We start from the raw sequence: 72089 nt of genomic DNA on the forward strand, positions 1-72089 counted from the left end.
AGTTTATCATTAAAAAAGAACAGAAACATTTAAACTTACTTTTATAATGTTTTTATTTAATTTCCTAGCGAGCAACACCAATAAAATGTCCATTTTGATCTCGCGTTGTTCAAAACTTACCGGACGTTGCAATTTCAATTGTGACGTCAATCACGTGTAGCCATGTTCTATTCGAATTAGAACATGGCTTTGTATCCATGATGATGATATGACGAACTCGTTGGTGAGATGACGAACTCGTTAATGAGATGACGTTTTCGTTGGTGAGATGCCGAACTCATTAATGAAATGACGTTTTCGTTGGTGAGATGAAGAACTCGTTAATGAGATGACGTACTAGTTGGTGAGATGACGAACTCGTTGGTGAGATGACGAACTCGTTGGTCAGATGACGAACTCGTTAATGAGATGACGAACTCGTTAATGAGATGACGTACTCGTTTGTGAGATGACGAACTCGTTGGTGAGATGACGAACTCGTTGGAGAGATGGCGAACTCGTTGGTGAGATGACAAACTAGTTAATGAGATGACAAACTCGATAATGAGATTACGAATTAGTTGATGAGATGACGAACTCGTTGATCAGATGACGAATTAGTTGATGAAATGACAAACTCGTTGATGAAATGACGAACTCGTTAATGAGATGAAAACTCGATAATGAGATTACGAATTAGTTGATGAGATGACGAACTCGTTAATGAGATGCCGAACTCGTTAATGAGATGACGAACTCGTTATTGAGGTGACAAACTCGTTAATCAGATGACGAATTAGTTGATGAAATGACAAACTCGTTGATGTGATAACAAACTCGTTGGTGAGATGACGAACTCGTTGATAAGATGACGAATGCGTTGATGAAACGAAAAACTCGTTGATGTGATAAAACACTCGTTGATGTGATAAAACACTCGTTGGTGAGTTGACGAACTCGTTAATGAGGTGTCGAACTCGTTGATAAGATGACGAACTCGTTGAAGATATGACGAACTCGCTTATGAGATGACGAACTTGTTGGTGAGATGACGAACTCGTTTGTGAGATGACGAACTCGTTGGAGAGATGACTAACTCGTTGGTGAGATGACAAACTCGTTAATGAGATGAAAAACTCGAAAATGAGATTACGAATTAGTTGATGAGATGACGAACTCGTTGATCAGATGACGAAATAGTTGATGAAATGACAAACTCGTTGATGAAATGACGAACTCGTTGATGAAATGACGAACTCGTTAATGAGATGAAAACTCGTTAATGAGATGAAAACTCGTTAATGAGATGAAAACTCGATAATGAGATTACGAATTAGTTGATGAGAAGACGAACTCGTTAATGAGATGCCGAACTCGTTAATGAGATGACGAACTCGTTATTGAGGTGACAAACTCGTTAATCAGATGACGAATTAGTTGAAGAAATGACAAACTCGTTGATGTGATAACAAACTCGTTGGTGAGATGACGAACTCGTTGGTAAGATGACGAATGCGTTGATGAAACGAAAAACTCGTTGATGTGATAAAACACTCGTTGATGTGATAAAACACTCGTTGGTGAGTTGACGAACTCGTTGATGAGGTGTCGAACTCGTTGATAAGATGACGAACTCGTTGAAGATATGACGAACTCGCTTATGAGATGACGAACTAGTTGATGAGACGACGAACTCGTTGACTTAAACTAAATAAAGAAGAACTAGCTATGAATATGTTTATTGTATCATAATTGATATTTTTTAACTACGTTTTATGAGGCAAGAATTTCGTGGCACTTTCCTGTGAGTCCAGTACACCTACAGAGTTTTCCTTCGTGTATAATGTCCTTAAAGGCTGGGAATAGGTGACCCTCTATCATACAGTTTGGTCCTAAAATGAAAAAATGCAATTACATTGGAAATCTTAAGAACATTCAAATTTCAAACACTTACAAATGTATAACAGGACTTTAAAGGCACTGACCACCCTTCTTGTGTTTGATAGAACCAGTTGTGGATTCAGGAGGGGGTCCGGAGGTTGGAACCCCCTTTTTTGGGCCGATCAATGCATTTGAATGGGATGGGAGCATATAGTTTGAACCCCCCCTTTTTTTAAATGGTCGGATCCGCGCCTGAGAACCAATATGTTAAAGGAAAAATATTTTCCTCACAAAAGATGAATTTTCGATGTAGAAGTCGTTCCTTTAAAATGGTATCAAGACAAGAAACGGGGTAATGATAGAACCATGATTATTAAAATGTATTAACTATAATATACATTATATATGATCACTCACCATTTGGACAGGACTCGCAACAGGCTCCTTTAAGAAGGACCCGATCAGCACATGGTTGCATTGGACATGGTAAAGGATGACAGTAATGCTGGCCACCTTGTTCACAAGGGTACGGACAGTCTGTAGTATCTTTACGTATTGCTGCAGTTGTTACCATCGTATCTGAAGAAAGATCCAAAACATAAAGTTAGATAGAAAAAATATTTATCAAAACTCATCACATATTATGTATACTAAATTAATACCACTCGACATATTCTTTACACTTTCTTTGATCAATAAAATAGGCGTGTGCTTGTTAAGATGGACGGTGATATATCAAAAAATATTTAAGCATACACTAATTAATAAGAAAGAATGTAATAATAATATAGTGCGCATTTGTAGAACAAGAAAAAAACCCAGACCAAAATGAGAATGAAAGGTGTATATTACCAACAGTATACATAGAAAAACAACATTCCTTTCTACTAGTACATATGATAAGTTGCTTGGTCGATAAGACGATAACAATAAAAGTATAACAAGTGGTCTTCATTGTGGCCGTACAGTTGAGGTTGATCTTTTTTATTATCGCCATAGAGTGCTGGTGGTCATTGCTACTGTTCGATAGAGGGCTTTATGTCATCGTTGTCGATCCCCATTATGTGCTATTGGTCATTGTTATAGCTATAAAGTGTCGTTCGTCATCGTTTTTTTTTATAGTGCTGTTGGTCATCGTTATCGCCATAGAGTGCTGTTGGTCATCGTTATCGGCATAGAGTGCTGTTGGTCATCGTTGTCGCCATAAAAGTGCTGTTGGTCATCGTTATCGCCATAGAGTGCTGTTGGTCATCGTTATCGCCATTATAGTGCTGTTGGTAATCGATATCACCATAGAGTGCTGTTGGTCATCGTTATCGCCATAAAGTGGTGTTGGTCATTGTTATCGCCATATAGTGCTGTTGATCATCGTTATCGCCATTATAGTGCTGTTGGTCATCGTTATCGCAATTAAAGTGCTGTTGGTCTTCGTTATCGCCATAGAGTGCTGTTGGTCATCGTTATCACCATTATAGTGCTGTTGGTCATCGTTATCGCCATAGAGTGCTGTTGGTCATCGTTATCGCCATATAGTGCTGTTGTTCATCGTTATCGCCATTATAGTGCTGTTGGTCATCGTTATCGCCATTAAAGTGCCGTTGGTCATCGTTATCGCCATATAGTGGTGTTGGTCATTGTTATCGCCATATAGTGCTGTTGGTCATCGTGATCCCCATTATGTGCTATTGGTCATTGTTATAGCTATAAAGTGTCGTTCGTCATCGTTTTTTTTTATAGTGCTGTTGGTCATCGTTATCGCCATAGAGTGCTGCTGGTCATCGTTATCGCCATAGAGTGCTGTTGGTCATCGTTATCGCCATAAAGTGCTGTTGGTCATCGTTGTCGCCATAAAAGTGCTGTTGGTCATCGTTATCGGCATAGAGTGCTGTTGGTCATCGTTGTCGCCATAAAAGTGCTGTTGGTCATCGTTATCGCCATAGAGTGCTGTTGGTCATCGTTATCGCCATTATAGTGCTGTTGGTAATCGATATCACCATAGAGTGCTGTTGGTCATCGTTATCACCATAAAGTGGTGTTGGTCATTGTTATCGCCATATAGTGCTGTTGATCATCGTTATCGCCATTATAGTGCTGTTGGTCATCGTTATCGCAATTAAAGTGCTGTTGGTCTTCGTTATCGCCATAGAGTGCTGTTGGTCATCGTTATCACCATTATAGTGCTGTTGGTCATCGTTATCGCCATAGAGTGCTGTTGGTCATCGTTATCGCCATATAGTGCTGTTGTTCATCGTTATCGCCATTATAGTGCTGTTGGTCATCGTTATCGCCATTAAAGTGCCGTTGGTCATCGTTATCGCCATATAGTGGTGTTGGTCATTGTTATCGCCATATAGTGCTGTTGGTCATCGTGATCGCCATATAGTGCTGTTGGTCATCGTTATCACCATAGAGTGTTATTGGTCATCGTTATCGCCTTAGTGTGCTGTTTGTCAACGTTATCGCCATAGTGCTGTTGGTCGTCGTTATCGCCATAGAGTGCTGTTGTTCATCGTTGTCGCCTAAATTTGCTATTTGTCATCGTTATCGAATTATAGTGTTGTTGGTCATCGTTATCGCCATAGAGTGTTGTTGGTCATCGTTTTCGCCATATAGTGCTGATCGTCATCGGTTTTTTGCATTTAGTGCTGTTGATCATCGTTATCACAATAGAGTGTTATTGGTCATCGTTATAGCCATAAAGTGATGTTGGTCATCTGTATTGTCATATAGTGCTGTTGTTCATCGTTATCGCCATATAGTACTATTGGTAATCGTTATCGTCGTGGAGTGCCGGTTGTCATCGTTAGCGTCATATAGTGCAGGGTTGCGTTCAATATCGTAGCAGCTACAAAGGGCAACGTAGATTTTTGACTGAACGTGTAGCTAGCCTAGCTACAACTAAATCAATTTTGCAGCTACGCTAGCTACACGTTTAGTAGTAAAAAATCTACGTAGCCCTTAGTAGCTGCTATGATATTGAACGCAACCCTGGTTGTTATCGTCATAAAGTGATGGGATCATAGTTGTCGCCATTAAGTGCTAGTGGTTATCGTTATTGCCATATAGTCCAATGGGTCACAGTTTTTTGCATATATCTGTCGGTCATCGCATTTGTAATAAAGTAGAGTTATTATTCGTATAAAGATAAATAAAATAAGCGTTTTACATTATGGCAACATAACCGAGGCGGCCGTTGAGTCAATGTGGTAATCATTGTGGTCGCGGGGTCAATATATTTCAGTAGGATGCTTTGATTTAAAGTGAATTCTGATTGCAGACATGATATACCATCTCACCATTGCATATTGCACAACATTCTCCTGGAGGGGTGTGTGTGTGTGTACAGTTTGGTAGTGGTGGTGGGCACGGGGGCGGGTAACAAAACCTGTGACCATTTACTGTACATGGATGAGGACAGTCTACAATAAAAAAAAAAAACACAACTATAATTTGACATGACTAACAAATTGAGTCAAGAAAAAAATACTGCACAGAATTTTAAAAAAAATGACTATATGTTTTTAATCAAGGTATAAAAGTGGACTATATATATATGCTGTGTGCTTTGCTCATTGTTAAAGACCACACGATTAACTATAGTTGTAAATTTCTGTTTGATTTGGTCTCTTTTGAGAAGTTGTCTCATTGGCAATCATACCACATCTTCATTTTTATATGTCATCTGACATTGCATAGCTCTCCCCCCCCCCCCCCCCCCCCCCCCCCCCCCCCCTTCTCTGAAGTATACGATTATTTTAACGAATATAACTTAACCTTTTTTTCTATTGATAAAAACTTGACAATATATAATTTAATGTTGATCTTATATTTTGTGGGCATAATGATTACATGCATGTCTAATGAACAGTTGTCTCATTGGCCATTATAACGTTACATTTATTCTTATTTTTGAATTAGCGGTGTAGTTTTGTTCATTGTTGAAAGCCGTACGATGATCTATTTTTGTTAACTTCTACGTCAATTTTGTCTCTGGTGTGGTGTTGTCTAATTAATTGCAATCTTGTCACATCTTCTTTCTTCTATACAGCATACTTAGTGTCGAATACTTACGTTTAGGACACTGTGGACAGCATGTTCCCTCTATTGTCACAGGGTCGTCGCACGGAGGTTTAGGGCACGGGATCGGTCCACAGAAATGACTCCCACCTTGTTTGCATGGATGTGGACAGTCTGGTGTATTTGGACATACCGGACAGCATGCGCCGTATGGTACAAAAGAATTATTACACGGAGGTGCCGGACAAGGAATCGGCCTGCAATACCTCTTTCCTCCTTGCATACATGGGTGAGGACAATCGGTTCCATTTTTGCACTCTGCGCAGCAGGCGCCCGTTGGAGTAACAGGGTTGTCACACGGAGCTAGCTTAGGACATGGTATTGGTTCACAAAAGTGCCTACCACCTTGTGTACATGGGTGAGGACAATCAGTGCTGTTCGGACATACTGGGCAACAAGCACCCTCTGGTGTGAATGAGTTGTTACAAGGCGGAAGAGGACACGGTATAGGGTGGCAGTATCGATGCCCTCCCTGCGTACACGGATGTGGACAACTCTCTAGTAAACCATAGGTTATTCCAAGTAAAGCTGTTAAGGTTAATCCATATAAGGACAATACATTCGTCGCCATTTCTATTGGTAAATGTTAATGTTCTCTTATCTTGTCTGATTTAGTGACCTCACAGATAATAATATCAAACAAAGATCCAATCAAAGTTTTGACACGAATAAATACAAAACAATTATTACGGATGGAATTTGTAATTTTTGTTACGATCCGTCTTCAACTATAAATGTCAATTGATGATATTTCCTATAAATCCGAATACTTTCCACAAATTTACTTCTTGAATCAATTCGATCAGTCACCAAAATGGGCCAATTTCAAAACAAATGCACAAATATGAAATGATTGGTATAGAGAATGTTTTGTCTTTTAAAGAAAAATATAAGTGAGATTCTTAACAAACGTAGAGAACTTAAATTCACTTTCGAATGCAACCAGCATTTATAATTGTAAAGAAATGGGAAACAGTTGTAAGGAAAAATGTTTTTTTTCTTCAAATCAGTAATGTCTAAAAGATTGCTCATTGAATATTCTGTATTATGTATATTTTATAACCCCTTTTTCTTTATTCATCATTGTTTTTACCTATTTTTCTCTATTGCTTTTTTGTGTGTGCATACATTGGCTCTTTATATTCTCTATAATTCTATAAACACAAATGGCACAACATTCTCATTTATAACAGATGGAGACCAATAAAGTAACTGTAAATCATGGTCTTTTATCTTAAATTCACTATACTAAGTACTTGTATTGCTACAATTATACATCACGCAGCTGAGAATAAGGTATGAAATCATTGCCATGTATATTAAACACTGTGACTATAGAATGTGAATAAGAAGAAATGGTATAGAAGCAATGAAGCAACTCACCATCCAAGTCCCGTCAATGTATAATACTGAAATTAAGTTGACAATTCTAGGTCAAAGTACGGCCTTCAGCACAGAGCAGAGGCTTAAACTAAACAGCAAGCTATACAGGGACCGAAAACTGACGTATACACATATGCGATACCATTTTCCACTTTCGATAAGATTTTTATAAATTCAATTTGAAGTCCGTTTCATTACTTATATTCCGGCGATGATTCAGTTACAAACGTTACTTTTCCCATTGGAAAAGTCATTGGCATTCCTTTTGTAATCTAGTAATTTTGATATTAACTTGATCATGAGTTTAGAAATAGAAGCCACAGACTTAACTATGTGAATTACATTTTTGCTTTATCTTGCATACCGCTTTTTTTTATGTTGTCCCTAGAAACTTAAGTCTTATATTAACATTCTCAGATTAAGAAAGGGTGTGGGGAACACGCAGAAAGCATGATTTTGCATCATTTATTCAAATGAATATAGCTTCTTGGGCCTTCAGCGGCTCCAACACCCTTCAATTTTTAAAAACATGTTTGCCAATACTTTTAAACAGGCTAGATACAACCAAACTGTAATACTGTACATGTATATGCAGTTCAGACTACCGTGAAGATTTATTTCTGCAGAGGATGATGATTAGTTCTGAATAAATGGTACATAATGACTTGACTATACATGTATGATTTATAATAAAAGAGAAATCTTTCTAAAATATTATATACAAAAAAATGTAAATTTTTATATACTTAATTCTACTGCCAAACTCGTGATTATACTAAATCCATCAACACCAAATGATGTAAAAGCAGTTGTTTCTTTTATTAAAGAGTCATTAGAACTGAAGAAAGGATAACCATTGAACTGGTTTTTTTTATCATATCTCTTATAATATTGTTTAGTTTTCATTATGTTTGATCATGTTTGTTTTGCCAATGTTATTTGCCATAACCAAAATTGGTTATTGTCTGTTTTTTGGCAAAATAAAGAATTATATAATAACCAAATAATCTTAAAATTGTACGTTTTCGAATATTATAGATATAGTTGTGAAAATAAATAATCAGTCCCTTGCTTTATTGAAAATGAAGAATCTTGTATCAATAGTGCAGAAAATAGACAACAAGCTGTACGTCGATCGATCCTCTTATAGTTAACAAAACTGATAAATAACCGATCTAAAACAAAGTCCCCCGGCCCCCCGAATATCAAATGGATGTCCCCTAACGGCGACTTAAAGGAAGGATAAAAAAAATGTCAGAATAAACTGATTGAAAATAAGGTAGTACCGATTACTCATCATTAGCCTAAGGGTGGAAAAAATAACTGAAAAGGCACAGTCAAAAAATTAACTTGGCAAGACATATTTTTCATCCTAGCCCCACTCCCATTGCTTAATAGCTTCCTAGGAACTTAACTGGTTCTCAGCTTAATGTTACTCTTTGTTCATAGACGTCGAGTGTAGCGTAGTGCGATAATACAAGCGGATCATTCCAGTTTACATTAAAGAACTTTTCGGACCATCCGGATTTTGTTCATGTGTTGTTCGGTTTCGGTTTCAAAATGTAAACAAAGGGAACAAACTCTGTAATGGAATATATAAATTTTTTGGAACAAGCAAAACTTTTAGAAAAGATTGACAGAAAGAAAGCAGAACACAAATACAGTGAATTTATTGATTTTGCAAAACGAGCAAAGCTCGATATTACAACTGAAAACAACCTGTATGTATCTGGTGTTTAACATTAAATGCATAATGGGCTGGTAAAAAAAGGGGGGTGGATAATGTATCTCACCAGTATCTGTTTATGTAGCTACATGTACAAGTTAGAAGTATTAAATTGAGAAAAATATTTTCAAATAGGAATTTTAAGAACTATACAGAAAATCATTTGAATAAGTGTTGTATACTCCTGACTGATATATATATACAGTGAAATAAAAAAATGTTATACATCATCATCATAGATATAGGAAGATGTGGTGTGAGTGCCAATGAGACAACTCTCCATCCAAATAACAATTTAAAAATTAAACCATTATAGGTTAAAGTACGGCCTTCAACACGGAGCCTTGGCTCACACCGAACAACAAGCTATAAAGGGTCCCAAAATTACTAGTGTAAAACCATTCAAACGGGAAAACCAACGGTCTAATCTATATAAACAAAATGTTTACATTTTATGTACATGAAAGAATGAAAAAAATTTGCTTATTTTACTTTTTTAAGTATGTTTTAACTCCTTTTTATGGTACTATTGAATGTACATGATATATATTTTTGGAGTTTTTAGAACAATTGTTCCAACTTGCACCGACTTGTCCAACTACCATTTTTTTTATATGAATCAATACCAGGTGTGGATCCAGCCATTTTAAAAGGGGGATTCCCAACACAGGATTAAGGGGGGAGTTCCCAACACAGGATAAAGGGGGTGGATTCCCAACACAGGATAAGGGGGGGGGGGGGGGGGGGGGTCCAACTACATTGGTGTATATGTCCCCATTCAAATAGATTGATTGGCCAAAAAAAAGGGGGTCCAACGGTTCCAACCCCGGAACCCCTACCCCCCCCCCCCCCCCCCACACACACTTTTTTTTAGTGTTGAACAAATCCTAATCATGATTTGGTTAGTGTATTGCTTTAAATTAATTTTTTTTATGCTGAATACATATGTACATTGAAATCTTAAAACAGTTTTGGTTTGTGTATGCAAACAGTTTTGCTATAAATATATTTAAATATATTACTTTCCATTGTGCATGTTGTGTTCAAAGTAAAAAGACAATCTGACAACAATCCTTCATAATTATCAAACTCACAACAATTACAGGATTTCCCCTGGGTCAATTATTTTTTTCGCCACCTCTTTCACCATAAAAATATATATTTTTTGCCTCTTTATTATTTTATTTGCCAAGAAACTCAACATATTTTTTTGATTGTCTAAAATTTTCCTTTTTTTAACCCTCTCCACCCAAAAATAGATGAGTTTGCCCCATTGTTGTCTGTGATTTTTCTCTTAATAAACTTATCTTAGCATGCTAAGTCATGTTAGTCTACATTGTCATGATTGTAATGAATAAACACTAAACATGCTAAACATTTACTTTTTAAATAAAACTTTGGGATTTTTTTTAACTAAAAAAGGGGAGGGGGGGGGGGGGGGTGAATTCATTATATTTTGAACACCTTTCCTAAAAGAGGGGTATACTTACTTTAAATCTGCTGGCTAGTTTATTCATTTTCATTGCTCATAACATTGTTGAAGGCCACATGTAACCATTTAGTTTTTAACTTCTACATCCTTTTGTCTCTAGATCTGGTCATCATGGTCATGCTGGTCATTGGCAATCATATCACATCTTTATATTTTTATATGACTAATCATGATGATTCACTTACAACTTTTGATTCAGCATTTACAAAGTGATTTATATATTTAGACCCTTCTACAACGAAATTTGTTTTACATGCACATGTATAAAAATTGCGGTTTTATCCAACACAATCATAGGTTTGAATGTAGTTTTCAATTTAGACTCGTATATAATCTGGTGTACAAAAAAAAATATAAACACCTTATGTTTGTGGCATAACATCGTGGCCACAAGTTAATTATTTTCTGTTTAGTATTAAATTTATATTGATTAAGATCCATTTTGTTACATCTTGTCATCAATTTTAATTGGCAATCGCCAATGGCAGTCAGCAGGGTTAAAGAACATCAGTTGTTCGACCTGTTAGTCAAATGCGTTTTGTTTAAATATACTTCTTCACTTTTTTGGTCCTTTGGAAAATGTTGTTTGTGCTGAATTTGACCTTTCCACAACGAAATTTGTTTTACATGCACATGTATAAAAATTGCATTTTTTTTCCAACGCAATATTATCATAGGTTTGAACGTAGTTTTCAATTTACAGTCGTATAATATAACATGAAATTCCCATAATCTGATAATATGTGTTTTTAGATCAAGGATTTTTTCAATAACAATGAGGTAACCATTGGGGAATTTGACTAAAAAATTAAGGTGAACTTAAACTTTCTAAATTGAAGCTTATATAGCGCAAAGTCAGAGGCGTATTTAGGGGGGGGGGGGGGGGCCCTTTTGAGAAAAAGATTTGCTTGATTATATAGGGAATCACTGAAGAGGCTTGGAAGCGGGCCCCCTCTTTAATCTTGGGCAGCCAGTAGGCCTCCACTTATAAAAATTTCTACATCCGCCACTGAAAGTAGTGCATTCTAGTGCATTTATGTCGCTCTCTTCACCTGGTGTGTCAACTACTGCACCAAATCTATGTAAAATATGATTTGAAATTATTTTAACTATAAAAAAGAAGATGTGGTATGATTCCATGTTACCATGATTACAGATTTGATTCACTTTGATTTTTTTCAGGAGATCTTCATTTGCTTCAGCATATAATAATAGAGGATACCTGAGATATTTATCTGTGGATTTTGACCAAGCATCAAATGATTATACTTCCTGTTTGACCATTGACCCTAACTTCACTTTTGCCTATTATAATAGGGGAATGATACATTATAGATTAGGTAAGACAGAGTGCAATGTGAATAGGTAACAGAAAATTATCACATGGCAATCATGTGACATATATACTTTCTATAACACAAGAATGATACATTGCAACATGGGTAATACTATTTAAGGAATAACAGTACTGTAGTTGAAGAGTTGCCACCGTCAATTGTAGATTTGACGATCACAAATGCAGTTTTACTGGCGATGCGTAGCGGAGACAGTAAAACAGAGATTTAAAACCGTCAAATCAAAATCGACAGTGGCAACTCTTCAACTACAGTACTGTTATTCCGATTCTAATGCATTACAAAAAGAAAAAATACAATAAAACTTGAAAAAATTTCTAAATTTGTCAAATAAATAAAAATCCATGAATCTTCATGAATGATTTTGGCACAAAGACGTCATGGCTAAACGTGACATCATACAAATGAAAACTTACAATCTGAAGGTTATGACGTTACTTGTACATGTTGTACGCTTCAAATTCGGATAAAATTACATTAAAACGGCGAATTCGAGGTAGGTGTTGTTTTATTTTCGATTATTTAGTAGTAATTGAACATTTGTTGATTCATCAATTCAAAATGGCCGGTCCCTCCTTAGGTAAACCTGGTCAACTGTGGATTTAACGGCAACTTTTAGCCAATGAAAATAATTGTTACATCCAAATTGCATTAGAAAGTAATGTAACCATGTGTAAAGGTAACAATTAGTATCACATGACAATCATGTGACATACATGTACCTTGTGACATATGTCATGTGTATGTTTTATGGAGGAATGAAACATTACAGACTAGTTTAATACATAACGTGACACGCGAAAAAGTTCCATCATTTATTTATATGCTAATGAATTTGAATGATGTACAATCTTCAATATTGAGCAAAATCTCTATGTATTAAGCAGTTTCGGGTGTACACAGTATTTTATCAAATTTCCTTAAGGAGCATTCGTTTAATGTACATAACTTTGAGTGGTGGTTATTTTTTTTGTTGGTGAGTAAGAATACTATAGGGCAAAAGTAGGGTATTTAAAAAAATATAAATTTAGGATATAATATATATTTGGTCATCATGGTCAACTGCTTGACCAGAATATTTTTTCCATCAATTTGGGGATCAAAATATTTTTTTAGGGGAAAACAATACCGCCCTTCTTGAATTTATATATGGTTGTTCCCTAACACAAGCATGACAAGAGTAGAAAATAAAAGATTTTTTATCAATATATAGTGTTATACCAATTAACTTTCTTGTGTCACTATAAAAATGTTTTTCTTTCTTTTTGTTGCAGGTAGATTTGATGAAGCCATTAAAGACATGACACAGACATTAAAACTGGATCCTTCATTTGAACAGGCCAAGATAGGACTTGATAAATCTATGCATGATAAACAAACATTTGAACAAAGAAGAAAAGAAGGATTTTATAACTCCTGATTTTAAATGCTGTGTTACATTTATTGTGCCTGATTTTTACAGCTAATTTCCAAATGCATGTAGAGGAAGACTTTGGTTAGCTTGCTTACTTAGTTTGTATATTGTACAATTATATTGGGTTAATGTTCAATTAGATTTTAATATGATATATATAGGTTTAACTATGTCATTTATATTGTTTGCAGATGTCAATCTTAATTACAAAGCTTTAATAAACAAATATACAAACAAAGCAACCAAAGTTTTACTCTACAAGCATTAGGAAATTAGCTGTAAACTGTGTTAACGTTAACTGTTTGTTAATGGATGAATTTTATGTACTCTGTGTTAATTATTAACTTTGTTACATACTATTAACAGATGTTTTATATACATTAAAATCATTTATAATCATGAAGTATGTCTGTATCTGACACTATGCTGAAACTCTGAAAACTTTCCCACTTTTTTGTGATATCCTCATTGAGAGATATTGACCTTTATGGTATTCTAATATTAAGACGTAAATCATTTTAAGGTGGTATGGGAGTCTAAAATAAAAATGATAGAATTTGTTCATACTTTGTCAAAATGTAGTATCTATAGATACATGTTCTAAAATATTATATAAATGATAGGTCACCGCGCATTTTCTCAAGCTACAGGTTGTGACAAAATGACAAATTTTGTATGGATTATACAGGAAAAAACACCATTTTGTGAATAGAAACTAAACAAAATGATAGAATTGTAAAATAATTTAGGAAAATGTTGCTTTCAGACAATGCTTTGAGAATATCAAAAGAAAAGATAGGGTGACCGTATGTTTTTTCCGGCTAAAAGACAAAATAGGAAAATTTTCATGTAGAGTCCTTCAGAAAATGCACTGGTTTAGAGTTACCTCCCCTTAAATTGCCAATTTGAAAATATTCAAAAACAACCAAAAAGAATCTTCACTTGTAGAAATAATAATATTTTAAAATTATGTTCTTATAAATTAGTTCTTTGAAATGAAATTTCACATTCAATATCTGCATTCCTGCAATAAATTTTGCTAACTTGATAGAAAATATGGACCTTAGTTTCTCTGTTTTTTACAATCCAAGATGGCGAAAGACACCCATACCACCTTAAAAGGTAGTCAGAGGAAAATAAAATACTATATATATTATACTCAATGAAAAATAAAGAATGTACATTAGTTTTAGCAAAATAAGCTTTTAGCTGCATGTCTAAATTTCTTGTCAAAAAATCCATAGACAAACGGATTGACAATATTATTGACTGTCACCAGTTGATCCATGAATCTAAATGCACTCGCCTCCGCCTCGGTTTGTTTTGTCCAGAAATAGCGATCGTTGACCATCAAGAATAGGAAAGCTATCTGAATTATGTATGATATAATGAATGCAATGCTGATTACCATTATCATCAAGGAAAAATTCCTAGATGCAGACATGTGATCTTTTCCTTCCCGCGTATTTGTTAGATCCTTATTTGATTGGTTGGTCGATTTTGCATGGTTTGTGGTCCTATCGTCTGCGAGATTTGTTAATGTTTCATTGGTCGATCCCTCTGATTCGTTGATATTTGAATTATAAAATGTTGCAGTTGAATTTTGGGTCGATGATTTTGCCTTTCTTTTCTTTTCGTTTCTTAAAACAGTAAACATTCGCTGTGCAATTAAAGAATTAAGAATGATCAGTTCCATCATCACAGCTACTATTACGATTGCTGGATACAGTATAAACGAGAGAAATGAATCACTATCAATAACATTAGCTGCACATATAAACCCAGTGATATTCAAAGATTGGTTTGGTATTTCGAGTGTTTCATCAAACATCACAAATGGCGCAGCAATAGAAAATGATAGTATGAAAATGACAAAAAGACATATACGTCTAGGTTTAAGAGTTAACTGTGATCCAAATGGTCGACACACTTTCAAATATCTTTGAAATGTTAAAAGACCAAGCAGGAATATTGACAAAAAACTGAACAAATCGAAGAAAAACCAAATTATTTGACAGGCAAGTAAAAACGTATACTTTACCGGCATTAAGTTTTTCCAGAGATCGAACGGTGACCTTATGACACATGCCATCAAATCCACGAACGCTAGTATAGGGATGAAATATTTGCTTTCATTCTCTTTTGTGAGTTTGAATTTGTATACGATCAGTACTACTAAGTTGCCGATTATAAAATATATAACCAGAAATATATTGTGAGCTATATATTTGTTTGCTTCTTCGCTGTTCCATTTATCAAGTCTCTCTTCTACTGAGAAATTCATTCTGACTGCGACTAACTTCTGAAAGAAACACAACATTTGTCAGAAGATTACAGCCGATTTCATTGAGTGTGTAGGCAAAGGTAATATCTTTGGTTAGTTTGCTTGCTAACTCAGTAACTGAACCGTGAAGTCGTTGTTAGGTAAGATATACTACCCTCTTTTCGAAGTAGCATAGTCCTACAGACAGATAGGTTGATTATATGTCGGACTAGTCAACACTTAAAGGAGGGTAGTTTACCTAACCTAACAATGGCTTCATGGTTTAGCTAGCAAGCAAGGTAAGAAAATATATTACCTTTACCTACATAATCGTTCAAATCGGCTGTAAGTTGTTATGTATACTTCACACTAAAAACCTGACTTTGTAATAAATTGTTTAATAATTATTACTTATTTTTTGCAAACAGTAAATGCTAACTTGAAAAAGAGAAAAATTTGTAATAATAGAATATGTATCAAAATGTAAATTTATTGTACTTACCCTTCCGGAGCAACTAGAAATAGTCCGGGTTTCTGAAGTGTTTTGTGTTACTTAGTCTTTAGAATCATATGTAGTGAATTTGACCTTGTCAGTAATTACAACGTTTTTCGTTGTTTGAATTGAACACACTTTAAGTTTATCTCGAACAAGCGTCTTTAATGTTATTGTTTGTTTTATCTTCCGCTCTTTTTTTAATAAAACAAGCGAGCGAAAGTAGTAACACAATTCTTAAAAACTGACATTTGTTTCCAATGTTTATCCCAGAAAAAAGTGTTAATCAATCACATAAGTATAAAGTTTTTTCTGTCAAATTGGTTGTAATAATTATTCATATACATCCTGTTTCAGAGGAAAGTAAATCCAATATTTCGCCCATTACCGGGTGTAGCAAATGTTATTGTTTTCTTATATTGAATTTCACTCTTCCTTGATGAAAAGTGTCATTAATGTATAAATTTTCTTTTATATTTATTTTTAGCTAACTTATCGTGAAAAAAATCACGTCCTAATAAATGGAAACAAAATGTTGATAATATATATGTATTTTTAGTCTGAACAAAATGGGAGTTTCTTGTTAATGCGAACATGCTAACATCCTAGTCATACATATTGCAGGATCCTTGATTATTTATCCGATATTTATAAAATAAGGCGGAGTATTTAGGCGATTATTTGCTCGGAAGGCGTAGAAATCGAGAATTTGCTCGAAAGGCTGAATATTCGCTCGAAAGGCGGAGTAATCGAGTACTCGCTCGGAAGGCTGAGTACTCGAGTAATAGCTCGAAAGGCTGAGTACTCTAGTATTCGCTCGGAAGGCGGAGTAATAAAGTATTCGCTCGGAAGGCGGATTAATAAAGTATTCGCTCAGAAGGCTGAGTATTTGCTCGGAAGGCGGAGTAATCGAGTATTTGCTCGAAAGGCTGATTATTCGCTCGAGAGACAGAGCACTCTAGTATTCGCTCAAAAGACAGAGTAATCGAGTATTATCTCGGAAGGCGGAGTAATCGAGTATTCGCTTGGAAGACGGAGTAATCGAGTATTCGCTCAAAAGGCGGATTAATCGAGTACAGTTTTAATTCTTTGATAATCGTTTGACTTTTAAACTATCATGAGACATTTTCATTTGTATCTAAAGAAATCTGAACAAGAGCAAAAGCTAAGTGCCATGAAAGGAACCCTGCGAAACTGACTATGGACTTTGAAACGGTTTTTGTATCAACCAAATTTGAAATATTCAGAGAAAGCGGAGATTGACGTTTAATGAATAATGCCAGCTTCTTTTCTCGAAAACTTCTCATTTCAAAAATAAAAGAAAGAGGGACTTGTTTGCTTTACCTTTAGTACTACAGATGTTTTTATGGAGAAACATGTCCTTCAATCAGTAGCTACATGTATATATGTTGGTTTTTTTTTAAAATCATGCATTTCTTTAAATCTTTCATGGAATCAGACGAGATTTGAAAAAGCATCATAATGATTTGTCCATTACTAAAAAAACTAGAGGCTCCAAAGAGCCTGTGTCGCTCACCTTGGTCTATGTGAATATTAAACAAAGGAAGCAGATGGATTCATGACAAAATTGTGTTTTGGTGATGGTGATGTGTTTGTAAATCTTACTTTACTAGTCTTGCTGCTTACATTTATCTCTATCTATAATGAACTTGGCCCAGTAGTTTCAGTGGAAAATGTTAATAAAAATTTACAAATTTTATGAAAATTGTTAAAAATTGACTATAAAGGACAATAACTCCTTAGGGGGTCAATTGACCATTTCGGTTATGTTGACTCATTTGTAAATCTTACTTTGCTGAACATAATTGCTGTTTACAGTTTATCTCTATCTATAATAAAATTTAAGATAATAACCAAAAACAACAAAATTTCCTTAAAATTACCGATTCAGGGGCAGCAACCCAACAATGGGTTGTCAGATTCATCTGAAAATTATAGAGCAGATAGATCTTGATCTGATTAATAATTTTACCCCGCGTTGGATTTGCTCTAAATGCTTTGGTTTTTGAGTTATAAGCCAAAAACTGCATTTTACCTCTATGTTCTATTTTTAGCTGTGGCGGCCATCTTGATTTGATAGTCGGGTCACCGGACACATTTTTAAAACTAGATACCCCAAAGATGATTATTGCCAAGTCTGGATTAATTTGGCCCAGTAGTTTCAGAGGAGAAGATTGTTGTAAAAGATAACTAAGATTTACGAAAAATGGTTAAAAATTGACTATAAAGGGCAATAACTCCTAAACGGGTCAACTGACCATTTCGGTCATGTTGACTTATTTGTAAATCCTACTTTGCTTAACATTATTGCTGTTTACAGTTTATCTCTATCTATAATAATATTCAAGATAATAACCAAAAACTGCAAAATTTCCTTAAAATTACCGATTCAGGGGCAGCAACCCAACAATGGGTTGTCAGATTCATCTGAAAATTATAGAGCAGATAGATCTTGATCTGATTAATAATTTTACCCCATGTTGGATTTGCTCTAAATGCTTTGGTTTTTGAGTTATAAGCCAAAAACTGCATTTTACCCCTATGTTCTATTTTTAGCTGTGGCAGCCATCTTGATTTGATAGTCGGGTCACCGGACACATTTTTAAAACTAGATACCCCAAAGATGATTATTGCCAAGTCTGGATTAATTTGGCCCAGTAGTTTCAGAGGAGAAGATTGTTGTAAAAGATAACTAAGATTTACGAAAAATGGTTAAAAATTGACTATAAAGGGCAATAACTCCTAAACGGGTCAACTGACCATTTCGGTCATGTTGACTTATTTGTAAATCCTACTTTGCTTAACATTATTGCTGTTTACAGTTTATCTCTATCTATAATAATATTCAAGATAATAACCAAAAACTGCAAAATTTCCACAAAATTACCAATTCAGGGGCAGCAACCCAACAACGGGTTGACCGATTCATCTGAAAATATCAGGGCAGATAGATCTTGACCTGATAAACATTTTTACCCCATGTCAGATTTCCTCTAAATGCTTTGGTTTTTGAGTTATAAGCCAAAAACTGCATTTTACCCCTATGTTCTATTTTTAGCCGTGGCGGCCATCTTGGTTGGTTGACCGGGTCACGCCACACATTTTTTAAACTAGATACCCCAATGATGATTGTGGCCAAGTTTGGTTCAATTTGGCCCAGTAGTTTCAGAGGAGAAGATTTTTGTAAAAGTTAACAACGACGACGGACGACGGACGACAGACGACGGACGACGGACGCCGGACGCAAAGTGATGGGAAAAGCTCACTTGGACCTTCGGGCCAGGTGAGCTAAAAAGATATTTGCATTTGCGTTTTTCATCTTCTCTAAAGATTTAATACAGTAAAATCTGGCTAAACCGAAAACCGGTCTAAACCAAACATATTCTAGAGCACCATAATATCAAATGTTATATATATGCGTTGTGAACCTGTTGAACTCGAACATCGGCTAAAATCGAACAAAATCTTAAGTCCAAAAGAGGTTCGGTTCCAATAGGTTTCACTGAACTACCTTTGAGTTCCCCCTTTTAGTCTTTAAATTTGCACCAAAGGTTCCAAAATATTCTATTGAAACCCTCCCAAAAAAAATTAATGGTGCTTTGAAATACTCAAGATATATGTTTATGACCCAAATCTTTTTTCTGCAATACAATGTTCCAGGTCGTATGAATAATTAAATATAATTTCGGTAATTTCTATTTAAATATTAATGCGGAAAAGTGAGATCTATATCGGGTTAGTGACTGTATATGACATAGAAATATGAAATCAACGCATTTTGACTGGTCAATTTACAAAGGATCGTCAAATAGAACGAGTGCAGTATATATAAATAAATATATATACATGTATACTAGTAGGCACATAGAGTATGTAAATCACAGAATCTCTGCACAGAGATTTTTCGATAGATGATAAAAGTCGATGTAGATTATTTGAAAAGAGGATTCGATATGCATTTGGCAGACTAATTAATATATCAATTTGCGTAGCAAGTCGAATAATTGAGAACCCTCAGTGGCGGATTCAAAAGGAACTCCGCGGGGATTAATTGCAACCCATTTTTTTTTTACAGTAAATGCTGTTGTCTTGAATGGAACATATGGTTGGGGCCCCCTTTATCATAAGTTCAATGAAGGATACAAAACTTAATTCATATAGTTTTCACACTGACCCCTTACACTCTAAAAATTGTGTTTAGAGCCTTAACACTTTCCTAAACACATTTGTGAAACCGATTTTTGACATGTTTCAAATCTAAACATGTTTAATATTTAATGTGCTTACAGCCTAAACGTGTCAAGCTTTAACGTGCTTAGACCGTGAACATGTTATGATGTAAAGTGCTTAGACTGTAAACCTGTTTAGATGTAAAGTGCTTAGATTTGAAACATGTTTTGCTAAAAAGTGCTTAGACTGTGAACATGTTTAGTTGTGAAGTGTTGTATCTGGAAACATGTTTAGCTCTGAAGTGTTTTGTCAAGAAACACGTTTAGTTGTGAATTGTTTTGAATGTAAACATGTTTAGACTATAAAGGGTCGTGAAGAAACATGTTTATCGTTTAAGTGCGATAAGCGGTTACTTCATTAGACCCCAAATAAACTAATATTCCGGAAGGCTAGACTGTAAAACGTATGATAGCTCTCAATACTACATGTTTTCAAACCATCACAAAAGAAGCATAACGCATCAAACTAAGAAACTGGAATTTTCAAATCAAATTGATTGTGACTAAAACCTTTTCAATCTGAATGAGTAATTTCTTTAATTCAATTGTCGACATTCGAATATTGCATTTTTTCTTCATTTCAAATATTCATTAAACAGTCTAGAACTTTTGGAATGAAATTATCATTATACTAATTCTAGGATTAAAAACAAAATTACAACATATGAAACAAAGGAATTTATGTATTTTTTTATTTCCAGTTAATCATTGAACACAATCAAATATAAAATCATAAATTCATATCAACGTTCATATACATAATATTGACCAATCAAATCAATTTGAATATGTCCTGTTTTCATTTTACAAGTCAATAAGAACTTCTCCTTTCTTTGTACCCAAATGATGGTCACTGGCCTGAAAGATAGAAATATATTGATAAGCAACTAAGTAGAATTAATCTAAAACTATAAGTATACGAACTAAAACACCAAAAAGTAAATGCATGATTTAAGATCAAGATAACAATATTAGAATCGTGGTATGAAAGCATAAATGTACTGATTAGACAATTGATATTTTTAATTTAAAACTTCTTTTCATGCTAAATATTCATTTAATCAAATATATATTGAAATTTTTAAAATAAAACACACTTCGGATTCTTACCTAGCAATATAGTTGCTACTGTGCATTATTTCCCCTTTTAGCATTTCAAGACAAATGTTTTCCTCTGCACTCCTCTCATCTAGAATAAAACAATACATATCAATAAAAATTATAAGAAAGCACAAGCGCTTATAACTATTGAAGAAAAACAAGCATCTTTTTAATCATTTTGAGCAAATGTTGATTGTGCATTTAGAAAGTGCTTACTAAAACAATGACCTCGATATGACACTGGTTTTGCGAATGATGCACTCGGCATATTCCGCTTCCCTTCATGTTACATTAAAATCTGCCGAGGAGTATACCAAATGAAAATTGTCCTCACAAACTCCTTTCCAAGAATATATACATATAAAATAATAAGTGCTAGCTTGCATGATAGTACATTAAACAACTCTTATCTATCACAAGATAGTTTGAACACCAAAAGCTATTACAAGCACTTGTTTCAGGGGATGGTTTCCCTTTTTCTTCTCCTGCATTGACTATACGGTAGTGTACTTGTAAATAATACTGAGGGCCCTCATGGGGTTTTTGATTATGTGATTACTTGGCCGTTTTTTTAATGATTATTTGATTATTAAGCCAAATATTTCATGATTATTTGATTACCTAGGACTGTATTTTTAGTTTATGATTATTTGATTACTAAAGATAAGCAAATATTTAATGATTATGTGATTATATTGGCAAAAAAATGGTGATTATGTGATTACTAGGACCCCCCCCCCCCCCCATTGAGGGGCCTCAATACTTATAACTGTCAATAATCATTTAAAATTGGCAGTACAAAATAAAAATCAGTATAATTATAACTTCTTACCTTTCTGAATCAGTTAAGTTACGAATCAGTTATGGTCAGAAGTAAACAGCGTGGCCATTGACTTCGGGTTCTTTGTTCCTTCTTAATTCCCGCTCAAAAATTAGCACGTGGTATGCATGCCGTCTTCGGCCTAAATGTGTTGTAATTCTAAACGTGTTTAGGAAAGTGTCTAAATATTGGAAGTGCTTAGAATTTAAACACGTTTAGCTTCATATACTTGACGATGTAGCTAAACATGTTTAGCACAACAACATGTTTATTGCGAAGTGCTGAGAGCCTAAACATGTTTAGTGCGAAGTGCTGAGAGCCAAAACATGTTTAGTTTTTAATGCTTAGAAATTAAACACTTTCCTAAACACATAAGTCTTGCAACACATTTAAATTCTAAGCACTATTTTTACAGTGTACCCCCCCCCCCTTTCTTAACTTAATTTGGGAAAAATTGATTGACCAATAAGGATATATATAAAACCGATGTCAATTAAACAAAACTTGCAGCAATTTTGACACTCACCCCAACAAATATTTGAATCAAGTTTTTTACCCTTCATTGATTCTTTTATGTCGTCCCTTAATATTATTATGACTTTTTAAAAAACACCAAAATATAATAACCGAATGCATTCAAGTCTAACTTTGCCCAAAGGAGTTGAAACCATCGTTCTTTCTTAATTTAAAAAAAAATCAGACATTTCAAGAAAGGTATCCCTTTTTATTCATATAATTTGGGTTACGCTATCTCCAGCACGTGTTCGTACACTAACTAAGTCACTTATGATAAATATATTATAACTATATACTTGTACGAATATAATTTACTGCTTTATCATATGAAGTACTTTCACCTGCAATGTTCCCAATCATATCCATGTATAATAAATTTTACAGCACTTGTAAGAGTGTCCGGATTGGGGTTTTACTAACTTCATTTCTGTATAATTTATTTTTACATTTTAGGCCATTTTTCTTCTATTTTTCTATTTATGCCCATTATGTCCTATTATTTTTATTTAAGCACATCATCATTTTCTTCTCTTCATTTATTTGGTCCATTTTTCTCTATTTTTAAAATTGTCCCCATTATTCTCTTTTTCGTAATCCCTATCCACACCCTCTTGTAAAAGTCAAGACCTGGTTATTATTCTTGTGTTATTTTACATTTGTCATGATGCTGTACACGACTACATTCCTTCTCCTGTCTGTCATCGGACTAATTAGTACAGGTAAGTTAATAAGTATTATTTTGATTTTCTTTTCTATGTTTTTAACTAAAACGTTACTTTTGTTCACGAAATAGTTTGAAAATTCAGAATTTACACCGCGTTTTGACTCATCATCGCACTAATTATAAAAATCTTGGTTGTGCGTCCGTACTTTTATATTTCAATATTGTTTGATAGATAAGTTATGTCCCTTTGCTTTTCAGAGCTTGTTCACTGCAAGATAACTTGGTTAGATAATTGTCACACAATATTATGAATATTATCAGATTATTACATGGCATTTTTCATATCGCATGTATTATCAGCCCTAGGTTTAATATCAGCCCAAGAGCCGCATGGTTCGAGGGCTGATATTGACCGAGGGCTGATAATACATGCGATATGAAAAGTGACATATTAAAATGATCTTTTTATCATATGCTTCAACAGTAAAGAAATATAACAGATTAATGTATTGATCCTTTTTCGTTGTTCCCGAAGTTTAAAGAGTAAAAACGTTCACGGACGTCGATGTGATACATTCTATATATATTTTTTCTATCATATGCCTCAAAAGAGAGAAAAACAAACAACAGTTTAATATAAACGAATCGACGAAAAAAATAATTCAACAATATACATAATTATGAACATTGTTCGGAAAAGTCAATGTTTTTAAAGAAACTTTCTAAATTATGTTTCAGAAAAAATACAAAAATACATTTATTTAATAATTTGTTTGTTTTTTATTTGTTTTTTTTATTATTTTACACGATATACTTTCCATTATAATGGTTTTGTACACTACTGTGTAATGTTTTTCACTGAAAACGTAGCATTGACGTGTATTTTCCGGAATTGGCCGAGTATCACCGGAATGCCATGTGATAACGTTACGGAAAGGCATGTTATAACAATCGAAGCATGTGACAAACTTTTCATATCAGCCCGCTAAGCTCCAATTCGAAAAATATGAAATTTATGTCAATTTAATGCTATTTTCATACGGTAAAATTTATATGTTATCTAGTTTAAGTATATGATAAATGTATTTATCGCTATTTTGTGCATTTTTCCTTTGATCTTTTTTTGTGATAATTTTCATATCATGCTTCTCGCTTGAGATGGAAAAATTATTGCTAGAAACTAAAGAGGCCACGTGGCGTTGCTAACGAAACATTGAAATTGACAACGTCGTCACATGTAGGTAAAATAGCGATAAACAGATTATCATTGGTCATCTCAACTCGATTGCTTTTCTCACTTTCACTGTACCAGCTCAAGCGAGAAAATCAATCTCGGTGAGATAATCAACGATAATCTATAAGTATATGTTCTGACTTCAGAACATGAACAACAATCGAACTGTCATATATAGAAACGGACAGAAAAGATATTAAATATTGACGGTTTATTTTATTTTATTACCATCTTCTAGCCAAGAGAAACAGCGAAAATGCATCTTTACAGAAACAGACATTGCATAAGCTCGAATTCGATATTGAAGTACGATGCTAGGAGATATTTCCGAGGATACAACTAAAACTATTATAAATCAAACAAGTTGCCAGTCTGTTGTTTGTGTAGTGGCGTAGGATACAATCTATTCAATGTTAAATCGATTTTTAATCAGATATTCAACTTAAATAGTATTTTGAAACTCGTTATATATTGTATATTACATCATAAGAAAGTGCAAGTAAAATCAGTAGTAAGTTAAAAGTGTAATATGTATTGATATGTGCATGCTTCTTTATTCTACATTGGCTAGAGTATAGGGGGAGTGTTAAGATATAACACAACATGTTCAACACCGCCACATTTTTGTCTAAAGTCAGGAGCTTCTGGCCTTTGATAGTCTTATATGCTTTTTTTTTTTTATTTTAGTTCATTTTTGTTTTGAAGTTTAAAAGTTCGACGTCCATTTTCACTGAACTACATGCAGTACAAAATTTTATTAAGGGACCAGCTGATGATCATCTCCGTGTGCGGGAGTTTCTCGCTGCGTTGAAGACCTATTGGTGGCCTTCAGCTGCTATCTGCTCTTTTGTCAGGTTGTTGTCTCTTTGACATATTTCCCATTTCCATTGTCAATTTTATATTTTTGTCAGCAATCGTTAGTAGAGATGATTATCTCAAAATATCATATAAAAATAAGGAGATGTGGTATATTTTGCAAAATATACACACAAGTTCAAATGAAATAGATGTAAGTAATTAAAGGCAACCATTTGGACCTCAACAATGAGAGAGAAAAAAACAATACCGGTAGTCGGCCATACAAAAATCGACGTGAAAAAGATGAACTATTCAATTGACAAAACTAACGGTCTAATTTATAACAAAACAATTTACGAAAATCAAATTTGACAGACATAAACCAACGATAATCGCTGAACTACATACCGGCTTCTGAATTGAGACAGGCTCATATGGAATGTGGTTGGGTTAAACATTCGAGTGAGTGCCCCCCTCTTTAACCTAGGACAACTGTAAAAAAAACTACTAGTATAGAAATAAGTTTAAAAACGCTTAACCCATCAGATTGATGCGATTTTAAGAAGAAAACATACAAAACACAGACCGGACGTGGCTTAATTCCTTTGTTCTCTAAAGATTTAATCAAACTTATTCTGGTAAAACAAATTGTTTGTTAAATCGTAATGATTTCTATTTTGTTTTTTTTTGTTTGGTATTTATTTTTAACATGTTTTAAGGACAGAAGATACCAAAGGAAATTCATAAGTAAAAAAAAACACAAACTGCAAAAACGAAAATGGACCAAGCCAACATCACAAACAGTTACATAAAAAATGAAGACTGAGCAACACGAACCCCCTTAAACTGGGGATAATCTCAAGAAAGCGTTACGAGATACTATGCTATGGTTTTCATGGGCCTAGTATTTTTATTTATTTCATACCTGCCAACTGTCACTATTTGCGGGCGATTTCCCATATGGATGACTCAAATGGAAATTTTAAAAGAGAAATGCTGTCCACAGTTTTAAACAAGACAATTAATTTTCAATTGCAATATGCTTGTAAAAGTATGAAGAAGCAAACATACAACATTAAACTATATTTGAAGGCCCCCTTGAAGATTTTGTAGGACTTAAAGAGCCATTTGCACGTAAAACCCCCATGGACATTTTGAAAAGTTGGCAAGTATGTTATATATTTACTTTTATTTCAGAGTCTTGTGTCGGTAGGTGTGGGTTACCGCCAGATTCTAACCACCAATGTCAGTGTAACACGGCTTGTAAAACGTACACCTACTGTATATTTACTTCTATTTCAGAGTCTTGTGTTGGGAGGTGTGGGTTACCGCCAGATTCTAACCACCAATATCAGTGTAACACGGCTTGTAAAACGTACAATATATAAAAAAGAAGATGTGGTATGATTGCCAATGAGACAACTATCCACAAAAGACCAAAATGACACAAACATTAACAATTATAGGTCACCGTACGGCCTCAAACAATGAGCAAAGCCCATACCGCATATTAAAAGGCCCTGATAAGACAATGTAAAACAATTCAAGCGAGAAAACTAACGGCCTTTTTTATGTAAAATAATGAACGAAAAACACATATGTAACACATAAACAAACGACAACCACTGAATTACAGGCTCCTGACTTGGGACAGGCACATACATAAATAATGTGGCGGGGTTAAACATGTTAGCGGGATCCCAACCCTCCCCCTAACCTGGGACAGTGGTATTACAGTACAACATAAGAACGAACTATACAAATCAGTTGAAAAAGGCTTAACTCATCAGATAGACAAAAAAAAAGTGGACGTGGCCGGGAACTTATACATCCCGACACAAAAGGACACAATGAACAGATCTGAGAGTACTCGCAGTTATCTGACAGCTAGTTCAAAGCCATGAACAACTAATAAAAAAAATAGCATGACTGTATATTTACTTCTATTTCAGAGTCTTGTGTCGGGAGGTGTGGGTTACCGCCAGATTCTAACCACCAATGTCAGTGTAACACGGCTTGTAAAACGTACAATGACTGTATATATGTACTTCTATTTCAGAGTCTTGTGTCGGGAGGTGTGGGTTACCGCCAGATTCTAACCACCAATGTCAGTGTAACACGGCTTGTAAAAAGTACAATGACTGTATATATGTACTTCTATTTCAGAGTCTTGTGTCGGGAGGTGTGGGTTACCGCCAGATTCTAACCACCAATGTCAGTGTAACACGGCTTGTAAAAAGTACAATGACTGTATATATGTACTTCTATTTCAGAGTCTTGTGTCGGGAGGTGTGGGTTACCGCCAGATTCTAACCACCAATGTCAGTGTAACACAGCCTGTAAAACGTACAATGACTGTTGTGATGATTATGATGCATTCTGTTTAGGAGGTTTGTTTATCTTAATTGGCTGGTCCCAACCGTTGTATGAAAACTATCGGTAAACCTCGGTAGATTCCGCTACCCTACGTTAGGTGTGCCGGCATGTACCAAATTTAATGTATACGACCCACAATTATGAAAATGCATTTCTTGAATACACTAACCAGTGTGTTGTCAAAAGAAGGTTCAAGTTTAAAAAAAATTGTATTTAGTACCTTAATATACTTAAAACAGTTCAAAACAAAGGATTTTTTAGTACACTGTTATTTATTTTCATATATTTTTAAAATGGTGTAAACAAAATATATGAGGGTTTTTTTTTAAAGCTTGATTGTCATAAGTTAACACACGAATACGGGTTTGGATGGGGATTATAGTGTCTATATTGGTATACCATTGTTATCTTTTAATTACATGTTTTTGCATGCTATTCTATATTAAGAATAAATATAAAATTCGATTATTCTTTATGTTTTGGTATATTTTTTCTTTATCTTATGTTCCCTTATTTAGTATTGTATACCCATTATTCTATAGTCTTTGTAATTCTATAACACTTAACCATATTGAATGTAAACAATGTTTTGTAGCTACATGTTCCGGACGATGTAATGCTCTAGTTGACAGTTCCAAACCTTGTCAATGTAACACAGCTTGTATTTCTTACAATGATTGCTGTCCTGATTACCAATCAATGTGTAATGGTAAGTAGATAGTTGTCCCATTCATACGATCAGTATAGATAGTTGTCCCATTACAATCAGTATAGATAGTTGTCCCATGACGATCAGTATAGATAGTTGTCCCATTTCGACCAGTATAGATAGTTGTCCCATTACGGTCAGTATCGATAGTTGTCTTATTACGATCAGTATATAGATAGTTGTCCCATTACGATCAGTATAGATAGTTGTCCCATTACAATCATAAGACAGTTGTCCCATTATGATCAGTATAGATAGTTGTCCCATTACGATAAGTATAGATAGTTGTCCCATTACAATCAGTATAGATAGTTGTCCAATTACGATCAGTATAGATATATAGTTGTCCCATTACGATAAGTATAGACAGTTGCCCCATAACAATCATAAGATAGTTGTCCCATTACGATCAGTATAGATAGTTGTCCCATTACGATCATTTAAGATAGTTGTCCCATTACGATCAGTATAGATAGTTGTCCAATTACGATCAGTATATATAGTTGTCCAATTACGATCAGTATATATAGTTGTCCAATTACGATCAATATAGATAGTTGTCCAATGACGATCAGTATAGATAGTTGTCCAATTACGATCAATATATATAGTTGTCCAATTACGATCAGTATAGATAGTTGTCCAATTACGATCAGTATAGATAGTTGTCCCATTACGATCAGTATAGATAGTTGTCCAATTACGATCAGTATATATAGTTGTTCAATTACGATCAGTATAGATAGTTATTCTTTTGGTAATCATACTACATCTCCCTGTAATACTATGTTAATAGTTGTCTAATTGACAATTAGTAGAATGATCGATACTAGATAGTTGTCCCATTGACAATCAGTAGATAGTTGTCCCATTGACAATCAGTAGATAGTTGTCCCATTGGCAATCAGTAGATAGTTGTCCCATTGGCAATCAGTAGATAGTTGTCCCATTAGCAATCAGTAGATTGTTGTCATATTAGCAATCAGTAGATAGTTGTCCCATTTGCAATCAGTAGATAGTTGTCCCATTGGCAATCAGTAGATAGTTGTCCCATTGGCAATCAGTAGATAGTTGTCCCATTAGCAATCAGTAGATTGTTGTCCTATTGGCAATCAGTAGATAGTTGTCGCGTTGGCTATCATACAATATCTCTTTGTCTTAGCAAGTGAATTGTTGTCTCAATGGCAATATTACCACATCTCTTTGTTATGTTCAGTGAATGTTGTCTCATTGACATTGGCCCTGTGTTTTCATTGCTACTGGAAGCGGAGATTCCACCCCAGGATCTGATATGGGTTACCTGTAATTAATTACAGAATGTGGTGATAAGAGTTGTCTACTTGTACATTTGCTTTTATTGTAACAAGAGAGGCAGGTTATATGCCCGAATTTGATATGAATTCCGGGGCGGATCCAGCCATTTAAAAAAGGGGGTCCTAACCCAGAACAAAGGGAAATGGCGGGGGGGGGGTCCCAACTGCATGTCCCCATTTAAATGCATTGATCGTCCAAAAAAGGGAGGTTCCAACCCCGGACCCCCTTGATCCACCCCTGGAATTGTATCTTTTTATTGTTACAGGAGGCGGCGGTTCTAACCCAGGATGTGATCTGAGTTGCCTTGCACAACAGCTATGGGACAGCGACGTGAACAAAGTGTCTTTACTGGATATGATCCATAACTTCCAAGGGCAAACAACCTCTAGTGGAACTAATGACTTGGCACCAAACAAGTAGGTCATTCAAATATTTAAGCGTATTCATACACCAAGCGCCTATTTAAAACGGATGTTTCTTTTTGTAGACTAGTTTTATTTTTGTGTGTGTAAAAGCAAATACTGAAAGTGGAGGGAGTGATTCATGATAAGAACGTATGCTATATCAAATCTTTTCACAATCCTAAAAAAACAAACTCCTTTCAAAAGAGCTTATCTTGACACCTATGTGCATGCAGCCATTTTTTGTTTTCAGAAAATTGTATTATCTTAACGAATAATTATAGAGACCAAATGACATAGAAGTTTTACATCTATATTTCATAACACGGCCTTCAACAGTAAGTAAGGCCCACTAACGCATATTAAGAACTATCATGGATCGGATGAATGTACATAGCTGAGAGGGTGATAGAGCAGATTGTTACCCCGAGAAAACATTGTCACCCGCTCAGCCATGTGATAGAGTTAATTAGCACCCTCGTATTAGCCAATCAAATTATGGCATTTTAACGTAATTCAGAAGTATAATAAAACAATTGTGCAACAAAAAACAACCACTAATTAGCATTTTACAATAATATAACACAACTTACATTTGGCGAAGCATTCCATATTTGATATCCATTTTCAGATTATTCACTTACATCAATGAGAACCATTTCAACTCAAAACCAACTTTCCAGAAATTCATAGCTTTATTAGATAACTATAATAGAAATATAGGACAGACAGAAGAGCTGACGACAGCAGAATGGGCTGAGATTGAAGATTTCCTGACTACCGTTCTCCAGACACAAGTCATGAAGCTGACCTATGATTATCTACTGAACAATGGTTAGTGTGTTTGATAGTTTGTTTGTTTGTTCGTTTGTTTTTTTGTTTATTCGCCTCCATGGATGGTATAGCATATTGCGCTGAAAGTGGCATGGAAAACAAAATATCAAACAAACACACGAAATAACGAAATTGATTGTTCCATTCCCTGCAACTCTTTAAACACAATTTAAATAGATGGTCACTTTGTAAATGATACAAATGGAAGTGGTGTACTAATTCATGATGCAAAATAACTCGCACCAATAACAAAAAATGAAATTAAAACAAATTTCATATATTCAGGGGCAGTTCCAGTCATTTTTAAAAAGGAGGTTTCCTAACCCAGGATGAAAGGGGGGTCCAACCTAATGTCCTTATTCAAATGCATTGATCGTCACAAAAAGGAGGCTTCCAATCCCCGTAATGCCCTGGATCCGCCACTGTATAAAGGTCCATTATATGTGATTCCTTACAGAAAGAGTCTTCCTGATTTGATTATTTAAGACAGCACATAAAACTATATTTGTGTTTGTTCCAGGACATGTGACCGGAGAAGCTGACTTTAAAGATGTCTTAAAAGAGTTATGGTTTAACCTTTATCCAAGGTCAAGCAGCAGCGGCACTGCAGTAGACAGCAGCGGATTCGAGCACGCTATGGTCGGAGAAACAAGAGGAACTGTTTCCGGATTTCACAGTTGGATCCAGTTTTATTTAGAGGAGAAAAAGGGCAACCTCGACTACCAAGGATGGGTTTCAAAGGCTGATGTAAGTAAAATAAAAGATAACTTTCAATTTCGAACTAATTGTTTCTTGTTAAGCGTTAAGAATTAATTTGTTAATGCACTCATGAATATATTTGATTTTTATACCAGCATGTGTTGTTTAACTTTTTCGGTGTTTTTTTTTACATCTATCCTACGGATGATTGTCATTGAATGAATGAATATTATTATACTATATTTTACGCCGAATCTAATGAGTTTTAAGCATTTTTTAAACAGTTAGGAAAAAATACTGAAATTTGCCGTTATGAATTTTACCATCCCTTTTCTTTGCTTTCTTGCAATACCAAGCTTACTGTTTGTGTCATATATATTGGCATATGTATGTAATCAGAATCTTTCATAGATTTTATTTCCAGTATATAAAATGGTAAAATATAATTTCTTTTTGCTGCATCCATGGCAACAATCTGCATTTATTTGTTATAAAATATTGAAAAAAGGGGGGAAAAGATGTCACATATTTCCCCAAAATTTGGCTAAAAGTAGAATTTCAATCGCCTGAAGTAATACCTTTTCTGAAACTGTGTACATGTATCATTCAGCAAATCCAATGGAAATCATATGTCTTTCGTCTCATTTTTTTGTAAAATTGCGTCAAAAACTTCGTGTAGAAAAAGAGTGTTAAACAGTACATTAATTTCTGGACCGATTGCTGGTCTAGCTATATAAAATACGGACTGTCAAACAGAAAACAGCCCATAAAACATGTAAAAAATAATCTTGATGCTCTTATAAACCATCTTTGAAGGCTAAATTAGCACTCATCTGTCTAAAAAGGAATTTTATTACACAATAACTTTCCTATTTGAAAAATCCAGGGGCCATAATGCGAAACTAAACTCCTAACTGTGTACTGCTACCATAAACAATCATAGAAAATTGACCAATGACGTTACGTTATTTTCATCTTGGTTACCAAGGTAACAAACTATGAATAAAAACACTACATGTTCATTTTAGATTCTGACACTATGATGTACTATGCAATCAACAGTAATACTCATGATTGCATTTCATCATTTCATGAATTCTTAAATTACATATTTATATTACACTAATGCTTATGGGATATTTCTAGAAATCTTGATTTCTTTCATAAAGGGGAATAATACGCTAGCCTTTTTGGGGTTAAAAAATGGGAACTGAGATAAAAAAAACCGTGTCAATCGTCCCATCTAACAAATTCTATTCTTTTATATTTCAGCCAGAAATCATGGGTGCAAAGTTCACATGGTATGGCCAGATGAAGACAAAAGGTTCATTCTTCATGCGAGTAAGCCCTGAATTTGACCTTGCCCTATATTCTGTGTGTGCCCTTACAAAACCCAACGCTATCTGTTCTTTCACAATGGCTGGACACAACATCAGGATACAGACATGGGATGTCGCCCATAAATCTGGTTCCCAAATAGGATCAGCTTATCCGGCTATCTAATATATGTGAAGTCAATACCAATTGAATAAAAAAAAATGGCTAACTTATATCTATGGAGTAATTAAGCCCTTAAATGAATAAAAAAAAAAATAGCATTTATAATGTGTTATCTTTAATTGTAGTTGGTATTTTTTGTAAATACACGAAAACCAAATATTATATCAATCTATTGCATTGCTACACAATTCTAGTATCACAAAATATAATACTTTAATTTGAAGAAGACATTTCAATCTTAGAATTTGTCAATTTTAAAAATCAATAGCAACATGATTTATTTTAAATAGCTCTCCACTAGTTTGCTTTTTAAATTGTTATATCAGAACACAGGCTCCTGAATTGGACTGGTAGTACATATAGAAAAAAATGGAGGGGGTGGGTCTAAAGAATGTGGCGGGTTCAATATGTTTGAAGGCGCCAACCCTCTCCTCACCTGGGACTGTGGTGTAACAGTCAACAGTAAAGCAGAATACCCTGACAAAAAATAAGTTGAAAAAACTTAATTCATGAATTCGATACAAAGCAAAAAAAACAGCTAATAGAACTTAAACCGGACGTGGCAGAGTATTTATACATCCATCAAAACACTAGACACAAAGTACAGATTTGAGAGTACTCGCAGTAACTGATACTTCAAAGCCAATAACAATTTATAGAAAATACATGTAAATTAGACTGAAAGCTTTCTTTGCGAAATGTAAGATATGTTGTTGTTATAAGCTTAAGATTGCAAATATAATGTTGATGTAAAACTTGTCCGACATCTTGGAAATAATCCCGCTCGGACGAGAAAAAGGGATCGTTTTGAACTTCCATTGCGCGAGATATTATACTGCATGTGGAAATCTTCACCTTGAGACGAAGAACAGCATTAAAAAGATACACAAAGATGTTCATTCTGGGTTTTTGGTTTGTGTGTGAGCATGTGTGCAGGTAGTGAAAAGATATCACGAATCGATAACTTCTACTCTTTTCGCTATACAGTTAAAAAGACAAAAAAAAGAAACCGGGAAAATATACTTGTAGTAGACGTACCGTGGCTTCTTTTACTCATTTTGGTCTCTTGTGGCGAGTTGTCTCTTTGGCAATCATATCATATTTTATTTTTTTATTTGGTAGACAAGATCGATATTAATAATGTAGGTTGTAATTTGTATATTGAATGAGTGCTTATTTTAAATTTTGAAATGTTTAACGCTATCATACACGTGTGAAGGTATCGTGCATCAAAGGCACACATTAAAGTTAAATTAACAATCTTATGAAATCATATTCAAATTAGAATTTGATTCTTCAATATGTCTGCGAGATGCAACCCATATATATATATATACGTGATGCATGTATCATTAAAACGTTCCTATTGTGACGTCCATAGCAATGTACCAACTGTGTCCCTTTATTGCGTATGATATTGTTGTTCCTCTTGGCAACGAGGACAAAGAAGAGAGGTTTACCGAAAGGCGAGCAACATACCAGCTGTGTCCCTTTCATATTGTATTGTCGTTCCACTTGGGAACAAGAACAAATGAATAGAGGATTACCGATTCCTCTTGGGAAGGAGGACAAAAGAGAAGTGGATTAAAAGTCGGGCGCATTTGCAATACTTCAGTTACTAACGTACGTATCATCAATTGTATAGAAATAATAACAGAAGTCAAATGCGTTTTTTTTTACCTTGGTATAGATCAACACACCGCAGGCGCTTGCGGAATAGGACCCCCTCCCAATATTTTCGATTTTCTAGGGTTTTTTTGGCGAAATATTTTTTGGTAAATATTCTGTAATAATTTTTTTTATTGTTCTCTTACTCTTATCAAGGATTTGTATAGTTACAATACAAATCCTTGCTCTTATCCATTTAATTTTATGATTGCAGTAGTTAATATTTTGACCCAATATGATAATAGTGAGATCAAAATTAACAAACTGACGGTATTGTTTATCGTATGATTAAGAGCTATAAAACAAAACATTAAAAAGCGAAAATATGACATATTTGAGTATAATCTATACTGATAAATGAAAAAAAAATAGAATAAAGAAGTCAGCACGATCATGAACCATCACTATGTAACAACAAATCTTTGAGGGGTCAACTGGTGACATATTGTTAATGTTATGTCCCAATCCAAAATACACTTTTTAATATGTTATATTAGTCTGGACCTTACCCTTTTCTCCCTTCATTCACCGAGGAGGACCTTATGTGCAAAACCTTTACTTATTCGATAAAAAGTTAATGTGTTCCCGCCATTAGACTTGAAATATTTGCAGCTGGACGTTTGTCGGGGATTATGAATCTTTGTTTATAATTAATATAACTAAAGATATTATTGTTGCCTCGTCACGGTACATGTTCCACAAGAAATTACCCTGGGTATTTTTGCTAGAAATAATGTTACCTCAATTTATTTCAATGTTTAAATTTGGTGTTATAAAACCCGGTAGTTTTGAAGGAAGAAATTCATCCATATTATTAAAAATGTGCGCGTATTTGCTGTAATTTCTTTAATGCATTCATTTCTTTATTTCCTCTATTAAGAGAACAAATATAACAAATTAAATTACAATATTTTTTCTTTCTCGATTTTATAGTCTAGTACAAATAAACTCGTATACACTGTTGTTGTCGTTCCGATTTAACCTCTACTATTTTATACCTGTGTGCGTTGCTAAGGGAAATAAGGTAAATAAAAATAACGGTTGACGAACTACGCATTTGTGTGTATGGTGCGTAATAATTCTGTTACCGTACCAGTGCTCATTTTCAGTGACGTTTTCCCAAAAGGCTGATGCAGGTAAATAAGCATTTCATATACATATAAACTATGTGTATTAATGTTTATTCCTGGTTAATTGACCATTGTAAACTTTCGTTTTTTCTGACCAAATTGATTTTACTAAAATTTATTAAGACATTCTAGTGAAGGTATTACATGTATCAGAGGCGGATTTAGAGGTTTTTCAGGGGGGCAGCCCCCTTTTTTGTGGGGAAAATGGTTGATTATATAGGGAATCACTAAAGCATGACTGGAGCGGGCCCCCCTCTTTAGGAAAATTTCTGGATCCGCCACTGTTTATTTTTACCATACTGTGATGATTGAGGTGTACATTTGTTCAAGTTATCTTATAAATAAAATGGAATTAGTGATTTGAAATTTAAAGATAATGGCATTACTATAAAAATGGAAGCCTTCACGGGTAACGTTTATAAATAAATGCCTAACACAGACGAGATCAAGGATCATTGTGAAAATTGTTCAAAACTTTTTTGCATGTATTTCTTTATTGTTATAATTTCCTCCAATAAATACTATTCAAACTAAAAAAAAAAGGGAGGGGGGAATGGCAAACTCACCGGCAATTGGAGTGATACATATTTCAGTTCTATGCCTTTATGATATGCATGTATAAAGCAGCTCGATATGGGCTAATTTAGGTGGGATGGGGGTCCGCAGGATGCCCGGTCCCCCCTTTTGTTCGAAAAAATTGTTTGATTGTATAAGGAATCACTGAGACATGACTAGAGCGCCCCCTCCCTTTGAAAATTTCCTGATCCCCCACAGCTGACCCGATCCCCCTGGTCCCTCTTAACCGGACACTGTAACAAAATCCTGTCTTTTGTCGTATTTTTAGATACAAATATTATATATTTATCAGTTCACTGAGGTTCTCTTCAAGATCCCTTTGGTGACAGTGAAATTTTTTTTTCTAAGATGAACATCGTCGTAAACATGCATGCGATATTTGCCACTGGACGTTAAACGACCAGCAATCACTCAGATTATAACAAACAAACACATCTCGAGTAAACACCCCTCATATTTAAATGGATTAAACTCTAATTACCATTATATGTACTAGAAATAAGGCGATGGTAACATAAAATTGAGAATGGAAATGGGAAATGTGTCAAAGAGACAACAACCCGACCATAGAACAGACAACAGCAGAAGGTTACCAATAGGTCTTCAATGCAGCGATAAATTCCCGCACCCGCACGAATACAAATTATTAAATTTGCTGTGCTAGAAAAAAAATTGTAAAATCTAGTGTATGACTTGAAAAAGATAGTTTGTTTACAGTCTGATTAAAATCAAACCTCTCAGTGCTCCCGTTTTCTGATATACGCGACATTTCAGAAAACGAGAGCGCTAAGAGGTTGGATTTCAATCAGACTGGTTTGTTTAGATAACGGTTTCATGATTTAGAAAGGGGGTACATGTACGTCCTTTCCATGGACTTAATAGATTTAAAACGAAAGCATTTTTATTATCTTTCAGAAAGGAAAATGACAAATCCGGGAGTCAATCATTTTGCAGTTCTTGGATTGAAACCTGGAACTTCGGAAGAAGAGATTAAAAGAACATACAAATCTCTTGCCAAAATTTTACACCCTGACAAAAATAATGACCCAAAGGCGGAAGAAAAGTTCAAAAACATAACTAATTCTTACGAGGTCCTGAAATCAAAAGATAGAAGGAACATGCATGAAAGGGAACTAAAAGAAATGGAAAAATATCGTCGGGCAAAAAAGTACGAGAAAAAGCGAGATTACAAAGCAGAGCATGCGAGACGTGAACGAGATTATGACGTCAGAAAAAGAAACGACAAAAGATATGATTACTATGCACACTGCACGCCTGGATTTTCTTCGGGAGGATTTAAATCGTACGATGACGAATTCAGCGCTTTTTTCTCCGAAAAAGATTCATTTTCAATTAGACGAACAAATCCTGAAGACATTTGCATCGAGTTCATGCCATCTTTCACATATCGGAATATAGATGATATGGTGAAAAATTTAATAACGGACATTGTACCATCTGTAAACGAAAAACGTACTAGCCAACCAAGAATTCGAAACAGCGAAGAGAAAATCGGCCACTTTAAAGTTCCTAGCTCAGAATTTACCTCATTCTATGGTAGAGGAGATCCCTTCCGAGATTTTGAGTAAAATGACAGTTTTAATTGAGTTCCAATTAATAAACTGCATGTGAAACCAATTTTTGTTTTCTTAACCAACACAAAAGTTCCATTTATATATATATATATATATGATTTCAAGTACTACATGTATATATCATATCGTATGCTCTTTATATATGTTGAAATCTATTTATTGTAATAAAGAATTTACATCTTCAACTCTATCTTATTTATCAATTATATATCGAGATTATCTCAAAATCTGTATCAAACCATTTAAAAAACCTGATTTGCAGAATAACAAATTTATCAGAAGGTCACCAATAGGTCTTCAATGCAGCGAGAAACTCCCTCACCTTCAGCTGGCCCCTTAACAGATATCTATACTAGTACAGTTATAATGGCCGCCATACTAAACTCCGAATTATACACAAGAAACTAGTGCACACTTTGTTTCATGATGGGCCAGCCGAAGCCCACCTTCGTGTGTAGGATTTCTCGCTGTGTTGAAGGCCCATTGGTGGTCTTCGACTGTTTTCTGCTCTTTAGTCGGGTTGTTGTCTCTTTGACACATTCCCCACTTTCATTCTCAATTTTACTGAGTAAAAAATGTTAAACAATTCAAACGATACATACAATATTTTATCAAAAAAACATTGAAAAAGCTTAAAGTTAAATCAGGTTCACGAGAAAAGGTCAATTTCGTCTTCTTGTTCAGTGTTAGCTTCGATGTATTGTAAAATATCGTTAGTTTCCAAAGACTGTAACTCACGTGACTTTTGTCCATTACTATCAGTCTTAACTGATATTTTATTGTCTGTCACGATTGATGGTTTACTTGGTTTCTTAGGAATCGGGGGCCTAGAAGGGGTGGTAGTTTTTGATATTGAATCAACTTCGTTTGGGGAATTATTAGATTCCTTTCGAACATCTGATTCAGATACACTAATTATATTCGTTTCCGGTTTCGTTGTTGTCGATACTGGTTTGGTGGGCAATGCAGGTTTAACGCTTAGTCCTGGTTTAGGTGAAATTGAAGGTTTCGGTGAAGTTGTTGGCTTTTGTTTTTGTGTTGGTTTTAGATTGGTTTTATTACTGTCGTCTATGTCTTTCTTTTGTTCTTCTACATTTAGAAATCTATTTAAATCATCCTCGATTCTACAAATAAAGAAAAGCACAATAACACAATGTGTGGTTCTAGTTGGGGTTATTAAGGATAATAATAGGTCAATACTGCAGTGAACCGAAAAACTTAAGATCAGAGAAAAATGCCATATACTAGTAATCAAGAAAGTAGAAAAATGGGGTCATGAAATATGTAAAACTAGAAAAAAAATAGGGTTTCAAAATATAATTATTTGAGAATAATGGTAAAATAACAGAGAAGGGAAACATCACCAAAAGTGTTTAAGAATACTTAAATGAAGGTCCTCTCATTCAGACCATCTTATAACGTTAAATAATAAAAATAGTCAATAAAATTCAGTTTAAAAAAAATGCAAAACTTATTCTAATTTTTATAATTACAAGCACACAATTGAATACGCAACATAACTTACAATCGTAGGTTCGTCACAGTACAGTCATAGTATAGTATAGAAACCCTGTTGTTAACAAGGATGTTAAGACAAATTGTATTGTATACATGTATAAAAACAAGACAATTAAAATTTTCCTAGTAGAAAGTAAATTCAAAAAGTGGGGAAAAATCAAACTCACTGTAGAAGATCAGAATTGTCCTCGACTGGTACACGTATAGTTTTTGTTATTATGGCGGGAATATTAGAACCAGGAACAAATAAATCACTTTCCTCTCCATCCTCTATACTACCTCTCAGGTCGGGATTGTCAAATATTTTGGTGTCCTCTAAAAGGAAAAACAAAATAATTAAGTAAAGTCTTTACCCTGCAAATATTGCAGTCTTTAGGGGCGGATTTATGATTATTGAAAAGAGGGCGTTTATCTGAAAACTGTATACTTTTGAGCTTTTCGAAACGAACATTTTTCTTTTATTGTAAGTCATTATATTTGCTAAATTAAGGTAAGCAGCAATACATTTCTGAATCTGTTGTTTGCGTGGCATTCATTCATATGTGATTAACCCCAGATAAAGCCAACGAGATAAGACATTAATCAACTAACAAAAGCTAAATGTTATATATAGCGCCTATTTGGAACAATGGTCTAGGTTATTGAATCAGGAGTTCATATCACACTGCGGAAAGAAGAAAACAATAATGCTTACGCAAAACATTATTAGGATAAAAAAAAAATGTAAAAAAGAATCATATGATAATTCCTGACATATATATTTATAATATGTATTGTTTAAAACTTATATTGTTTACGTACCTTGGAAGAATGTGTTTGTTGACGTATCTTCTGGGAACATGTCTGTTGCGAATAAATCTGATTCATCGTCATCATCTATACCGTCACCAAACATGTCACTGTAAAGACAAATGTAAAATATACCATCACCAAACATGTCACTGTAAAGACAAATATAAAATATACCGTCACCGAACATGTCACTGCAAAGACAAATGTAAAATATACCGTCACCGAACATGTCACTGTAAAGACAAATGGAAAATATACCGTCACCAAATATGTCACTGTAAAGACAAATGTAAAATATACCGTCACCGAACATGTCACTGTAAAGACAAATAAACACATATAACATATGCCGACACAAAACATGTCACTGTAAAGACAAATGTAAAATATACCGTCACCGAACATTAAAAACATATAACATATACAGCCACCGAACATGTCACTGTAAAAACAAATTAAACACATATATAAAAAAACTGTCACCGAACATGTCCATGTAAAAACAAAGTAAACACATAAATAGCATAAACCGTCACCACAAATTAAACACATATATAACATATACCGTCACCAAACATGTCACTGTAAAGACAAAATAAACACATATCTAACATATACCATCACCGAACATTTCACTGTAAAGACAAAATAAACACATATCTAACATATACCATCACCGAACATTTCACTGTAAAGACAAAATAAACACATATCTAACATATACCATCACCGAACATTTCACTGTAAAGACAAAATAAACACATATCTAACATATACCATCACCGCAAATGTCACTGTAGAGACAAAATAAACACATATCTAACATATATAATACCATCACCAAACATGTCACTGTAAAGACACATTAAACACATATATAATATATGCCGTCACTGAACACGTCATGTCACTGTAAAGACAGAGTAAATTAAGAAAAACATGAGACCTTTAAGGCTTGCTGTTCGGTCTGAGCCAAGGTTCCGTGTTGAAGACAGTACCTTGACCTATAATGGTTTACTTGACATGTCTCATTGGCACTTATACCACATCTTCTTATATCTACTAACAAATAGTGTATTGAATTTGAAGTAAACCTTCTTCAACTGACAAATAGTAGTTTGTAGTACGAACAGTCTTAAAAAATTCGTTTGAAAGTCAAAGCGAAGAGAGCAACCCAACAATACGAAAAACACAGTAACACTTGATAACAAGTCAAGCGTTTTATAGTGAGGTCTAAATTGGACCGATTCATTGAAAAATCTACTTCAATTTTCTTCCCTCTTTTCAGTCAGTAGTGCACATGCAGACTTACCTCGCCTGTTCTTGTTCTCCGTCGTCTTTGTCATCTTCTTTATCAACTGCGTCTGTTGTCTCTTTATCATCCGTTTCGTCAACTTCCGTTCGGAACTTTCCTGCTTTTATTGCATTTACACCTACAATTAAAATAAGTGCAGTTACTACAAATAAGAGTCTGCTTTATAAGAGGGGGAGGACAGGGAGAAAGGGGGTAGGAGAAAGGAGAAAAAGTTTGAGAAAAAAATAAAATATGAAAAAATAAAATATCTCTTTTTTCCGGTAAATTAAAAAAAATAAAATAAGGAGAAGATGGGTAGGAGAAAGGAGAAGAGAGGTGGGAGAAGGGAGAAGGGTATCCCTGTCCTCCCCCTCTTATAAGTGTCTCACAGGAATACTAATAATTATTTGATCGATTCCTTTAAACTATAAGGACAGACACACAAACAAAGGCACACATCATGTAAACCTAGTAACTGCGGTGTTTGCTAAAAAATTTGTAGATGAATCTAAACTTGCGTGGCAATATGATACTAGCTTACAAATGGCCAATTTTGTTATACACAGCTGTATAATTAGCTAAATTGATTGAAACTAGTCAAGAAAATCGTTCATTCTTAATATCTGCTATATATACATATATATATTTACGAAAGATACCAGATGAAAATTCAAAAAGTCGAAGAAAACAGACGATGCAACACAAAAAAACGGAGAAAAAAAAACGAAAAGACCACAATAGAATACTATATCAGGTAGATAAAAAAAAAACATAAAAACTGAGCAACATGAACACCACTAGAGAAAAAAGAGCAGGATTTTTTTTTCCTTTTTAAGGGGATAGCCAAGACCTAATTAATGTTTTTGTAAAATTCAAGTTATTTGACAAAACTCAAAATCTAGATCATCAAACAAATTGTACTTACCTAAAAACTCAAGAAAGACAGAACAATTGACTAATTTGTTTGTGACAGCAATGAACTGTAAAAACTTCTCCAATGTTAACTTCTTCTCTTTTACAGCATTCTCAGATGTTATTAATGTTTTCTTTGGCAACGAGGGCAGAATTGTGGCAGGAAATTTTTCTGTTAACTTTGCATGTAATGTTTCAAAGTCTGCTTGTCTCTTTTGCACCTATTGAATTAATAGTACATTTATAATGTAGAAATTCAACAAAGATTAAGAGATCATGAGATCCAAGTTTAGTGTTATAACTAAAATTATTTAAATATGTGTGCATATTACCTAGATTAATGGGTTAAACACATTTCATCTAGTAATTAAAAAAACAAAGGATATTATATATAATTACAGCAAGACATTCGGCTTTTAAAAAATACAGTCTTTTTATATAAACATTAAGTGTTGGGAACTTTAATGACCTTATCACACATTTCTGATAGTTTTCCCAACCTATTTACATATTTTCAATCGGGAAAATGTTACCCCCTTTTTTGTTCCCCCATGAGGTTAATATACTTACCATAAACTGTACAACATCATTGTCTTTATGCTTTGGTGATTTAAAATATTGCAGATTAGATACAACTACTACATAGAACTCCCATGATGAGTGTAGTAACCCCTTTATTTCTTTATAGACAGGTATACTTATATCTATCCCGCTGTCCTTATTCTTTAGGTCCCTGAAATCAATGTAAAAATGAAAAATATGACGAATTGGTATAATTACCGGTATCGATGCAACAGTTTTATCGGGTTTTTTTTATACATTTTTTACTTTTGATATAAACAAAAACAACTTTGGGTTTGTTTACTTCTGTATCCACAAATTAAAGTCGTGGAAAAACTACTATAAAGTTCACTTTCCGTTCTAAAATTGAATCGATCTAGGATATACATAGTCCGAGATTACTCTGCCGTCCAACGGCTGTTTTGTCAGACAGGCTGGGGCCCACCCACGGCTCCAGCTTGTCTGGCAAAACAGCCGTTGGACGTCAGACTAATCTCGGACTAGGATATACAATCTACAAACTATCATATTCCATATGAAATTTGATCATTTTTTTTACATGGGAAGTTGTAAATAGTATAATTTTTTTTATTCAACATTTTATAGACAAAACACTAGATTTTCTTCAATAATAACAGTTTACTATACTTTATTTATTTGGGTTTGTCTGGTGTTTTTTTTTTATTGCCTGTGTTTTTTTTATTTATTCATTTCTCAGTATCTAAAACATATAGACAGATGTTAAGTTTGGAAAAATATATATATGAAAAAAGCCTCTAGCTTTTCAGAAGAGACAATCTTAAGCTTTTAAAAATTTTAAAAGTGGTACATGTTGAAAAAATATATTATATACAAAAGTTCAAATTACAAAATAAATGTACCTTGATTGTTGACTTTAAATGCATTTGTTTACTTATTTAGAGATTTATTGACGAACAAGTACAGTCATGCATGATCATTTGAATGTTCAGTACATAATTATTTGTCAATTAGTTAATGTCTTCATGACTACGGTTCCCTCAAAAAGTTTTATTTTTTGGTATTTGATTGCAACAAATGTCAAAAAGTCAATGGATTTTAAAATAGCAAGATATATAGGGCCATACGTTTTTTTTTTATAAACTGAATATTTATTTACCTTGATAATAAATCAGACGCCTACCTTTTAGTGGATTAAAATTCGAATCATTTTTTAAATAAACAGTTTAACTTTACATGTACCTGACTGTCACAATTGCAGATGGCATCTTCTTTTTACTTCATATCGAAAGTAAGATTAAGATACGCCCACTTTTTGTTTATTATTTATCTGTGCGTACTTTATCGAATACGGACCTCTTACGAATGGTATCCGATTCGGGGTGCGAGGGTACTTGTGCTTTAAATCAGTCTGAAAGAATTTGAAGTTGCTACCACTTCTAATTTAAAAACCAACTTATTTTACTCACTGGTTTGTAAGACCTTAAGCATGTATTTCATCGGTCAGTCTTATATTTCCCTGTCATGAGGTCAATATTTCTATGCATACTTCAACTTTGGTTTTTTTCGCGTTGTGTCCGTAGGATATATATGTTGACCGTGTTGACCGATAATGGCATTCTTTGCATCAGACCGCCTATTCAAATCCCTCTAAAATAATGGGGAGGGGTATATTACTGGATTGATTGGGTTGATTGTTGTTGGTCACAGTGTTGTTATGTTCACGAGTACGTCCAGTGGCAAATATTTCAAACAATATCAAGACGACTGAGGTTAGGGGATGAAGGACGAGAAATATAGACTGGCATTTCAAAATTAAGAACAACACCACGCCCTTTTTCTAAGAAGTTTTTGCAGTCTATGCTTATTTCAAATGACAAAAAAATATATTTTCAATGAGAACTAAGTAATATAATTTAATTATTTTTACTAGATGAGATGATGTGGTATGATTGCCTAAGAGACAACTATCCATGAAAGTTTAAATGATTTAAAAGTAGTAAAATATTTGTTCCTAAAACGCTTTCGTTTTATATTCGCTTCATTTTAACATATTCGTGCGATTTTCCAAATATCATAAACTAAGTGGTTGTATGACTGTCAATGAGAGAACTTATCGCAAGATACCGAATGACATATAGATGTAAGTAACTTACACCGTACGACTTTCATAACAGGAGTGAGGTGTTTTGGCCCCTTTCCTCGGATTTGAAATCGTTTGCAGATATTTGAATTTATAATTTGTAAAGAGTCGATGTAGATTATGTCTATTTGTGGATTGACGAAAAATTGCATTTACGTGGATATTTTATTTCGTTGTAATGCCATTCTTTGCATACGACGCCTAAAGCAAATGTGAAGTCCGTTGAACGTTTGAATCTTGGTTCAGCTGTACCCAAGAAAACCTCGAAATTGGTATCCAACGAATAATAATGAATCCACAGTATTGAGCTCTACAGTCGAAGACATTGGTTTCTTGTCTCGTCGATGTTTAAACCACTTTTTCTTTATCCATAACACATATTAAAATAAGGAGATATACAAAAATTGTTCATAAGAAATGGATATGAGCAATAATATGCAATCATAAAACCCGCAACAATGAGACAAACCCATGCCGGAAACATGTAGTTGCTAAATGCATCCGGACTAACCTAAATATGTATATACAGCTTCCGAAATACAGATGAGATCAAAACTAATTTTTCAACCTCATACATTATGTTTGAAACTTGAAACTCAATCAAGAAATTTGAAACAATCACACACTTATGTACTGGTTTAATCTGATTGAACAAGTGAAAAGAAAATGAATGCATTGATGTGCAGCGAATCATTGAAATTCGTTAGCGACACAAAAGTTTAACTATTTTATTAAATCAACAACACATTTATTTGAGGACAATAACCATATTAAAAATGAAGACGTCAGGTAATTAATATAAAAATAAATTAATCAAATAATGTTGGAGTCATAGACTATGATCATGAAGTTGTATGTATTATAAGTTTTTCTTTTTTGTATTTTCCAAAATTTTAAATTATATGTAATGTTTATCAAATGATAAACCCGTTTAAAAATTGCGTTGGAAAAAAAACGACCTGTATGTAAAAAAAACGCCGAACGGATACAAAAAAGTTTTCCTTTGACAAAATGTTTATCTGTTGGTGTACTGACCAAATAAAACGGACGCGTAACGAATGGCTAACGGACATACACAGGATATGCAACGTATAAATCAACGAGGCTATGGAATTGTGGTTTTATTCTTTAAAACCCATGATTACACGCACAACCATTACAAGCCATTTTTAAAGCTTCTCATAGATTTAACATAACCAAACTAAAACATTTTAACATAAATCAAATTTTAAAATGCTAAGAGCAGAAGCATGAACATTTACAATAATTAAACTACTGTAACAGATAGCATACAAACCATAAAACATTAGACAGATTTTAGTCATACAATTCAATTAACATTTTCGTTTTAACAACAACATTATTTGTAGAAGAGTAACATGAAGTCTATTAAATACTTATAGTTTCCACATTTCAGAATACAGTAGGATTATTGTTCTAGCACAACCAAAGCCTTTACATAATGATTTCCGAGATCAGAGGTATATTATAACTTATTATGTTAAGATATGTTCAATATATATGAGAATTTCACGTTTGATATTGCATGCATTTACATTGTATGCATAACTGGCACTACTCTTGGATCTGTACAAGCAATGCAATCTTCAGAGCTAAAGGAAAAGCGGACCATTATCCAAACTTGTGTTTGAAGCATTGCACGTTGGATGTTTTTCGTGTTTTCACATGTAAATTTTTTGTTTTTTGTTTTAATCCTATTATGCAAACAATAGGATTGATAAATAATTCTAGCGTATTATTAAATGTATAACAACAGACAACACGGGAAAACATAACTGGCTTAGGACAGGCACTTGTTACAATCGGAACTACTCGGCCTTTCTTGTTGCACGAAGAAATGGTACTGCATAGAGAGAATGGCCGAGTATAGTTACTATTGGCACTTGTTGCAAGTTATCATTGTAGAAATGTACTTTTTAATCATGTGACCATGATCACACCATTTAATCAGAAGCGTTAAAGAAGATTAATTATATAGTAATTCATTCTGGTGTATTAAATATGAAACGTACTAATCTAGACAAAGTGAAACCGCTATTCCATACAGTACTAGTTTAAAGTACTCTAAATATACAGTTTTAGATTTTGAATTATTTCCCTTTAATTGATATAGTTTCGCAAATGGACATAATAAATGATTATGTTTTCATATCACATCATAATAAAAACTGAACATTTACTCATACATGTTGATGCATAGTAGCTATTGAAATAAACTAAAGCTATATCTAAACTGTTTAAAAGTTTTATGTCGGCTGTAAGTGTACAATTAAATTGAAACACCCTTGGTTTGTCTGTTCCATACAAAAATGTAAGCGACCAAACTGGCTTTTTCCTTTGAACATTTAGCCCATCGACTGTATAACCGTTTTTGTTTTTGTTGTTTAGTTTATTTTAGCGGTATATTTTTTTTGTAATGTGTTATGCATTTGTATCTTTATTTGTATGTGTTGTTGTTATATGTCACAAGCTGTAAAGTTTATATAGCAATACACTTTAAATTGAATTGAAAATATAAATATTCAGCCACGTCCACTCGACTCGGAAGAGGGTTGCGTCGTTTTAGTATATATATTTTTTTGATAATAGGTTTTTATTACGTGAGGCAAAACGTCTTACCTAAACTAGCAAGGTATATCAATATGAAAAAAATGCGGGTATCGACGGATAATATATTACAAAAGTCATTTAGAGTTTCCATAGTCAAATGAATGAATTTCGAACAAAAGTAATAACATAAGAATAATAAACAGCTTACAATTCTGATTTAAATTGCTTTTATGAAATTTCGTTTATTTTTTATTTTTTTGTAGACGATCTGTTTACTGGATAGACAGGACACCATTTGCACCAGGTCCGAACGGCACAACTCAGATATGTATGTGTTATATATATATATAGCTGATCGTTGGTGATTTCCCCTTCGTTTGTACTTGCACGAGCAACACGACGGGCGCCAAATTTGAAGCAGGATCTTCTTACCTTTCGTGAGCACAGAGCACCTTAGATCTGACACCATTGTTTTGGTCGTGTTGCTAGTGTTTAGCGTTCTATGTTGTGATTCATGTACTGATGTTTTGTTTTGTTTTTCTTTTCCTTTTTTAGCGATGGCGTTGTCAGTTCTTTTCGACTTTTGAGTTTGAATGTCCCTTTAATATATTTCGTCTCTCTTTTCCATTATTAGCGTCTTTCTTATAATTTTGACTTTTTAATTATCGATATACTTGTATATAAAAATAAAGAGATGTGGTACATGTGTATGATGGCATATGAGACACATATCCACCAAAGTTCATATGTTGAAATAAAGTGGATGTATAGGCACACGTTCGACCTTCAACAATGAGGGGAAAATGCCTCGATTTGTAAATAATGAAATAATTCAAATGTGAAAACTAACATACATGTATAGACTAGTATATTACAATGAAGGCAATTTGTTGGCATTTCTTGTTTTGCTATAATTGTCAACTTAAATCAACAAACCTCGGGTCAATGAAGATACGGAATCAGCTGAAGTAACGACAAATAGCTGTCACAGTGTTTGGTAAAACTTTTAGAAATTTTGGTCCTCATTGCTCTTCAATTTCGTTCTTTATTTTTTTTATTTGAACGTCACTGATGAGTCTTATGTAGGCGAAACGCGCGTCTGGCTTAAATATAATTTAAATCCTGGTATCTATGATGAGTTTATTATGTATGTACCAGCACTACACTACTATTAAGCCTAATGTTGTCGATCTCTCTGTTATTCTATTTATATGGGTACGGAACCAGTTAAAGCTGTAACGGGTAATGTACACTCCTATCGGCAAACATTGGATACAGTAACATCCGGTGTTCACCTTTTAGAGGTACGTTATCGGCCGATGTCTTTTAATTCATATGGTTGAACATATGCCAAATTCAATTTCAATAAAGAGAGTGGTATTTTGAGAGATAGAAAGTAGAACTACATGTAATATTCATTTTATTATAATTGAATGCAACTTTTATTTTAACACATACCTATGCAGCGGAATCAAATTTGAAAGTCAGAAGAACATTTATTTGGTTAAGGAACAGAAATAGCTAAATAGGCTATGTAACTTCTTTTCGAGATATTTGATTTTCGAAAAATGGCAGGAAAGGGCTTACTCGGGCCGAATGATAATAAAAGAAATATAGAATCTGCTTCGATTTCGGTTATGAGCTTTTGAGATATTAAGTTTTCTTGGATTAGAAAAGTTGGAGACATGGGACAAAATATTTCACCCTGTATCGTAGGAAAAAACTAAAATTCGTAAACTTAACATGACTAAATCCTTAAAGGCTTTGTCTTATTGAGTGAATGTTTATATTTCAGTTGCAACAGAAAGAATAAATGAATTATCTAAACCAAGATCGTTAACTGCCAATTTCAAATTTAACAAGTAAGTCAGATGAATATCAGGAAGAAATTGTATCTGGACAGTTTCGTTACCAAGATATAAATGAAATATTGTTACTTAGCATATCACGAAACATATACAATATATATACATTTCTTAAATATTTTAATGTACCCTTTTAGGGCTTCTATTTTGACATGGTCGACTTAAAATGAAGATGAAGTATGTTTGCCCATGAAACACATATCAGCTTGATATGCTGACTTTTCTGATTGGCCGAGACTTAATGTATGACTCAAACAATTTACTGTTGACTTTTCTGATTGGCTGAGCCATAATATATGACTCTAAGAGCTGACTTTTCTATTTGACAGAGAAGTAATTGATGCATCAATACAACATGCTAACTTTTCTGTTTGGCTGATACCTTATGTTTGAGTCAAATTCCTGACCTTTTTCTTTAGATGAGACATAATGTAGGACTCAAACAATTTACTGCTGACTTTTCTGATTGGCTGAAACATAATGTATGACTAAAACTGCTGACTTTTCTGATTGGCGGAAATATAATGTATGACTCCAACTGTTGATTTGCTGAAACCTAATGTAGGACTCAAACCGCTTATATTATCATAAAACATTATATTAGCCTCTCGCGACTTAACGCTCTATTAATTTTATTGCATTCAGCAAAACAATAAAAACATGTATGACTTAATGAATTAAATATAAAGATAAGAAGGTGGTGGTATTATTGCCAATTAGACAACTCTCAACCAGAGACCAAAATTAATAAAGGCAACAGTAGTATATCGCTTATCGAAATAACACAGACATTAAAAGCAGTTCTTTAAATCATCGCCTATTTTAAATTTATATGCTCAACAGAAAAATACATCAAATTATGAAGCTCAACAGAAAAACTCGTCATTTTAAGAACAATACCTTTTACATGTAGGTCTCTAGTTAATAACAAGGTCTATTATTATCGCATTTAGGATGATAAGATAATAGCACACTCTCACGCTCCAAGTCATACTTTTTTCTCACTCATATAACCGATAACACTTCACTCACATCTACTACTCCTCTCTCACACTGGCTCCCCCTCTCTAACACCATCATTCACGTATTCTCTCTCACTCTCAATCGCATGCTCACATTATCTCGGTGTCACGCTCTCACTCTCGCACCCTCTCACTCACCATCACTTTTATCCCTCACTGTCACTCTTACCCCACACTCTCAACCTCACCCTCACTCTCACTGTCACCGTCACTTTCACTCTCTGTCAAGCCCGCCCTCGCTCACACTGTCAACCTCACTCACCGTTACTCTGATCCCTCACATTTGCCCACATCTCTCACATTCGCCCTTCAAACTCACTCTCGTCCTCACACTCACCCTCAAATCGCTCGTAGTGTATAATACTTTACCAAAAATTCGTCAGTATGACATTTGAAGGATAAATACATGTCATACCAACAATTCAAATTGGATATATAACAGTAATAAAGTTCTACTCAAACAGGGATTTCGTAGATCTGAGAAAACGTTTCAATCTACTGGTAGCTAATTTGTCTAGCAATTATAAGTACCCTTCCCTTCAGTTACATCTTCATTAGGTTAGAGTACAATAATATATACTTCAGTTTTAATAAAGTTACTGTATCGTATAATTAATTACATAATTTGCGGTATTTTAACATCTTGTATTTTGCAATTATATTTATAACAAAGAATCCGCTATGTTTTTCTTTTCTTTTGTATTTCATTTGTTTATTGCTCTACTGCTTTCCTTCTTTATTTAGCCTTTAATTACTTTATTTGTGTATCCTTGAAAAATATTAAACGCGACGAATTAAAGGGTGCTAACTGTGACATTCATTATTGTAAATCAAAACAAATGATAATGAATTAGGCCGTGTTCACATTGACCTAAATTCGGTGTCGTGTTAGTGTAACTCACACGTAAACTAAACACAATTGCGTTCCCATTGATAAAACTCAATGTTTACATGTAGTTTAAATCATGTTTTATCTACACACAGTCGATAGTCAATGTAGGCCTTGTGTACACAAAACTAGGCATTTAAGACATTAGCTTTACCGTGTATATATTTAAGGAGGAAACTATTTTTGAGTAAAATTGATATTTTTGATAATTATTAGTATTGTTCTTTACAGAAATTGTTGTCTTAATTTTACAGATTTTTTTTCTTGATCAGGGGTTAATAAAGTACGTGATTTCTTGATCAAGACTCAAAGCAGCATCATTGCCGAACCCATAAGGCAGCAACCAATTGATTTTCGGGGGAGGGGGATATTATAGTTGAGTATAAAACATGAAGGCAAGGGGGTGGGGCTATGGATTTTGTTTTGGAAACAAAAAAAATTTCCAATTTTTGGCCCTGAAATTTTCGTTGTTTGTTTCACTCTCACCTGCTACTATATATAATCCTAAAATTGATTTCGACTTGTCAACAAAATTTGTCCTGAACAAAATCAATAGCACACGCCCCTCTACCCCATCCCCTTCCCCTCCCCAAAAAACGAAGTAAATAGTTGCTGCCATATTCATTTGAAAAGTTCTTCCCGAATCGACTAGAAGTACACAGAAATGTTCGCCACTGGTCTTTACTCAAACAACGATTCACGCATAAATGCATAACTAAAAAAGTGTGGGGTAAATGTTATGTTTGTCTAGTATCTCAGATCCGTTAAATAACACTTAAAATAAATAAAAAAAAAACGTTACCCTTTTCTTTTACCAAATACTCCTTGGAAAAGAAATACCATTTTTTTTAAAAACAAACAGAAAAGATAAAAATGTAGTGATCCCTAATATCTCAATCCCTTTTTTCGGCTGTAAGCACGCTGCTGCAGCTAACGTTTTCTAATGCGTAATCGAGACATCTCTAGTATATTCAAACTACTGCAAATTATAAAAATGGCTTTCATAAAGTAGCAACCAATTAACTTAAAAAAGGGGGAGGGTCATTTTTTTTTATCTGAGTCAGATTTTTTTTCCGCGCGTACGTTTTTATTCCTTTTTTATGCTGGTGGTCAAATACATTTTTACAATATTTAACACTATAATGTATGGGGAAACACTTGATTCAGAATATTTTTTTTATCATCTGTATGACCATTTTTTTTTATTATCAAATTAGGGATCGGAATATTTCCATCCCCCCCCTTTTTTGAAGTCAAATGGTTGTTCTCTTAACGCTAGAAAAATAGTCCAAAAATTTTGAATTCAGTTCTACGTAATGAACATTTAAATGACATATAGTTTACAAGTGGGAACAAATCTTATGTACAGTTAGCTAAACAAGGTGTATAGATGTGAACAAATGTAATGTGAAACCAGTGTACACTACACCAAACTAATTGTAAACATGTTTACTCTACACGGCGTTTGGTGTGAACACGGCCTTATATAGCTATTAACTCATATAAATTTAGTTCATTTACAATCAGTGAGGTGTTAACATATTAACAATGTTTTACACTAGTCTATAAATGATATTATTATTAAATCAGATTTTTCTTAAGGGTATAATTTAAACAATAACACTCTTGTCAGGGTCGTTTCCAAGTTATTTGAAAGAGGGGGCGTAGAATATAATCAAAAAAGTTTTGAACCTTTGTTTTGGCTAAAACACATAAAATAATTGTGAAATGCACTATTGCTACGGTTCCTGACTTGGAGCATGTACATTTCTCATGATAAATAAAAAAAAATACTGAAAAAACTGCTAATATACATGTATTGAACACAATAAATTACAAATGCGACTATCCATGGTACCGAGACAGAGGCATGATTATTAATTTATTGTGGAAGGAAGAGAAGCGACACACACAACAAGGTATTCTCGTTTAATAGTACAGATTTGCATCTAAATCATTTACTATCTTAGTATCTATATTAAATGTTTAAAAATCATGAGAAGACTATACATATGACGGTAGCTGAATTTCCCCATGACTAATACGAGTTACTTCCCCTTGTGTTTATTCGGTTAATGTTATAATAATTAACCAACGATAAATTCCACTTCATTTGTAGTATAAATTATAAAATTAATTGTTCTGGTCAATAAAATTCTTTTCTGTAACCTCAATGCAAACCATCTTCTATCTTTAAACTCATCTTTAAATTTTTGTTCTTTTACACAAATATTTCTCAAGTTCAGATTTATCTATTTCAGAATGTCAGCAATATCGCCTATAAAAAAATCAACGTTAGAAAGAGACCCGGCTGGGAGGATTTTATATTTATCACTTCCTAGAAGGCCTTTAGCTAAACCTGACGGAAATGTGTTTTCGTCAATCCCCACAGGACTACCAAGACAAAGCACATTAGATAGAATAGATATGCTAAGCCAGCCCAGAATACGAGAAGACACCTTTGCAACTGACGAAACGAGGTGGGGACAACCAAAACCGGTATCATTTGACGCAATGGTTTGTACTCCAAGTTCCCGCCTTGAGGATTTATCTCGACCAAAGAAATACCACTCGGAATTCAAACCGGAACGTCCAGTAGAATCCGAAGTACCGGAACATGCATTGACTTCAATGGCTAATCAGCACCTGCAAAAATTAGCGCGTCCCCGCACGAGAACGATGATAATTGATGACTATGATCCGTATAAAGTGACGTCTGCTGCGCAACACGCTAAGCCAACAGCGAGAACGGAATTGCTATCTGTGCCTTTTACGCGTAAACAAAAACAGAAAAGCCAATTAAGAAATTAAAAAAAAACAGGCAACTTTTGAAATAACCAGTTTTCTTGCGTCTTAAATCCGTATAATTATTTAATGTGCATATAATGTAATGTTATGTCATAAAAGTTATTTATCTGATTGATTACTTATTTTTCGGGAAATGAAAGATATCAGATGTTCAAACTAATATCACTTTGCAAATATTCTGTATTCTGTATTCTGTTTTCTTGGGTTTTTTGTGTGTGTGTGTGTGTAGGTGTGTGTGTGTGTTTTATATATATATATTCGCCGTTTCAGAACCTACACACATTGTTTTAGAGAACAGCTATTTAACTAAAACAAGATGGAGGTACACTAGTTTAAAATCCCCTTTTCAACAGACTTGCATATAGTTTTACTTAAAAGACGAAACAGAATATTTTATGCAATGCTCAGAGGTAAAAGCTGAGTGTTTTCGTAAGAAATAACTTGTGTCGAATAAAACTTATTGATGTAAATATAGGATGATTATGACGAGACAGCAATTATACTGTATAAAATATCTTTTTTAGCAAAGATAATATTTGAAATGCATTTTAATATCTTTAACAGCATACCAGTTTAAAATATTTGCGCAAAAAGACACGAAGAAACAGATCTCATAAAATGAGTCTCCCTTTATATGTTATTTTGCTATGACAATTTGATATATGGTTTTGTTATGCTGAACGTTCAGTAGCAAATATATCATATGTCACACGAACCAATTTATAGAAAAAAGCTGACTATACGGTATGAGGTCCGATAATCAGTGTTGAAGGCCGTACGGTCACTCAATAAATGTGTTTACATCCGCATCTTTTGACCTTCGGCTGGACATTTGTCTCATAGGTAATCGCAGACCATATCTTCTATTTCTAAAGGAATATAATTCTACCTTACCCGTGAATTATCAGGCATATCGTTTAATGTTTGGCTAATATTTACTTAACTTTGTGTCAATGTGACGACCTTAGCTAGGGGTATGTTGATTCTCTGATATCCTAACCGATTATGTCTTAATTAATCTTCATAGAACCAGGTGGACGTATAACTGTGTTTTATCCCCTACTGTGATAGACTTGTAGGGCAATATTACTCCGGTCTATGTAAAATTTACGTGAAGGACATTTCTTGATAGAAACTAAGGTACAAGTGAACTTAAAGGTAAAAACACTTCTCACTTTATTAGACAAATATTGTTATGCCCCGCTTAGTGGTATTATGTTTTGCGTTCTGTGCATCCGTTCGTTCATTCACCCGTCTGTCTCGTTTAAGGTTAACGTTTTTTGTCTCGGAAGTTTTTAGGTGAAGTTAAGTCCAATCAACTTGGCACTCAGGACACATGTTCCCTATGATATAACCTTTCTTATTATAATGCTAAATTAAAGTTTCACGGTCCACTGAGCATGGGAATTGTATGGAAGCGCATATGGTACACCCCTTGTAAAGTTATTTTGTTGCTAATAAGTCGGAATTATTAGTTAAGTTGTGTGTTATAAGCTGGAATCTTATCATCAAGTTGAAGTCCAGTTGTCGGAATGATGTAGAAAAATTGTTTTACAATGTCGACTTGCTAATATAAATATAATGGCATAGTAATAAGAAGTCGACACGTTGAATTCAACTTATTAATTGATTAAGTCGACAACTTGTTTATTTGATATTAAATCATCATGTTGAAGTCAACTTGTCGGAATGATAAAGAAAAAGTTTTTGATTACGATGTCGACTTGTTAATATAAATGTAAATGACATAAAATAAGAAGTCGACTTGTTTATTAATTAAGTCAACTTGCTTATTTGATGTTAACTTTATTCGTTCTCACGGTCAGATTCCCACGGTCCGTATTTTACTTCCTGTGCTGACACATTAAAGATGGAGATCGACAGCAACAACATCAGCGGGAGCAGTGGAAACGAGTCATAAGTAAGTTTATATTTGTTTTCTTTGGAGACTTAGCGTTATATTTTAATATGAAGCAATACTGAACACAAAATGAAAAAGATCATAGGGAGAAAAAACGTTATTGTTTGAATGAAAGGGCATTGAAAAGTTACAGTTTAACGTGACCTGTGATAAGATCTAGAGTAAGACGTCTGCTATTATTAAAGATATATTCTACTTAAAGGGTTTCACCCCTCTCCCCACCATCCCATCACAAGTACACTACCCGCTCTGTACGACTGTCAATGAAAAATGGAAAAAAACTGAATGGTCCCTCTCTTTCGCCTTTCAGAGTCCTTTGTAGATCAATCTCCATGACTCATTTAATTCATAACAGCTAAGCAAAAAAAAAATAGTAATCTAAACAAATAATTTGATTCACAACTAGCAGGGTGGATCTTGTCATTTATAAGGGTTGGGTATGGGGATCCTAGCCCACGATAAAGGGGAGTTCCAACTATATGTCCCCATTCAATTGCATTGATCTTCCAAATAAATGTAAAAGAGGGTTCCAACCCCGGACTCCCTGCTTTCGCCACTAATGCCAGGTAGAAAAGCATGATGCGAAACGAAATATGTGTTCACTTTATTTTGATATTGACCGATTAGAAGATTTTGCTATTCATTTTATTCTATTTCAGCTGCTTGGTCACCTGCCCGTCTAATAAATGGTCAAAGACAATGGAAGCAAGCAATATTTTAAAGGTAATGTTGAAAGTAAAACAAAGAAATATGTTGCTGACATCGAACATCAAATCAACACACTTTGGCTTAAAAACAAACAAAATTTGTCAAAACTTTCTTGTATGGTTTTTATAATGTTTTTCTTCATTTAGACTAATCAGCTCCATCTTCGTGGAAAGTATGAAAAAGGTTTAATACTGTATTATGATTTATTTTGTAAAAACTGCACCTTAAACGGCCAAAAATTACAAAAAATAAAGGATTACCAAAATAGGAAAAATGAGCACACATTTACACGGCTCTAGCGAAAAATATAGTGAACCATGATATAAATTTTTCTTCATATTTTGTCTAGCATGCGAAGTAAAAGCGAGACATGTAGGTACGGTTTTACAGGCGACGGTGAATATATGGCGTTAACATTGCAACCAAGTTTGCTGCTCATGTCTTTATCTCGTGAAGCATAACGAGTAAGGTTCTCATATTTAGGATGCAGATTTCCTACATATTGTTCTTGCCAGTCAGTCATGCGCCATTTATCTTTGACCTATTTTAAATGCTTGAATGACCCTGAAGAAATTTAATAGTCAATTTTGCAACCGAGTTTACTGCTTAAGTCCATATCTCAAGAAACAGAAGTCTAAGGTTGATAATATTTGGCTTTAACGTCTCCAAATACAAGGGGATGATAGTCTGAAGTGTAATTTTAGCTTTGACTTAGGTTGATGATATTAGACAAGGAGGTTCCCCACTACCAGGGGATGTCATTTTGATACCTGTAATTTGATCTTGGCCTTGTTTTTATGGTTGATTGACTTTGACAATATGCGACCAAATTTTATAAATTAGTCAATGATTGATAAAGAACTAGATATCATGTTTAAGGAGGCATGATGTTACAACAAATTTAGCAAAAATTGAAACATATTTTTTTCATAACAAATTTTATTCATTAGGTACACTATTCGTTGTTTCTTTAAGATATGGTACAAAAATCAACCAAACAAAATAAATTCGTTTAGGCATCAGATGACTTTTAAAATGTTTATTCGATTGCAATATGCTGGAAGAAGATATGTCCTCTTGTTTGAAAATGAAAACATGTTCAAATGTAAAAATATCATATGCTTTTATACCTGATACCTATAACGGGTAAATTTAAAAATGAAATATGTTATAAATATCGCCATGAAGATTTATTTTGGATTGTCAAAACTTACTGTGTATTTTTCCATTTCGTATTCCATTAAATGTGAAGGCGCAGCGCATTTCCTAGTAGTTTTATAGTAAGCTGATGACTGACGTCACAGTGAACACCCTATTTAGATATCAAGCCAATCGGATTTTTCATTTTATCATTACATCATACGTGTAATTTCTATCTTTATGTTTCAGTTACTCTGTTGTCTCCTTTGTGTTGCTGATCATGACGTTACAGGAATACCTTACCCAGGCGATGATGCTTCTGTGCCTGAACTAGTCCAATACTATCATCAATTATGCTACACGTCCCTTCAAATATGTGGATTTCTTTTGTTTGTTCACGGAACATTCATGAGTTGTTCCATGTTAAAAAGACTTAAGAGAAGATTAAATATCAGACGGCGTAACAACCAGTCGCCATTACCTACAGTTGTAAGGACAATCCTGGCTTTACACCGTAATGGCCTGTCTAATGTTGGATACAGGTATATGTGGAGGACTCTGAACATAGGCTTTGGACTTTGCGTCACACAATCAAGAGCAAGGCTTTGCTTAAGAACAATAGACCAACAGGGTGTACTCAACAGATCGCGTCGAGTTCTTCGAAGGAGAGTGTACTACAATAGAGGACCAAACTATCTGATTCATGTCGATGGTTACGATAAATTAAAACCCTACGGCATAGCTATACATGGGGCAATCGATGGATACTCTCGTAAACTTTTATGGTTGATAGCAAGTCCCTCCAACAATAACCCCAGATATGTCGGTTACTGGTATCTTAATTGGATCAAACAAAGAAAGATGCTTCCAAGGGTTGTTCGATCGGATGCAGGAACAGAAAACGTCATAATGAGGGATTTACAAAGATCGTTGCGACATAATCAAAACGATGAAATGTCGGGACAAAATTCTTTTCTCGTCGGCAGATCTGTTGCAAATCAAAGAATAGAAAGGCTTTGGGGTACACTAAAAACGAGTTTCACCCAGTTTTGGAGAAACCGTTTCCAGGATTTCCAAGACACTGGACTTCTTAATGTATCGTGTCCAGTACATAAAGAATGTGTTCGATTTTGTTTCCTCTCCGTTATCCAACATCAATTGGACATGTTTGCTGAGAACTGGAACTCACATAGAATAAGAAGACAACGTGCTGAAGTTGTAACACCAAGTGGTATTCCAAATATGTTATACTATCAGCCAGAGATCTTTGGTGGAAGAGACTGTTCATTTCCTTTACCATGTAACTTACAAACAATTGACAATCTCATAGAGGAATATACAGAGAACTTTCCAGAGCATGGCTGTAGCAATGAATTTATTAACATTGTCGAGTTGCTTACTGGAAACAGACGAGATCAGTTTCCCATCATCACATCATACGATGACGCAGAGCTATTGTTTCGGACATTGATTGCTGCCTTACCGAATTGAACATTTGCTATACATTTTTTATACAATAATGATTTTTCAAACATATTTTTAGAAATTAATTATATATATAATATAAGTAGGTTTGATATTTGGTTTTACCATACAAGAATTAAATCAAACAAAATTACTATGAGTTACTATATACTGTTTCTTGGTCCAGATTTTTTGTTGTTGATTATGGTAAATATAAAAGAAAATACTCTCTACGCCTAGTGCAGCATGATACGATCACATTTATCAAGGGAACAAACAGTAGGGCAAGTGTTGACACAAAGCTCATGCCTGATTTGTAACGCCTGGTCTCGGCACAAAAAAGTTTGCCAATGGGATATGATATTCCTATGTTGATCGCATTCGTTTGAATGGTTTTGTTTCTACTTTCTTGTACTCAAGGATCTAGTTTAATGACAAACGTTTTGTGCCAATACTTTAGGATATGAAACAAAAGACTTTTAAGAGGCTGTATCGCTCACATCAATCGTGGCTACATAAGCCAGCCCAATTTAGACCCCGATATAATAGGTATGTTCCCCGTTATTGCCCATCAAGGATGGATATAGCACTGCTTGAAAAGTGTTCATACAAAAACAAATGTTATCAAGTTTGGTCTCAGTAGTTTTGTTTAAGATCTTTGATCCCCCTGGCCCTCAGCTCAGGGTCCAATGTTAAACTATGTTGTTAGTAATTCCTGCAATCTTGGGTTATAGTCTTGAACCTACCAGACATAGTTTGCCTGTGCATTTTAAAAGATCATTGTGACCAAGTTTCATTGTAATTTGCACGGTACTTTTAGAAAATATCTTTCAATAAATTTCGCCATATGGTATAATCTCAACTACGTTCGTCACTGGCAATCAAGTTGGATTGTACCCTGTCCTGCCGAACACAATTTTGCTAGAAGGCCATCCAATGATAAGTTTTGCTTCAATTTGCTTAGTAGTTTCTAAGTAGAAGATCTTTCTGTGCATTTCCAAATAAGATGCACTTACACTACGTTTTCCGCGGGCGGCCATCTACGATTGAAGACATACCTGACAGATATATTTATTGTAAGGATTTACTAGTAGTTTGTTTGCAATTAGTTCTATAAATTCTGTGTAAAAATGTGCTCCGTAGAGCGTAGCAAGTAACGACCGTATAAAGGGTACATTCGGGTAAGTGTTGACACAAAGTAAATGTAGACATATTAAATTGCTAGACTCCATCAAATTCAATCGCCCCGAAAGGGCCAATCACATCTCTAGACCCGATTTGGGCCTCTTGTTTGTTGGAAACGATAAACAAAAAACTTAAAAAATTAAGTAAAACACAATGTATGAAATCTACAAAATAAAAATATAAATCTATGAAGTATACACATGTCGAACAACGTTTTTCGTTTCATCAAGTTGAAGCATTTTCAGTCTAGATCCTTTTTGGTACTCTTCTCAGTTTTCAAAACCGCCAACAAATTACATAATCCATTAAAATACCTTCATATGATTTCTGTTCCAAACATCTTCATCAAAATCGGACAAAAAAAAAATTGATTTCCAATTTGTTCTTGGTTCACCCCTTTTGGCCTTGTGTTTCTCAAAAACGGTAATTTCAACATCAAATATTTAAAACTATCTCCTACAGGGTCCAATGTGAAATCGTTGTTCCCCTCGGAGGCCTTGGATCAAACCAAAACCGGCCGGAAACAATTTGCAAAGGGAACTAGGTTTTGTTCCAATTGGTTGTTTTGAGCAACTGTTTAACTATGTTCCCGCTATGCCAGATCGTTTAAAAAGAATCAATACAAGAACCAATGTAAACAAGTTTGGTTCCTATAATTGTTAATGTTTGTGTCATTTTGGTCTTTTGTGGATAGTTGTCTCATTGGCAATCATACCACATCTTCTTTTTTATAAGTAAGTTCAGAGAAGATATTTGAATGCATTTCATACAAGTGTGGCAGTTAGGATTATTATGTCATCATTATTTCCCTTGTTTAAAACTATAAATTTCATATTTCTTTATTTGATAATTTAGATGAAGCTTATTCGCTATATATTTGTTAAATAGCATAGCTTTTGCTATTTGAATTCATTGGTAAAGGATATCTATTTATATTGTAAAGTTTAATATTTGCACCGTCGCAAAACCTTTGAGAAAGTTATATATTTTAAAGAACTCGTTAACCGGATTTTAGGGACAAAAATGTCGGTTATTGATTGGGGATGTACGGCGACAGGGCGGGCGGCAATCAAATGTTGTCCGTGCATTAACTCATGAACCGTTCAACCAAAGCTTTTAAAATACTGATAACTAAATGGGGGTCAAGTTCAATAATGGCAAATTTGACTTTTACCGTTCAGGAGTTATGGTTCTTTAATGATGGAAAAATGGAGTTTCCAGTCGTGTCCGTGCATTAACTCATGAACAGTTCAACCAAAGCTTTTAAAATTTTAATATGTTGTTACTGACAACTAAATGAAGGTCAAGTTCAATAATGGCGATTTTGACTTTTACTGTTCAGGAGTTATGGTTCTTGAAAGATACAATATTGAAGTTTCCAGTCGTGTCCATGCATTTACACATGAACTGTTCTACCAAATCTTCCCAAATTTTAATATGTTATTATTGATGACAAAATGAAAGTCAAGTTCAATAATGACGATTTTGACTTTTACCGTTTAGGAGTTATGGTTCTTGAAAGAATGTGAAATGGCATTTCCATTCAAGTGGTTGCATTTACTCATGAACCATTCCATCTAAGCTTTTCAAATTTTAATATGTTGATACTGATGACAAAGTGAAGGTCAAATTTGATACTGACAATTTTCACTTTCACCGTCCATCAGTTATGGTTCTTCTGATATTAGCAGGACAAAAATAAATGATAATAAATCCGGTTTGCTGTCGTTGTGACAGCCAGCCTCTTGTTTTAGATTATTATCTTGAATTCTCTAAGGATTGATATTCAGTCCAACCAAGGAAAGCCAAGCTCTCAAAACAGAATTTAGGTTAGTGCATTTGCTACATGCCTCCATAGTACATTAGTGCATTTGCTACATGCCTCCATAGTACATTAGTGCATTTGCTACATGCCTCCATAGTACATTAGTGCATTTGCTACATGCTTTCTAAGTACGAGTTTGAAGATATTGAATGCTCCATTTCTGATTACCTTTGGCATGTGATAATAAAAGTTGTACTTTGTTAATTAAATTATATATTGTTTTCAGTTTTTGGTTTTCATTCACTTAGATATATTTTAGCGCATCACATTTGGCATCAGTCATTTCTATTACATCAGTTTACAAACTAGAACTAGTATCTCAATTGTTTGTAAAACAATTGAAAGGTCTTTCCTGTTAAAGTGATGTTTTCGTAATGTACTTTGTACGACCTTTCGTTTGATATACGACAAGCATACCTTCTAAAACTTTTCGCTTATAACACTTAATGGTCTCATCCGCCTAATTTTTTTTAGATCGGAAGTATGATATATGTAACATAGAGTATATGAGCTTTCATTTGATATGCGACAACTCCATGTTCTAGAAAGTTTGATTTTTGCACTTAATAACCCTATTCAACTTATTTTTGGAGGTTGGGAATTTGATATTTCATATGTTCATATCATGACCTTTCATTTGATATACAACAACCCTATCTTAAAAGAAAATGTATTGTTTGCACTCAATAACCCCATTGGCCAAGTAATTTCAGAGGAAAAGATTCTTCAATGTTAAGGTCCTGTTATGTTTTGATATGTTACATGTATGTTGTCAACAATTTTTGTTTAGAAACGAACTTACTGGACTAACATTTTAAAGCAAGTGATCCAAGGACCATTGTGACTAAGTTTCAAAAAAGATCTTTGAAGTATTTTTCCTTATTAAAGGTCCATTGTTAAACTAAGTTCCATGATATATGATATGTACTGGAACGGACCTTGACCTGTCGAACACAATTTTCAAATGGTACCATTTAAGAGTCGTTGAGACCAAGTATGGTTCTAATTGACCATTTAGTTCCAGAGGGAAACAATTGTGAAAGTTTTACCATAGGTTTAAATGTTAAACTCTGTTAACAGCTGTTGGTCATCTTGGAAAATATCTTTGAATGTTTCCTATAGTGTCGAATGTTTTAATGTTTCCCTCTTGCGGTAATCTTGGATGGTACCATAAACTGCTGACATAATTTAATCAAAGCACTGTAAGCGCTGTAGGCAGTTAACCAAAAACCAAGCCAAACATAATTATAAAAACTGTGGCAATGTTGCTTCAATTTTTTTAAAGATTTTTTTAAAATGAACAAACATTAGACAGTCATATATTGTACATTTATGTTCATTTAATGAATTAATCATTAAGGCAAATAATTAATATGTTGTCAAAGTTTTAAAAGCATCGCATATATCAAGTATATTTTTTTCATGGTAATGAGTCTGCAGTGGTACAAGTTTGCAATGATTGTAGTTCTTCTAGTTGATAGTTAACGTTGGTATAAGTTGACTGTTAGTAGTTCAAGTTGCCTTCAGTAAGAGCTTGTAAAAGTAGGAATGGACTTGCTTCCCTTGAAAGAAAACTGAGTGTGTGTTCAACAGTACAAAAGTTATGAGACACAAATTAGACAAATGTTTACTACTACAAGGATCAAAGGTGAGGTCTGACTAACCTCTCCATAGTAAATGTTAATGTCCCCCACCTTCACCCCAAGTTTATGATGTCTGAGTTTGGAATAAAATGGCAGGTAATTATAAAAACAGTTGGTCAAACATTCTTGGGCTTGAAAGATATGTTTTCTTAATAATGAGCCATATGAAAATGCAAATTTTTATAGGACCAGTAATAATTCAAATTATAATTAAGGGAAATTCTTTAAACCTACTAATTATTTTCCATCAATAAAATTTTACAATTATCAAAAAAAATATTGTTACATAATGCTGTTATGAAGTCTTCCAAACAAAACTTCAATAATTATTCATTCCTATGGTCACCGAAAATTGGGCAAGATCTAGTACACGTTGGTTAGGTCTATCAAAGTGACATAGATATAGGACGATATGGTGTGACTGCTAATGAGACAACGCTCCATCCAAATAACAATTTCAAAAAAGTAAATCAGTATAGGTCAATGTACGGCCTTCAACACGGATCCTTGGCTCACACCAAACAACAAGCTATAAAGGGCCCCAAAATTACTAGTGTTAAACCATTCAAACGGGAAAACCAACGGTCTAACCTATAAAAAAAACGAGAAACGAGAAACACGTATAAATTACATAAACAAACGGCAACTACTGTACATCAGATTCCTGACTTAGGACAGGTGCAAACATTTGCAGCGGGAATAAACGTTTTAATGGATCCAAACCTTCTCCCTTTTTCAGAAACAATAGCATAACATCACAACAAAGAAAGACATGCATATGTGACGCCTATGAGATTGACATTGTATGTCATTCAATCTTTTTGAAATGACAAACAGGAATGAATATGATTTAGTTTAGGAGTTGGTTTTTCAATCTTTTACAAGTTCTCAAAACACACACAAGAGGGGATGGGGTGACCCTAGGGACTGCCCTTATATTTCATTTAATGTTTTTGTATCTTGTCCCATACATGCATATATATGGTTTGGGGTGGGGATCTCAATCGTTATCAAGTTTTCAAACAGGAGGGGTGGGATGATCCTAGTATATTTCATTTGATTTGTTATGTTGTCCAATACATTGATATATATGGTTGAGGAAGCATTATTTGAAACATCAGTGACTAGCAGACTTATAATCCAGATGAAATAAAGTGGAAAATTTTGGATATAAATTTCTGTTTCTAAGTTATCAAACAGGAGTTTGTAGGGTGACCCTAAGGACTCTCCCTATATTTCATTTGATTAGTTCTCAATCATGAATATATATGGTTTAATTTAAAGGTGGGGATCTCGACTGTTTCGATTCGGGGGATAATAAACAACATAAGGAATCCTAATGTGCTCTACTTCCTATGTGCAACTTCAAAACTTTTGGGAAAATCGATCATTTAAGTTTTTTCTGGTCATATCTTTTGTAATTCAGAACGAAAAGTATGAAAAAACTATCCTTTAAGTTATAAATAGCATAGTTACCAGCTAGATAAGAACAATGGCAAGTATTTCAGCATTTATTGGGTAGAACACAAATCCAGGGTGCTTGCATAAAGCAGCTTAACTGCATAAAAAGGTTACATTCCAAGGACCACCATGATCAATTTTGATCCTTATTGGCCAAATACTTTCAGCTATCTTAGCTTGTGTTTCCCTTTTAAGTTCAAATGTTCAATTAAGATCTGTGGCATGTTGTTAACCATCTTGGATCGGACCCGAACCTTCTGGATACCCATTTTGACCATGTTTGGTTACAATTTGGCAAGTAGTTTCATAGACTTTCCTTATGGTCCAATGTTTAACTATGTTCCATGCTGGCAGTAATCTTATAGATTGAACCTACCAGACACAATTTTTAAAGGGCGCCATCCGTAAATAGTTGTGATAGAGTTTGGTTCTAATTGGCATAGGAAGGAACAGATCTCACAATTCATGCCATACCAATATGCAACCACAAAAACTGTTTGAGGCCATATAAAATGAAGTCCACGATAAAGAGGAAGTGAATGTTTAATTGCTCTCTGATTGCACCCAGGGTATGGCATTAATACATAATGAATTGTCCATCAGGATTCAAAGATGGGTAGTTGCTGAGAACAATGTGATCAATATTTGGTGAAGTCATCACTTTATTAATTCCACCCAAACTATGAATTTACCAAGTCAAACTGAACTGCCGCATCGTTAGCTAATAGCTGTTATTTACCAGTTCTTCATATTTTTGGCATTAATTTAGCTGTTCTTAGCATTCCATATAATACCAGTTTGAAAAAACTGCCTAATTTGACCATTTCTTAGCAGTCATGGTACCTTTTAGAGTGTTGTCAATTGGACAACAGTTATGACAGCAGTTCCATATCAGTTAGATAGCTGATTGGATTTTAATCTTTGTTATAAAAATGCTTGGACCTGACTTGTGTTTTCAGCTTGAAAGTAAACCTTCATTTGAATGATCAAATGTGCATTTTTGGCTCCAAACTGTGTGTAAATTCTTGCTAGTGAAAAACTATTTTTGTCAATTACAAATTATAATTTAGGCTAAATGGAATGCATTCACAAACCCACAGTACAGTAAGTTGAAGTTACAGTTAATGCATGTGTATATTCTGACATAAATTTGTAGGGGAAAACAGAAATCACACAGACAGCCCAAAAAGGGGGGATAGTGGTTTATTCAAATAGAATAGTTGATGTTGACAGGAATGTAATAAACTAATATCATATACTTGCAGTGCAAGATGTTATTTGAAAATGAAGATACGACTATTTTAATATGATTTTGTTAAAAAACAAAAATACATCATATTCATTATTCAAGACTTGAAAAACGGGGAGGGAGTATTAGGTAAACATAGGCTGCAAATAGCCGATTGGTTATGGTTAATATTGACCAAACAATCCATTTTATGAGTTTGACTGTCCTTCTGGTATCTTTCGTCCCTCTTTTAATGAAGTTGATGTATGTTACTGAAGTTTGTTTCCAAAATTGGAAACATAATTTTGGAAACATAATACAATGTTTTACATATTACATAACATTATTATTACGTGTATTAATTTTTTTTGGTTTAAATCCAAAAGAGAAAGAGAATTAATATAGTTTCACCACTGCAACAAGTGTGTTGCAATATTTCTCCACTGGAGATATTTTAAGTACTAGGCTTTCTTAGTTTTTTTTAAATTTTACTGTGGAGAATGGAGAAATATTGTAATACACGAGTTATTAGTGTTGATCATGAAATCTGTTTCTCTGATGTACAGCTTAGAAAATCAACTTAGCACTTTGTATGAATATGCATTATTGATAGCTGTTAGTATACCAGTTCTCATGAATATTCAGTGCTGACATCAGTTTTTTGGGGTACATGTATCTCATTTAAAATTTTCGTCACAAAAACCTGCTAATAATTGTGAAGGCTAAATAAACTGCTATGAAATGCCTATTATGCAAACTAGCCATTGCCTTGAATTTGTCAACTGTGAATGCTAATGAACTGCTGTCATTAGTTAGAACTGTGAATGCTAATAAACTGCTGTCCACTTTGACTTGGGTTATCAAAACATTCAAGTATTCATTTTAAAAAGTTGAATATACTTGACTTTATACTTCATCTGGGCACTGATTGAGTCAAAATTAACAATGAAACAGATGTTATTAGTATCTGTTATTCTTGTATCTTTCTTTGTAAACGCATTTTGAATGTTCAGTTATGTATTGGTTTATTAGGACCCAGCTACAAAATGTGGCTGATGCCTTATAGTGATCAGGTCGTCCAGACATAACACAGTGTCCAGGCTGTGCCTCTTTATATAATTGGCATTACAGTACTGCAACTGATCTCAAAAGAGACGCTTAGTTAAAAGTTTAATATTCATTTATTTTTTTAAGTAAATAAGGCCGTTAGTTTTCTCGTTTGAATTGTTTTACCGGTCTTATCGTGGCCTTTTTTAGCTGACTATGCGGTATGGGCTTTGCTCATTGTTGAAGGCCGTACGATGACCTATAGTTGTTAATGTTTGGGTCATTTTTGTGGATATTTATAGTTGCCTCATTGGCAATCATACCACATCTTCTTTTTTATAATATAACAGTTCCGGAATAAAACACGGCTGCAAATTGTTTTAAATGATAGACTAGTATATAGATTTAAATTTCTTTCTGTTCATAAAAAGTTTTGTGGTCACATTTTTGTATTTTAGCACTTTTAATTGGGTATACACCTCAATTTACGGTGTTAGTAGTCACCTTTAAATCCCAAAACCAAAATCATTTTGTTATTTATTGACTCTTTTTATTGAAATTTTCGATGCACATAAAATCAAGGATCATTGGACTGATGAAGACATAAATTTAATACCATCCTCGAGTAAAACTCTCAAACTTAAAGTTGGCAGTTTCTAAGATGGAAATTTAACGCATTTGTTTTTGGAAAACAAGAAAATATATGATTTAAAAGTAATATTTGACGTTTCAGAGGACAAAGTGAAAATTGTCAGTATCAAATTTGACCTTCACTTTGTCATCAGTATCAACATATTAAAATTTGAAAAGCTTAGATGGAATGGTTCATGAGTAAATGCAACCACTTGAATGGAAATGCCATTTCACATTCTTTCAAGAACCATAACTCCTAAACGGTAAAAGTCAAAATCGTCATTATTGAACTTGACCTTCATTTTGTCATCAATAATAACATATTAAAATTTGGGAAGATTTGGTAGAACAGTTCATGTGTAAATGCATGGACACGACTGGAAACTTCAATATTGTATCTTTCAAGAACCATAACTCCTGAACAGTAAAAGTCAAAATCGCCATTATTGAACTTGACCTTCATTTAGTTGTCAGTAACAACATATTAAAATTTTAAAAGCTTTGGTTGAACTGTTCATGAGTTAATGCACGGACACGACTGGAAACTCCATTTTTCCATCATTTAAGAACCATAACTCCTGAACGGTAAAAGTCAAATTCGCCATTATTGAACTTGACCCCCATTTAGTTATCAGTATTTTAAAAGCTTTGGTTGAACGGTTCATGAGTTAATGCACGGACAACATTTGATTGCCGCCCGCCCTGTCGCCGTACATCCCCAATCAATAACCGACATTTTTGTCCCTAAAATCCGGTTACCGAGGTGCAAATATTAAACTTTACAATATAAATAGATATCCTTTACCAATGAATTCAAATAGCAAAAGCTATGCTATTTAACAAATATATAGCGAATAAGCTTCATCTAAATTATCAAATAAAGAAATATGAAATTTATAGTTTTAAACAAGGGAAATAATGATGACATAATAATCCTAACTGCCACACTTGTATGAAATGCATTCAAATATCTTCTCTGAACTTACTTATAAAAAAGAAGATGTGGTATGATTGCCAATGAGACAACTATCCACAAAAGACCAAAATGACATAAACATTAACAATTATAGGAACCAAACTTGTTTACATTGGTTCTTGTATTGATTCTTTTTAAACGATCTGGCATAGCGGGAACATAGTTTAACAGTTGCTCAAAACAACCAATTGGAACAAAACCTAGTTCCCTTTGCAAATTGTTTCCGGCCGGTTTTGGTTTGATCCAAGGCCTCCGAGGGGAACAACGATTTCACATTGGACCCTGTAGGAGATAGTTTTAAATATTTGATGTTGAAATTACCGTTTTTGAGAAACACAAGGCCAAAAGGGGTGAACCAAGAACTAATTGGAAATCAATTTTTTTTTTGTCCGATTTTGATGAAGATGTTTGGAACAGAAATCATATGAAGGTATTTTAATGGATTATGTAATTTGTTGGCGGTTTTGAAAACTGAGAAGAGTACCAAAAAGGATCTAGACTGAAAATGCTTCAACTTGATGAAACGAAAAATGTTGTTCGACATGTGTATACTTTATAGATTTATATTTTTATTTTGTAGATTTCATACATTGTGTTTTACTTAATTTTTTAAGTTTTTTGTTTATCGTTTCCAACAAACAAGAGGCCCAAATCGGGTCTAGAGATGTGATTGGCCCTTTCGGGGCGATTGAATTAGATGGAGTCTAGCAATTTAATATGTCTACATTTACTTTGTGTCAACACTTACCCGAATGTACCCTTTATACGGTCGTTACTTGCTACGCTCTACGGAGCACATTTTTACACAGAATTTATAGAACTAATTGCAAACAAACTACTAGTAAATCCTTACAATAAATATATCTGTCAGGTATGTCTCCAATCGTAGATGGCCGCCCGCGGAAAACGTAGTGTAAGTGCATCTTATTTGGAAATGCATAGAAAGATCTTCTACTTAGAAACTACTAAGCAAATTGAAGCAAAACTTATCATTGGATGGCCTTCTAGCAAAATTGTGTTCGGCAGGACAGGGTACAATCCAACTTGATTGCCAGTGACGAACGTAGTTGAGATTATACCATATGGCGAAATTTATTGAAAGATATTTTCTAAAAGTACCGTGCAAATTACAATGAAACTTGGTCACAATGATCTTTTAAAATGCACAGGCAAACTATGTCTGGTAGGTTCAAGACTATAACCCAAGATTGCAGGAATTACTAACAACATAGTTTAACATTGGACCCTGAGCTGAGGGCCAGGGGGATCAAAGATCTTAAACAAAACTACTGAGACCAAACTTGATAACATTTGTTTTTGTATGAACACTTTTCAAGCAGTGCTATATCCATCCTTGATGGGCAATAACGGGGAACATACCTATTATATCGGGGTCTAAATTGGGCTGGCTTATGTAGCCACGGTTGATGTGAGCGATACAGCCTCTTAAAAGTCTTTTGTTTCATATCCTAAAGTATTGGCACAAAAAGTTTGTCATTAAACTAGATCCTTGAGTACAAGAAAGTAGAAACAAAACCATTCAAACGAATGCGATCAACATAGGAATATCATATCCCATTGGCAAACTTTTTTGTGCCGAGACCAGGCGTTACAAATCAGGCATGAGCTTTGTGTCAACACTTGCCCTACTGTTTGTTCCCTTGATAAATGTGATCGTATCATGCTGCACTAGGCGTAGAGAGTATTTTCTTTTATATTTACCATAATCAACAACAAAAAATCTGGACCAAGAAACAGTATATAGTAACTCATAGTAATTTTGTTTGATTTAATTCTTTTATGGTAAAACCAAATATCAAACCTACTTATATTATATATATAATTAATTTCTAAAAATATGTTTGAAAAATCATTATTGTATAAAAAATGTATAGCAAATGTTCAATTCGGTAAGGCAGCAATCAATGTCCGAAACAATAGCTCTGCGTCATCGTATGATGTGATGATGGGAAACTGATCTCGTCTGTTTCCAGTAAGCAACTCGACAATGTTAATAAATTCATTGCTACAGCCATGCTCTGGAAAGTTCTCTGTATATTCCTCTATGAGATTGTCAATTGTTTGTAAGTTACATGGTAAAGGAAATGAACAGTCTCTTCCACCAAAGATCTCTGGCTGATAGTATAACATATTTGGAATACCACTTGGTGTTACAACTTCAGCACGTTGTCTTCTTATTCTATGTGAGTTCCAGTTCTCAGCAAACATGTCCAATTGATGTTGGATAACGGAGAG

The 72089-nt window shown here is 34.1% G+C and overlaps 8 protein-coding genes across 9 annotated transcripts in view; 5 read left to right on the forward strand and 3 right to left on the reverse strand.

Moving 5' to 3' along the window:
- Nucleotides 1-1735: 1735 nt before the first annotated feature.
- On the reverse strand, nucleotides 1736-6557 carry LOC134690470 (kielin/chordin-like protein). The gene is made up of 4 exons (XM_063550440.1): nucleotides 5932-6557; nucleotides 5157-5279; nucleotides 2278-2439; nucleotides 1736-1871 (listed from the first exon to the last, which is right to left on the reverse strand). The coding sequence occupies exons 1-4, from the start codon at nucleotides 6506-6508 to the stop codon at nucleotides 1753-1755; spliced, it is 981 nt and encodes a 326-aa protein (XP_063406510.1). The 5' UTR covers nucleotides 6509-6557; the 3' UTR covers nucleotides 1736-1752.
- Nucleotides 6558-8882: 2325 nt separating this feature from the next.
- LOC134691317 (tetratricopeptide repeat protein 32-like) lies at nucleotides 8883-13710 on the forward strand. The gene is made up of 4 exons (XM_063551769.1): nucleotides 8883-9041; nucleotides 11721-11878; nucleotides 13168-13355; nucleotides 13592-13710. The coding sequence occupies exons 1-3, from the start codon at nucleotides 8908-8910 to the stop codon at nucleotides 13311-13313; spliced, it is 438 nt and encodes a 145-aa protein (XP_063407839.1). The 5' UTR covers nucleotides 8883-8907; the 3' UTR covers nucleotides 13314-13355; nucleotides 13592-13710.
- A 9678-nt stretch (nucleotides 13711-23388) lies between these two features.
- LOC134690471 (uridylate-specific endoribonuclease-like) lies at nucleotides 23389-33337 on the forward strand. The gene is made up of 7 exons (XM_063550441.1): nucleotides 23389-23469; nucleotides 27720-27836; nucleotides 28418-28531; nucleotides 30111-30261; nucleotides 30878-31080; nucleotides 31601-31827; nucleotides 33052-33337. Exons 1-7 carry the CDS (start codon nucleotides 23412-23414, stop codon nucleotides 33280-33282), a joined length of 1101 nt encoding a protein of 366 aa, XP_063406511.1. The 5' UTR covers nucleotides 23389-23411; the 3' UTR covers nucleotides 33283-33337.
- Nucleotides 33338-34721: 1384 nt separating this feature from the next.
- Nucleotides 34722-38352, forward strand: LOC134690472 (dnaJ protein homolog 1-like). Of its 2 annotated transcripts, none has more exons than XM_063550442.1 (2): nucleotides 34722-34902; nucleotides 37569-38352. In XM_063550442.1, the coding sequence occupies exon 2, from the start codon at nucleotides 37577-37579 to the stop codon at nucleotides 38240-38242; it is 666 nt and encodes a 221-aa protein (XP_063406512.1). In that variant the 5' UTR covers nucleotides 34722-34902; nucleotides 37569-37576; the 3' UTR covers nucleotides 38243-38352. The 2 variants fall into 2 exon arrangements, with proteins under 2 accessions (XP_063406512.1, XP_063406513.1); XM_063550443.1 differs by lacking the exon at nucleotides 34722-34902 and adding an exon at nucleotides 35960-36083 and having other exon boundaries at nucleotides 37569-38351.
- A 486-nt stretch (nucleotides 38353-38838) lies between these two features.
- Nucleotides 38839-44705, reverse strand: LOC134691320 (HCLS1-binding protein 3-like). The gene is made up of 7 exons (XM_063551772.1): nucleotides 44547-44705; nucleotides 43335-43497; nucleotides 42778-42985; nucleotides 41871-41991; nucleotides 40568-40665; nucleotides 39934-40081; nucleotides 38839-39372 (listed from the first exon to the last, which is right to left on the reverse strand). Exons 1-7 carry the CDS (start codon nucleotides 44570-44572, stop codon nucleotides 38898-38900), a joined length of 1239 nt encoding a protein of 412 aa, XP_063407842.1. The 5' UTR covers nucleotides 44573-44705; the 3' UTR covers nucleotides 38839-38897.
- Nucleotides 44706-46178: 1473 nt separating this feature from the next.
- Nucleotides 46179-54713, forward strand: LOC134691321 (sperm microtubule associated protein 2-like). Its single transcript, XM_063551774.1, has 5 exons — nucleotides 46179-46236; nucleotides 46865-46928; nucleotides 48282-48346; nucleotides 49814-49880; nucleotides 54056-54713. The coding sequence occupies exons 1-5, from the start codon at nucleotides 46224-46226 to the stop codon at nucleotides 54603-54605; spliced, it is 759 nt and encodes a 252-aa protein (XP_063407844.1). The 5' UTR covers nucleotides 46179-46223; the 3' UTR covers nucleotides 54606-54713.
- Nucleotides 54714-56286: 1573 nt separating this feature from the next.
- On the forward strand, nucleotides 56287-60001 carry LOC134691318 (uncharacterized). Its single transcript, XM_063551770.1, has 3 exons — nucleotides 56287-56523; nucleotides 57183-57246; nucleotides 58621-60001. Exons 2-3 carry the CDS (start codon nucleotides 57223-57225, stop codon nucleotides 59860-59862), a joined length of 1266 nt encoding a protein of 421 aa, XP_063407840.1. The 5' UTR covers nucleotides 56287-56523; nucleotides 57183-57222; the 3' UTR covers nucleotides 59863-60001.
- Nucleotides 60002-71654: 11653 nt separating this feature from the next.
- The window catches only part of LOC134691319 (uncharacterized), a 3484-nt gene continuing 3049 nt past the window's right edge, over nucleotides 71655-72089 (reverse strand). Inside the window, exon 3 of the mRNA XM_063551771.1 lies at nucleotides 71655-72089. This exon is cut by the window's right edge and continues 888 nt beyond it. Coding sequence (XP_063407841.1) covers nucleotides 71736-72089 — 354 coding nt within the window. The 3' untranslated portion in view covers nucleotides 71655-71735.

Source organism: Mytilus trossulus, chromosome 11 (assembly GCF_036588685.1).
Source record: "Mytilus trossulus isolate FHL-02 chromosome 11, PNRI_Mtr1.1.1.hap1, whole genome shotgun sequence".
Taxonomy (NCBI): Eukaryota; Metazoa; Mollusca; class Bivalvia; order Mytilida; family Mytilidae; genus Mytilus; species Mytilus trossulus.

Coding starts and splice junctions, on each gene's coding strand:
- LOC134691317 (XM_063551769.1), top strand. CDS start 8,908: ATGGAATATATAAATTTTTTGGAACAAGCAAAACTTTTAGAAAAGATT. Junction 9,042..11,720: donor ATTACAACTGAAAACAACCT/GTATGTATCTGG, acceptor GATTTTTTTCAG/GAGATCTTCATTTGCTTCAG. Junction 11,879..13,167: donor AATGATACATTATAGATTAG/GTAAGACAGAGT, acceptor TTTTTGTTGCAG/GTAGATTTGATGAAGCCATT.
- LOC134690470 (XM_063550440.1), bottom strand. CDS start 6,508: ATGGCGACGAATGTATTGTCCTTATATGGATTAACCTTAACAGCTTTA. Junction 5,280..5,931: donor CTGTCCACAGTGTCCTAAAC/GTAAGTATTCGA, acceptor TTTTTATTGTAG/ACTGTCCTCATCCATGTACA. Junction 1,872..2,277: donor TTGCGAGTCCTGTCCAAATG/GTGAGTGATCAT, acceptor TTTTCATTTTAG/GACCAAACTGTATGATAGAG.
- LOC134691318 (XM_063551770.1), top strand. CDS start 57,223: ATGGAAGCAAGCAATATTTTAAAG. Junction 57,247..58,620: donor AAGCAAGCAATATTTTAAAG/GTAATGTTGAAA, acceptor TTTATGTTTCAG/TTACTCTGTTGTCTCCTTTG.
- LOC134690472 (XM_063550442.1), top strand. CDS start 37,577: ATGACAAATCCGGGAGTCAATCATTTTGCAGTTCTTGGATTGAAACCT.
- LOC134691321 (XM_063551774.1), top strand. Junction 46,929..48,281: donor AATGATTTCCGAGATCAGAG/GTATATTATAAC, acceptor ATTTTTTTGTAG/ACGATCTGTTTACTGGATAG. Junction 48,347..49,813: donor GAACGGCACAACTCAGATAT/GTATGTGTTATA, acceptor TTTATATTTCAG/TTGCAACAGAAAGAATAAAT.
- LOC134691320 (XM_063551772.1), bottom strand. CDS start 44,572: ATGCCATCTGCAATTGTGACAGTCAG. Junction 43,498..44,546: donor TCTGCAATTGTGACAGTCAG/GTACATGTAAAG, acceptor CATTGATTTCAG/GGACCTAAAGAATAAGGACA. Junction 41,992..42,777: donor TGTCTTTCTTGAGTTTTTAG/GTAAGTACAATT, acceptor TTTTAATTGTAG/GTGTAAATGCAATAAAAGCA.
- LOC134690471 (XM_063550441.1), top strand. CDS start 23,412: ATGATGCTGTACACGACTACATTCCTTCTCCTGTCTGTCATCGGACTA. Junction 30,262..30,877: donor AATGACTTGGCACCAAACAA/GTAGGTCATTCA, acceptor ATCCATTTTCAG/ATTATTCACTTACATCAATG. Junction 31,081..31,600: donor TGATTATCTACTGAACAATG/GTTAGTGTGTTT, acceptor TGTTTGTTCCAG/GACATGTGACCGGAGAAGCT.